Source organism: Erythranthe guttata, chromosome 10 (genome assembly GCF_056151865.1).
Source record: "Erythranthe guttata isolate IM_541 chromosome 10, IM_541, whole genome shotgun sequence".
In the NCBI taxonomy this organism is placed as follows: domain Eukaryota; kingdom Viridiplantae; phylum Streptophyta; class Magnoliopsida; order Lamiales; family Phrymaceae; genus Erythranthe; species Erythranthe guttata.
This window is the reverse complement of record NC_142542.1, coordinates 8,971,029-9,043,117: the sequence shown is the minus strand read 5'-3', so window position 1 is coordinate 9,043,117 and position 72,089 is coordinate 8,971,029. Positions and strand designations below refer to the sequence as shown.

The 72,089-nt window shown below is 35.4% G+C and overlaps 6 protein-coding genes and 1 long non-coding RNA gene across 9 annotated transcripts in view; 2 read left to right on the top strand and 5 right to left on the bottom strand.

Annotated features, from left to right (window-relative positions):
- LOC105966471 (uncharacterized) overlaps positions 1-2,795 on the bottom strand; it is a 5,467-nt gene extending 2,672 nt beyond the window's left edge. The window contains exons 1-2 of one of the 3 annotated variants that reach the window (XM_088824094.1): positions 2,622-2,795; positions 1,503-2,050 (exon numbers count right to left, since the gene is read on the bottom strand). In XM_088824094.1, the coding sequence (XP_088680220.1) occupies positions 1,503-2,048 (546 nt within the window). In that variant the 5' untranslated portion in view covers positions 2,049-2,050; positions 2,622-2,795. Of the gene's footprint in view, positions 1-1,502; positions 2,142-2,502 lie in introns of those variants that run through there. The other 2 variants (XM_088824093.1, XM_012991028.2) reach the window with 2 other exon arrangements.
- Positions 2,796-34,577: 31,782 nt separating this feature from the next.
- Positions 34,578-35,497, bottom strand: LOC148767446 (uncharacterized). The gene is made up of 2 exons (XM_088824627.1): positions 35,225-35,497; positions 34,578-35,176 (listed from the first exon to the last, which is right to left on the bottom strand). The coding sequence occupies exons 1-2, from the start codon at positions 35,478-35,480 to the stop codon at positions 34,578-34,580; spliced, it is 855 nt and encodes a 284-aa protein (XP_088680753.1). The 5' UTR covers positions 35,481-35,497.
- A 3,595-nt stretch (positions 35,498-39,092) lies between these two features.
- Positions 39,093-39,800, top strand: LOC148767445 (uncharacterized). Its single transcript, XM_088824626.1, has 2 exons — positions 39,093-39,387; positions 39,487-39,800. The coding sequence occupies exons 1-2, from the start codon at positions 39,093-39,095 to the stop codon at positions 39,798-39,800; spliced, it is 609 nt and encodes a 202-aa protein (XP_088680752.1).
- A 3,538-nt stretch (positions 39,801-43,338) lies between these two features.
- On the top strand, positions 43,339-45,913 carry LOC105966415 (uncharacterized). The gene is made up of 3 exons (XM_088824872.1): positions 43,339-44,684; positions 44,769-45,221; positions 45,298-45,913. Exons 1-3 carry the CDS (start codon positions 44,658-44,660, stop codon positions 45,874-45,876), a joined length of 1,059 nt encoding a protein of 352 aa, XP_088680998.1. The 5' UTR covers positions 43,339-44,657; the 3' UTR covers positions 45,877-45,913.
- Positions 45,914-51,795: 5,882 nt separating this feature from the next.
- On the bottom strand, positions 51,796-53,090 carry LOC148767444 (uncharacterized). The gene is made up of 2 exons (XM_088824256.1): positions 52,160-53,090; positions 51,796-52,067 (listed from the first exon to the last, which is right to left on the bottom strand). The coding sequence occupies exons 1-2, from the start codon at positions 52,983-52,985 to the stop codon at positions 52,051-52,053; spliced, it is 843 nt and encodes a 280-aa protein (XP_088680382.1). The 5' UTR covers positions 52,986-53,090; the 3' UTR covers positions 51,796-52,050.
- Positions 53,091-61,825: 8,735 nt separating this feature from the next.
- Positions 61,826-64,789, bottom strand: LOC105966416 (uncharacterized). Its single transcript, XM_088824104.1, has 7 exons — positions 64,552-64,789; positions 63,987-64,097; positions 63,773-63,871; positions 63,555-63,665; positions 62,870-63,455; positions 62,639-62,778; positions 61,826-62,546 (listed from the first exon to the last, which is right to left on the bottom strand). The coding sequence occupies exons 1-7, from the start codon at positions 64,687-64,689 to the stop codon at positions 61,992-61,994; spliced, it is 1,740 nt and encodes a 579-aa protein (XP_088680230.1). The 5' UTR covers positions 64,690-64,789; the 3' UTR covers positions 61,826-61,991.
- A 3,482-nt stretch (positions 64,790-68,271) lies between these two features.
- Positions 68,272-69,033, bottom strand: LOC148767443 (uncharacterized). Its single transcript, XR_016033860.1, has 2 exons — positions 68,905-69,033; positions 68,272-68,625 (listed from the first exon to the last, which is right to left on the bottom strand). It is a non-coding gene; the product is annotated as an uncharacterized LOC148767443 (long non-coding RNA).
- Between the last annotated feature and the right edge of the window lie 3,056 nt (positions 69,034-72,089).

Here is a 72,089-nt window from a genome sequence, read left to right as displayed (position 1 = left end):
TGTTTGTATTTTTTTTTTAATGAAGCGTTTTCTACCGTCAAATCTTGTTCAAATCATGCATGAAAGAAAGAAGCTTGCTTTTTGGAAGTTTTTGGGGGAAGTTTTTGAAAAGCATAACAAACATAATTCACTTTGGGGGAATAATTTGAATTTTTTTACAAAACATATTGTTCCATATGCCCAGATCTTTGTCTTCCCCATACAGTATCCCGGAAAGGCAACTAATCTTTAGGGTCCATTTGGATGGTGGGATTTCAAATCCATAATAACAAATCCCTTGCACTTGTTTGGATTAAGGGATTTGCCAAGGTATTTCAAATCCACACCCATCCTTTTTAGTTGTTTTTGGAGCAATTGGGGTGGATTTCAAATGACTCCAAATTGGAGTCATTTCAAATCGTTCCTCCAAATCCCTTCCCCAAATCAAATCCTTCCATCCAAATGGACCCTTACTGTACTTAGCATTACCCAATGCACATTATAAAGCACTTGCCACTTCGTGATCCAAAAAATCATTTTTGGTTTCCTTTCTTCTTTGGCACAGCAAGCGACAACTAACAAAGTTTTGCTTTCTGATCACGTAGAGGGTGATTCAAACATCGGAACTTGCTGTTACTATAGTTATCAAGAATATGAAGGAACTACTGGGCCTTTAAAGGAGCCTATTCGGGCACTACAAAATAAGTGTAGCTTAGGAAGATCATTAGACATTTACTTCTGGATATTCCTATGGAATGCTCGTTTGTATAACACATTGACATGAGCTTGTCCCAGTGATGGCCAGATTCAATTTCGTAATCTTAAAAATGAAACCTTTGATTGTTTGCCCGTAAAGAGTAATTCAAGCAACCAATAACCATATCAAAAATAATATTTGGCAATGTTGCAACCTTATTTATGCATACAAAGAGCCATTATTTTCGCAACGTGCAGGCAATCCTTTTGTTTCATGTTAGGCATCCTTCACTTTTTTTTCTTATCGATAATCTTCAACAACTTGGTACTACTAGGTAGAAACTCAATTTGCCCACCAATGCAGGTTTTTAAATAATGAAAAAAGTCAAAAGTTGGTATTTCTGTCAGCAAAATGTACTGATGTACCATAACAAAACCCCCATAACAAAGAAAACATGTAGCACCAAAGTCCAGGTTTCAGTGGACAAAAAAGAAAAGTAGAGAACTATCTTCCTTCTACCCTTTTAGGAACACCCAATTAACTTTAATGAAGGTATATAAATAGTCAAGGTTATATTCATTTTAAAGCGCCCACATTACACGCAACATACCACTTACTTTTCCTTACGACAATATACCATATAGTGAGATTCATGTGAGGCCTTTCATAGCGATCGTAGTACATGAGTTTTAGCAAACTCTAATACTATTATGTCAGCATAGAGGTATCCTACATCTATCCGTTTATATTCAGACAAGAACATAATTTATTTCAGTGAGAACATATTATCAAGGATGAAAATATGAGAAAAGGGAAGAATACTAACCAATGACTCTAAAGCACCGCCACTTCCATAAACATTTGCAGCTAAAATAGCTTGGCCAGATTTCACCAATGGCTTTGCATATGGTGGGGCCATTTCATGATTGTGCTCCTTAACGAATCTTGAAACCTTCCATTGGCCACTTTCATCGCATGCAAAAGATATCATTGCTCTGCATCCTGTTCTTGTTTCGGGCTTTTTGTAACCAACACCACTACTTGTGTCTGCTTTATCATCCTTGGCCCCTTCCTTCGAACAACAATAAGTTTTCGATCTTACCCTTTTCGTTCCCATGAAATAGTATTGCTTCCCCCTCCGGACATTAAACCCCAAGGCTTGTGCGTAATCACAGTATAGCATGTATGCTTCTTCCTCACTGTACACGACTTGCTCCAACAGTTTCTTTTCTAAATCGAGAATGTGTGCTTCGTCTTGGCCCTCGTTCACATCAACCACTTCTCCACCAGATCGTAGACGTGTAACTCCTTCTTCATCACTGTCTCCACAAATGGCCTCGTGGTGGTCCAGGTCGAATCCAGAATTTTCCATTACTATCAAGTTAAATAAATCACTGTTGATAAAACCGCGTTTCCAGCAAAACAATGCGTCATCAAATTGAAAAACTATAACAAAAATGACATGCAACTAAAAACAACGGCAAACACTGTTGATCGTCAACAAGTTGTTCAATGAAAACAACGAAATACTCCAAAAACATGTTAAATATAATGAAACAATGCAAGTATAACACCCCCGAAATAACAAGATAATAGTGCAGGCAAAAGGATGCCCCCAGTTTTAGAAACCGAAAAGCAAATAAATGATTGCCTCATCTTGATTCTTGCATGAAATATTTGATGAAAATCAAAGCAAAGGAGCCTTTCAATCAGAATCGGTAAAACAATGCAGAAACTGAGTTTATTATTGAAATTAAGGAGTGTTTTTTATCTAGCATATTATCAACACTTTGAACCAAAAAAGGAACGATTTCTCGTATGCTTACGGGGAATCTGAAGAACCCTAGCATATACTCTTACTGCTAGAATTTGATATATGTTTACTCGGACATCAATTCGCTCAAAAATTAATTAAAAAACAATAAAAAGAAAAAGCGGAACTCACAGAAATAGTAATTTGATTTGGTATGGAGGAGAGGTCGCAACGGCGGGGGAATTCAGAAATAATTTCAGAGTACATCATCTACAGCCAGTGCCCAGTGGGCTTTGTACACCGGATCTACCTAATTACCTCCCTATCGGGAATTTCTTTTGTCATTTGTTTTTTTGGTTAAAATATGGGTAGAATTTACACTTTTCGTCCTTATGTTTGGCATGATTCTACTCTTGGTCCCCTTAATTACAAAGTGAACACATTTTCACCACCGATGTCCAATTTTAAATACACTTGGTCACCTTCCGATTACATCTAAGGGAAAATACTATTTTGGAGCAAAAAAATGAAATTTAAAAATTATTTTGAGTTGGAAAACATTACAAATTTGAAGTATTTTTATAATTATTTTTTTAATAATATTTAGTATAATAAAAAGAAATTGAACAATATTTAAATTTCAAAACTAAATGAAAAAAAATAAATTAAATACAAATACATTAGATTTTATTTTCATAATATTTTAATTTTAACAAACAAAATGATATAAATGTAATAAATCAAAAAAGAAAAAAAAGGCAGCCAATATTTGCAATCTTAAAATTTCTAAGAGCAAGATCTTACTTGATGTAAGACTAAAATATAAATAAATTTACTAAGAACAAGAATGAAAACTATAAATATAACCTCAATATTGATTTTAATATTATTCATCAAGTTAGATCTAATTACTATTGCAAGACAGAAAAAAAAAAAGAGGAATTGAAAAACGAGAGGGAATGCTCTAGCGGGAGAAGAGAAGAATATAAGGCGAGAATAGTTGATATATAATGATTTTGTAATGATATATATATATATATATATATATATATATATATATATATATATATATATATATATATATATATATAATCGATGATTATTATGTAGGTTTTGCGATATTTAAATGAAATCAGTTACAATTTTATATAATTATTGTTTAAATACGTAAATAATTTATAATAGACTACACCATCACTATTACCATTTACTAATACTAATATTAATACTAATAATAATACTAATGCTATTACTATTACTATTACTATTACTATTGGTATTTGTATTAGCACATTAGTATTAGTATTAGTATTAGTATTAGTATTAGTAATATCATTAGCATTAACATATTAGTATTAGTCTTACTATTAGTATTAGTATATGGTTAAAATTAGTATCATGACTATGATTAATATTAAGATTAAGATTTAGATTAGAATTATGATTATGATTAGTATTGGTATCAGTATTAGTATTAATGTTAGTATTATTATTACGATTAGAATCAAAATTAGTATTAGAATTAGGAGAACGGTTAAGATTAGGCATCTGATTAAGTTACAATTAGTTTTATATTAGTATTATTATCGGTATTAGAATAAATATTAGTATTATGATTGCAGTTAGTATTAGGATTAGAATTAATACTAACATTAATATTAGGATTATGATTAGCATTAAGATTATAATTAAGATTAGGAAAATGATTAGAATTAAGATACTTATTAGTATTAGTATTAGGACTATGATTATGAATAAAATTAGTATTACGGCAATATTATGGTCACAATTAATATTAATATTAGTAACAATATGAGTAATAGTAATAGTAAGTAATAATATTAGTATTAGTATTTATATTAGTATTAGTATTAGTATTAGTATTAGTATTAGTATTAGTATTAGTACTAGTACTAGTAGTATTAGTATTAGTATTAGTATTAGTATTAGTATTAGTATTAGTATTATTATTAGTATTAATATTAGAATTAATATTAGTATTAGTATTAGTATTAGCATTAGCATTAACATTAGTATTAGTATTAGTATTGGTATCAATATTAGCATTCACATTCGCATTAGCATTCGTATTGGTATTAATATTAGTATTAGTATTAGTACTAGTATTAATATTAATATCAATATTAGTCTTAGTATTAGTATCAGAGGTGGCATAAAGTCATTCATTAAGTCCGAATAGACGACTAATATTACTTGCAATGTTGTCTACAAGGATGTTTTTCACGGAATATGAATGTACATCATAAAAATTGTATGTTGTGATTCAAATACATATTTGTTGTTTGTATTATTTATACGTATAATTATTTTTGCCGTGTTAAGTTATTTGCACTTTATGCTAATTAAATATAATGTCGACTCCAATGAATTTTTTATTTTATTTTATTAAAGCAAGGTAATTTAGTATAAAGTTTATTTATTTCTTAATATTTTAGGTGATTTGTGTTTCTGTAAGGTGTATCACTAATTGTAGTTTAACAATGAAAAATTTGCATTTTACTCGCAAGGTAGTAGATGAGTTATAGACGATGTCAATGCATGTGGTGTAAGACACTACTTCAATAATTAAGTTTCATGTTAAGGATCCGAATTTATTGGACGAGATAGTTGTACCATTTGTGTTAAATAATGCATCTTATTTTCTATATCACAATTTTCGTATTTTATATATTCTTTTATCATTTATTTTGTTTATCTCGGTACTTAAATCAAATGGAATTGATATGGTTTTTAATTTTTTTAGATTATACTGTATTATATATCAACTATTCAAAGTTTTCGTTATTTTATCTAAAACACATTTTTATTTTTTTTATATTACCCCGTGCATCGCATTAGCATCCTCTTTTCATTCATAAATGTGTTTGATTTACATCACCGACGTGTTTTAGTCATTAAAAAATTTGAACTTAGAATTAATCCCCGCGCATCGCACGGGTGATTTACTAGTTACTATTGCAAGACCGAAAAAAAAGAGAAATTGAAAAACGAGAGGGAATGTTTTAGCGGGAGAAGAGAAGAACACAAGGCGAGAAGAATTGTCGCCGCCCATCCGCAGTGGAAGAATTGATGTCGCCCAACCGCTAGTGCTTGAAGATGAAGAGAAGAAAAGGAAGGAAGAAGAAGAAGAAGAAGAAGAAGAAGAAGAAGAAGAAGAAGAAGAAGAAGAAGAAGAAGAAGAAGAAGAAGAAGAAGAAGAAGAAGAAGAAGAAGAAGAAGAAGAAGAAGAAGAAGAAGAAGAAGAAGAAGAAGAAGAAGAAGAAGAAGAAGAAGAAGAAAGAAGAAGAAGAAGAAGAAGAAGAAGAAGAAGAAGAAGAAGAAGAAGAAAGAAGAAGAAGAAGAAGAAGAAGAAGAAGAAGAAGAAGAGAAGAAGATGAAGAAGGAGAAGAACAAGGAGGAGGAGAAGAAGAAGAACAAGGAGGAGAAGAAGAAGGACAAGGAGGAGGTGAATGAGGAGAAGGAGGAGGAGAAGGAGGAGGAAGAGGAGGAGGAGGAGGAGGAGGAGGAGGAGGAGGAGGAGGAGGAGGTGAAGGAGGAGAATGAGGAGGAGAAGGATGAGGAGGATGAGGAGGAGAAGGATGACAAAAGGAGGAGAAGGAGGAGGAGGACAAAAGGAGAAGAAGAAGAAGAAGAAGAAGAAGAAGAAGAAGAAGAAGAAGAAGAAGAAGAAGAAGAAGAAGAAGAAGAAGAAGAAGAAGAAGAAGAAGAAGAAGAAGAAGAAGAATGAGGAGGAGGAGGAGGAGGATGAGGAGGATGAGGAGGAGGAGGAGAAGAAGGAGAATGAGAAGAAGATGAAGAAGGAGAAGAACAAGGAGGAGGAGAAGAAGAAGAACAAGGAGGAGAAGAAGAAGGACAAGGAGGAGGTGAATGAGGAGAAGGAGGAGGAGAAGGAGGAGGAAGAGGAGGAGGAGGAGGAGGAGGAGGAGGAGGAGGAGGAGGTGAAGGAGGAGAATGAGGAGGAGAAGGATGAGGAGGATGAGGAGGAGAAGGATGACAAAAGGAGGAGAAGGAGGAGGAGGACAAAAGGAGAAGAAGAAGAAGAAGAAGAAGAAGAAGAAGAAGAAGAAGAAGAAGAAGAATGAGGAGGAGGAGGAGGAGGAGGAGGAAGGAGGAGGAGGAGGAGGAGGAGGAGAAGAAGAGAAAGAAGAAGAAGATCTAGACAAAAATCGACATGTAAGTGTCGAATTTTGACGGCGCGAATTTTCTTTTTGAAAACGTAAAAAATCGATCGCCTAGCTATAAAAATACATTCATTCATAGCTTGTTTTCTATTTTTTTTTTATAGAATTCTCCATATTGATATTTCGTGACTCCATAATGGTATCCTCTGCATGTTTTAATAAGATTTGAGGGTTTTGGGTGTTGAGAATTTTCAGAGAAGATGAAGAATATTTTTCGAAGAATTTGTGTGAAATGGGTTTGTGAAGAAGATAAAATGGGTTTTGCTGGTGTGGTCTTGCACAAAGCAAGTTGTGGAGTTTTGTAATTGTGGGTTTTGTATTTGTAGTTGTGGAGTTTTGTAATAGTCTTTTAGTAATTCGTTTGGTGAAAAATTAGATTTGGTCTTCCCCTAAGTAATTTGTGAGATTGCATATAGTCGCCGCCAGAAACAAATTGTCCCGCCGTCATCTTCGTTTTGACAATTACATATTATTAAATTTATTTATTTATTTATACCTAATATTATTTAGAGATTGATTATAAATAGTACTTTAAATTTTTAATTGTTTTCCAGACCCAAAACAATTTTAAATTTCAATTGTGGCCCTGGAATAGTGTTTTCCGTTAGATGTGAACGGACACGTGACGGAAGGGACCAAATGTGTTTAAAATTGAACCTTTGAGATGAAATTTGTTCACTTTGGAACAAGGACGACCAAAAGTGAAATAGGCAAACATGAGGGACGAAAAGTGTATTTCCCGATAAATAGAAACACATATGTTCGGTGTTTTTTATATGTAAGAAAAAACACCGAACATATGTAAGGAAAAAAACAACCAGGAAAAAAAAACTGTGATAAGTGTATTTATTGAAATTATATATGTAGAGATTTGTTTTTTAGAAAATAACTGTTATTTTATTGAGTGGAAAAAACCAAGTGTGGTGGAAAAGAAGACCCTCCGAGAATTGGTTACAGAGCTGTTTAGCAACGGTGTGAGTTAAAGCATTGCCACCACGCTTAACAAATTGAAAAGAACATTAGGCGAAATCACGAACTAACATAACACAATCTTCAATGATCGCACCTCAAGTAGAAGAAAAACAGTTTCCTTCATGAAGTGCTGTGATAACTTGCATATTATCCCCTTCGAAAGCTACCGACCTCCATCCCTTACTTCTTGCCAGTTCAATCGCTTTGAGAGCCGCCATAGCCTGCCTGCCTCCAGTAGACTCAAACGCCGTCGGAATTTCTCACGAACCTTAACCTGCCTCCAGTAGACGCAAACGCCGTCGGAATTTCTCGCCACCAACCCAATCGAAAACTCGCACTGCCCCTGGGTCACCGCTGCATCAAAATTTATTTTTATGACGCCCACGGGGGGGAGGAATCCAGACGCTTGGGTGTGCCGGTTGCATGGTCTCATTTGGTATAAATTGCGCCGTTCTGTATGTTGCTAGATAGCTTTTGCACCAAGCCGAGAGATCAAGGACTTGCGACTCCTCTTCTCCTTTGATGGCCTTGTTACGTCTTTCCCAGAGCTTCCATGGAAGGACCACCGCTACCAAAAAATCACCATCATTGAGGGAATCGGATATACTCGAAAACCATTGCCAATTCGATTCGAAATTTCGCCAGTGATGTTGTGGCCCCAAGAAATTAGTTCATGCAACCCCCGCATCACTACATTCAAGGAGCGCATGCATGGTTGTTTCCATGCCATTGTTGCACCTACCACAGATTGGAGAACTACTCACCTTCCTCCTATAAAGCTCAGCATTTGAGGGAAGCGAATTTCCACAGAGCCGCCACAAAAAGATCCGTATTTTCGGTGGAATGGACAAACCCCAAATCTGTTTCGAACGTCGAGCGTTTTCTTCGTTATTCCCACCAGCCATCCCAGCATTGTCCGACGCCGATGAGGATGTAACGATCGCATGATAACACGACCGTACCGAAAAATTCCCATTCGGTGTAAAGTGCCAAATCCACTTGTCGTTTGTTAGCCCACGACCAACTGGGACTTCCAAAATTCGTTCTACATCTGTTCCAAAATTGGTTGACAAAACATCCCTTGTACAACGCTTAGATTCCATGGCTTCGAGATTGAAATAACTTCAAGGTGATAACTAAAAGTCCTATATGTAGAGATTTAGTGATGATACTTTGTCCATTTAAATTGAACAACTTCATTTAACATTGAAATCTACTAGTATGATATTTTTACCCTTATATTCTTAAATACTTCAAGTATTTCTATATCATTATTTATAACTTTGGATATCATGTTTTTTGTGATACTATTATTATATTTTACTTGAACACTTCTATTTCTCTGGATTTGTCCAATCTCAGTTACCTCTTTTTTTTTAAAACAAAAAAATAAACAAAATAATGGTTTCTTTATTTCATCTTTTTTCAGGGTTGATCACTATATTGCCACAATTATGACTTTTAATTAGTTGTTTATCATAATTTGTTGATATATTGTTATTTGATGTTTGGAAGAATATAATCATTTTAAGCATATAGTTTTTTAGTGCTATGATTTAATTTTTTTCATATGATAATTATTATATTAGTAATTCACTTATTTTATTTATGTTAAAGCCACTGCTTCATGAAACGATATTCACCTACACGCATTTGTATGATTGTTTTTGTTTTAATAAAATTAACTACAGTTCAGCATTTACTATCAATTTAAGATATTTACTAATTGGACATTCAGATTAAATTTGTATTTCCTCAACAATGTCTTGCTTGCCATTTATCCTATGATAATTAAGATTCATTTGTATAAGAGTTTGACCATAATTTTTATTTTTTGTTAGTAAAAAAAAACTATTTTTTTTATATTGGTGATTACCTTTATATTGTATGTGCGTTTTTATTATTGTAATTTAAAATATTCTTTTTCGATCTTAGAGAGTGATGTCATGCAATTTTTGCACGAATGTAGAACTTATGATTCATCATGCTATTATTTAGAGTAAATAGCATTTGAACTTTCTGTGGTTAGAAGCTTTTGCAAAAGACACCCCCCCCCCCCCCCCGTGCTGGTAATATCAGCACATAACCCCCTTTTGTTTGCTAGAGGTAGTGTTTGTTAGTTTTTTCCATCAAACTTAACCGCACGTCTCAAACTTCAAGGAGGTCATCTGCAAAAGTTAATGGGAAAATGTAAGCACAAGGGAGTTTGATAATATCACTATTTCATCTGTTGGTTTTGCAAGAGGAATTTGGATGCTCTGGAACGCTACACAGATCTCACTGTCCTAGGTAAGGATTTCAACTCGCACTATCCATGTCGTGGCATCTATCAACCTTGAACTACCCCCGTTCCTCCTTTCGGCGGTGTATAACCACCCTCATCCCGACATCAAGTATGGGATGAGCTTTTATACATGGAAAATAATTATGCATACAATTGGATTGTTCTCGGCGATTTTAACTGTATATTAAATGAAATTGAGAAATGGGGAGGAAATAAACCTGTTAAAAAAATGAATAATTTTAGAAGCAGCATAGCTGCATGTGAACTAATAAATATGGATTTTAGTGGGCACCCTTTTACATGGACGAATAAACGCTTTGGAAAAAAATTATCTGTGAAAGGCTTGATAGATCCCTTGCCAATTTTGCATGGATTAAACAATTTACTTAAAATTTTTACCATTTAGCATCTAGTCTTTCTGATCATTCACCAATTCTCCTTGATACTCATGAACGTGATAATAGGATTCATAGGAACTTTAGGTATGGGAATGCATGGTCCCTGTATGAATTTTTCACCAAAGTTGGACATGATTCATGGCTTATGACAGACAACTCGTCAAACTCTTTTTTCAATTGCTGTAAAAGGTTTCGGGGGAAAGCCCTACGGTGGAAACGTCATATTCTTGGTAATATGGATAGAAAAATCGATAACATCCAAAACCTAATTAATAAAACAACTATTGATCTTGATAATAAGTATTATGATATTACCCATAATACTCTTAATAATCTCAAAGTGGAACATCTAAGACTCTTAAAACATAAAGATTTTTTTTGGAAACAAGGTGTCCGAATCACATGGCTAAAAAACGGAGATAGTAACACAAAATTATTCCACGCCTATGCCACAAATAGAAGAAGAATTAACCTCATCAAAAGCCTGAAAACTTCTGATGGAACATGGATATACGATAATGAAGGGATTCAAAATATGTTGGTGAACCACTTCGTCAACTTCTACAAGTCAAATTCTAACAGTACAATCCATTTCCCAAAATTGGATTGCACCAAACTTTCCAATAATAACAACCAAATATTAGTACATGAAACTAGCCCATCGAAAATATGGCACGCACTCAAATGAATTGGCCTGATAAAGCCTCTGGACTTGATGGCCTTAATGTCCAATTCTTCCAAAAGTATTGGAATATCGTGGGATTTTCAGTAACTAATATTGTTAATAACTTTTTCCACGATAACAAGCTGCCTGATTTCCTTAACCAAACAAGGATAATACTCATCCTAAAAATACTAACCCTTACCTAATTAACCATTTCCGACCCATTAGCCTTTGCAATGTTGCCTACAAAATCATATCTAATATCCTTGTGAATCGCATTAGACCCTTTATAAATAACCTCATTACACCATTCCAGAATGCATTCGTACCCAAAAGAATGATTTGTGACAACATTGTCATGGCTCATGAAATGCTACATAATATGAAGAAAAATAAATCTAAACATGGACTTATGGCCCTAAAGATTGATTTAGAAAAAAAGCATACGACAAATTTGAATGGAGATTTATTCGATGACCTTTTTAAATTACTAGGCAGGTGCACGTGCGTTGCACGTGTCGTGACAATGTGAACAATGAAATCAAATAGAAAATGACAATGTCAACACTCGAAATAAAATGGAAATATACATATTAGTACAATAGTCTTTGTCACAAATTATATTACAAGGTTAACCTTGTCACATTAAATGTATTTTCGTCACCTTATTTAGAAAGAAAAGAAACCAATTAGAAGAAATAATAATAATTTGGTCTTTTATAACATAACAACATTGTTGTTTCATGCAAAAGGCCATAAAAATTTCCACAAGCTACATGTTAACAATATTGGAGTGCGAAAAAAAAAAAAAACTATTCTACTAAGATCCGTAGCACAAATAAATTGCGACATAACTTAAGGTGGTGTTTGCAAAAGCTTATTTAAAAGCAAAAGCAGAAGTATTGATTGTGAGTTATGTTGATTTTAAGTACTTATTTCTAAATGTTGGGGGTGTTTGTAAATGTACTGGAAAATTAACTTAAATAAAAAAAAGCAGGGTCATGGGTGCTTAACAAATTATAGCTTAAAATTTTATTTTATTTTTGTGAGTAAATTCAAGTCCATTATAAGGGGAAGTAGGGGATGGGGGACTCGAACCCTAGACCTTTACCCTATTGGTAAAGGCTAGGTACCAACTCTCCTAATGAGGGTATAAGACAAGTAAAAGCAAAAGTAATTTTGCAAACACCTAAGAACATATTATGTGAGAAAAAAAACTCAGAATCTATTTCTAAAACATTTCGCAAACACCACCTAAATATAGCAAGAATATGAATCATATAATATGTTTTTCTTTTTTAAGAACGAACACTCGATCAGGGTGCTGGACCCCCAACATGTCTATAGATGAAAAAAAACCAATAATTACATAAAGAGTGTAATATGCCACAGCTCGAAAAATGGCTAAAAATGCAACTGCCAAAAAAATAAATAAGAAAACCTATAAAAAAATAGAATAACACGGGTGAAACATTAAGCCCAAACTAATGAGAAGTAGGGGTGTAAACGAGCCGAGCCGACTCGTGAGCTCGACGAGCCGGCTTGTAAAAAGCTCGAACTCGGACTCGAGATTTTCGAGCTCGAGCTTTCTGACGAGCCGAGCTCGAGCCGATTTTCAGTTGTTCATGAGCTCGCGAGCCGGATTTATTATTATTTTATTATTATTTTTTATTTTTTATATGTTATTTTTATTTAAATAATGTATAATAATATAAAATATTATAGAAATAAATACAAATATTAAAAATATATATAATTACAATTTAGTTTTTATTTTTTATTTTTTTAAATAATTTTTAATAATAAAATAATAATTAAAAAAATATTTAAAAAAAAAAAAAGACAATGGGCTCAAGCTCGAGCTCGACAAAATTGATACGAGCTCGAGCTCGAGCCAAAAAAAGAGGAACTCGACGAGCTCGAGCTCGACAAAATAAACTCGAGCTCGAGCTTGAGCCAGCCAAAAGAGGCGAGCTCAGCTCGTACACACCCCTAATGAGAAGACATAAAAATGAGAATAATCACAGAAAAAGTGAGAAAATTGAGAGAGTCCACTCACCACCTCACCACAACATTTTAAGGCCACCTATAGTACAAAAAAAAAAAAAATGGGAGGAACATGTATTCTTTCATAAATATGGAAACATATGTGGTGATATTTTTGTACCTATATAAAATTAAAATATCTCAGTTTATTTTAATACAAAAAAATATTATTTAAAGTTTAGAATAGCTTAATAATTATTAGAGATCATGGGGTGTTTTTTTTTTCTTTCTTTTTATAGATAAGATAGACATGTTTAACTTTAACACAAAATAATTCTTTGAAGAGAATATAGAAAATAATTTATAATATGAAATGTTGCATATAATTTTAGTTTAGCACCTCAAGTTTTTAGGACTCTATATATATTTTATCTACAATAATAAATTGTGGATTACTTTTTAATTTTAATTTTTTTTAGTGTGACTTTATCATTTGTTTACTTTCCTCAAGTACCTATAAAAATAATTGAAATATTGGGAAAATATCATAAATAAAAAATAAAGTTTGACCTAGGCGACTATTAAAATACAATTAAATAATACTTCATTTGAAAGCTCTTGTAATTTAAAATGAAAAAAAAATGTAGTGTTTTTTTAAAATTCAAAGTATTTTAGGAGTTGTGATCGAAAAAAATATTATTCAGTTTCAATGGCCTCTCGGGATTGGAAAGGGGTGCTAATTTGGTGGAGTGTGGAAAAGTTCTCAGGGAGACCATGTGCTGATGGTGAAGCTCATGCAGCTCTTCGTGCGCTACTTAAAGCCCAAGGAAAAGGTTGGAGGTCGCTTATTCTAGAAGGAGATTGCAAATGCGTTATCGATGCCCTTCATGCCGGTGGTTCTCCATCTTCTTCTTTCGGAGCTTTTGTGGAAGAATGTTTAATTATTTCTCGTTCCTTTACTTCATGTATTTTTTCTTTTGTTAGACCGACTGGGAATCGCTGGGCCCATGTCCTTGCTTCAATGGGAGATTCATCTTGTATTGAAGTATCTAACCTTCCCCAATCCTTTGCTATTTATGCGTGATGAAATCCCTTTTTTCCTAAAAAAAAAAAGTTGCTTATACAATTAAGTATTGTATTAAATATTAATTAAATTACTTCATTGTCCTTTGAATCCTATTACACCGAAATATACATATATAGAAATATAGTTTTATCCCTGCATATATAGAATGAAAGAAACCTTTCTAACATATTAAATTTCTCATTATATTTTGTCAAGTTGTGTCCTTCCTTTTATTTGTTCGCAAATAAATTACGGAAAAGAAAGAAAAATGGAAAATATACAGTTAAACATACCATTAACAAAAACTTGAACTCAAACTTATCAAGAAATATATAGTGTATACATATAGCTCTATACTATACTATGTAGCACGGACACGGAAACAGTGATCCGGGAAAATGGGAAAACGGCATTATCCGAAAATGGGGATACGTGAACTTGGGGAAACGTGTAAATATTAAAAGTATAGGGGTGTATCTACAAATATTCTATATAAACATATATAAGTTTTTATTTATATATAAATTCTTTTTATATATTTTTATACAAACATATTGAAAATAAATTTTACTACCAACTATTAATTTGCACTTGATCATTAAACCATGTAAATAATTAGAGAAACAACAAAAATATTTAAAAATTTGCTATTCAAACATGATTCTAACTTTTTAAAAATTGCAGAATGGCCCTTAAGCTGTCCGGCAGGTGTCTTCGAGCTTCCGACATGAAACGTTTCCGAGACGCGGAAACGTAGAGAAGTTGAAGTTTTTGTGCTAGAAAGGTTCTATAAGTATTTCAATATAAAACCATGAGAACTTTAAATTCTCTAAGATATGAACAGAAGTCTAGACAGGCTCGTCTGTCGTCTTCTTGATCTTCCTATCAGTATTATTTATTAACATCGAGAGTCCAGACAACTTTATTTTGGGAGAATATTGTTATGTGAAATCCTTAATTCAAATAGAATTTCAATCGAAATTCAGAATTTTTAAATATTCCTATATTTATAAGCACACGTACCCATGCAGAAATAATGTTATTTTTACATGTACATTTGTAAATTAAATATCCCTTAAAAATTACTGAATGAAACATATTCTTCTGCCCGACATGAGTAAAATACCATTTATCTTCATAGATTCACACATAATTTCACAATTCAGATAAACATCAAAAAAATAAAAATAAATAAATGACAAATAATTATTGTGAGAAAACATACACAAAATAAAAAATCTGAATAAATGTGTACCAAATACGTGACATAAAAATATTGAAGATAGAACCCCTTTCTTGAATCTGGAAACTACTCAATTATTTTTTAATCCAAGACTGGAAAAATGATGAAGGATGAGCACAGGGTATGCATTTCTTTCGGGACTATTAGGTTCACATAATAAAATATTTAAATTATTAATTAATGCATGCACAAACTTATGACTTAAAGGGGATGTTACTTTGTTGTTCAATGTTCGGGATATTTACAGATTTGGTCCCCCAAGTTTGCACGTTTTTCACTTTTGGTCCCCCATTTACCGCCGTCAACAAAATATACACTAATGTTGTCACATTTTAACACATTTAGTCCCTCCGTCTGTTTGACCGTCAATAAGTAACGGTCAACTGTTGAATTAGGGCCAAATGTGGGATTTTTCATAGATAAAAATTGCACTCAGACCCCTGCATTCTTATAAAATATTCTAAAACCCCCTAAAATTTTACTCAACCCTATTTTAACCCCAATTTCATCATTTAATGAATTTTGACAAACGACCCTGATTTTTACCATCATTACCGCTGACCGTTGACTGCTGTTGATTTTTTTTTTTTTTTACTTTTTTTTTTCGGCATTGAGTTTTTTAATTAATATTTATTTTGATGCCGTTCACCGACATTGTATTCTCGGTTAATAATGTTGACTTTTTTTATTTTTCTTATTTTTTACGAACTTTTTCCTTTGAATTTTTTTTCCGATCAACACAATTATTGTATAACACAATAATAATACTATATTAATACGTAGTATCATAATATTAAAATTACAAACTTCTAACAAAGTTTTTATCTAAAATTCTAGGGCCTAAATACAATTTAAAAAATATTCTAAAATACATAATTTCTTCCCCTCCATTTTTTCTTCGTGGAACCACCAATGCATTCAAAATTTCTTCCCAAGAAAATATGAAGAAGATGAAATAGGCATGTTCGGAGTAATTTGGAATGAGATAACCACTCTATAACGGTTTTTGGGGCTAACACCGGCCGTTACTTTTTATCTTTTTGTTTTTTGTCTTAAATTTTTTCCGTCATTGAGATACATTGAGTTTTTCCTTTTTTTCTTTATTTTGACTTTTTTTATGATATTATTTTCTCGCCGATTATCAGCTTTGATTTTTTTTAATTATATTTTTCCATTACTCAACAATTTACATAAAAATAAAATAAAAATCAAGAAAAAAAATGTCAACGCAGTTAAGCCGACATTCAACATCGGTCAACAGCGGGGAAAAAAGATCAATCAACAAAAGAGTCAACCGAGTTAAAAAAAAAGTCAACGTCGGATTACCCAATTTTAAAAAATCGGGGCCATTGGTTAATTGATGAAATAGGGGTTAAATTATGGTTGGATAAAATTTTAGAGGTTTTTAGAATATTTTGAAAGAATACATGGGTCTTATTGCAATTTTCTCAAAGAAAAACCCCAAATTCAACCGTTGACCGTTACTACTTAACGGTCAAACAGACGGAGGGACTAAATGTGTTAAAATGTGACAACATTAGTGTGTATTTTGTTGACGGCGGTAAATGGGGGACCAAAAGTGAAAACGTGCAAACTTTGGGGACCAAAACTGTAATTATCCCTTCAATGTTCAATGACTATTCGAATTATATATGTGTCAGTTCTTTGTTTAAGGAAGCCTATAATTTGTTCAATGAATTTAAGAGGATGTTTGTAACGTTATCTAATTTGTTCAAGAAATTAAATTAATTACTAACCAATGTTACGAAATTGACCTGAAGTCTTATGATCCTAAGGGGTAGTTTTGAACACACATAAAATAGAAGAAACTCTCCTAAGATTCACACTTTTATAAGATGTATAGATAACTTCCTACATAAGATGATAGACTGAATTATGCTGTGTATTGAGTCTGTATCTTTCTCCTAACCATTAACGGCCAAACCTCGAAATCTTGGAATCCTCAACGGGGTATTCGACAAGGAGACCCGATCCCCTATATTTTTATTCTTTGTCTAAATTTCCTTAGTTTAAAATTTATCGAAGGCCAATAAACGGGTCAATTTGATGATATTCAGTCTAGCAAAAAAGTTCCAAATATCCCCATTCTCTGCTTCGCGGATGATTGCATCATTTTCTCCAAAGCTAATGATAAGTCGATCGATTTTATACAAAACACATAGCACGAATTCGCCTTCGAATCAGGTTTGGATATTTCATTGCAAAAATCAAATTTTTTTTCTCAAAAAATACGATATATATTATTAAACGGGAAATATGCAAAAAAACTCAACATAAAATGAGGTAGTATAGGAGAAAAATACCTTGACCTTCTGTTGGTTATGAACGATATCACAAAAAACTCTTTTTATGATATCGTTATAAAAACACAAACAAAATCGCGACTTGGTATAACAAATTCTTGTCCTACGCATGCCGAAGTACGCTTATAAACCACGACCTTAACACACTACCCAATTATACCATGCACACCTTTAAAATTCCGACCATTAACATAAATAAAATTACCTCAATTAAGAAAAGATTCTTGTGGAATGCTAGTCCTCATTCCAATAAAAAAAGTCCCATAAAATGGCATACTTTATGTCAACCAAAAAATCAGGAGGGCTGGGATTCAAGGATGTAAAGGTTCTTAACATGGCGCATACCCTTAAACTTTGATGGAGATTAATGATTGAACCAAACTCCATTTGGGCAAAATTGATAAAAGGAAAATATTATCCATATACTGATATTTTAAATGCTCCTCAACCGAAACCCTATCTTATGGAAAAATATTTACAAAACAATTTCCCTTCTCAAGAAATGTTGTCTATGGATCATTGGAGATGGAAAAAGAAAATTTGATTTGACAACTGGGTTAACAACTTTACGGTCGCGGAATATACCAACGAAATACCCCGGGATCTCCATCAGATGAAAGTCTCACAACTAATTGATACCCAAAACAACACATGGAATCTAACAGTTGTTGCGAATATTCTACCTCCTTCTATCATCAACAAAATCTATCTCCTACCTATCCCTTTTTATAAATGAAATGATTCTATTAGATGGGCCCACAACATGCATGGATCTTTTACCCTGAAAAGTGCATATCTATGGATCGTGAATTCTCTCAATCCATGGACTGAACCCTCACTGCCTTGGAAATGCATTTGGGATCTTAACACCCCCAATCAAATTAAATTCTTCGCTTGGCAATTGGCGCATTCTACCAAATCTCTACTTCCTTTCTAAGCGAAAAAACGGAATCACACTTATGCCCTCTTTGCAAAGAATTTCCAGAAACCAACTCACACCTATTCCTGCAATGTACGACATTCAAATTCATTATTAACAGACTTCCTATAGGGATTTTTAATGGTGATACTAATTTCTGCATTTTGCTTAACCAAACCAACAAAAACCCTTCCAAACCAAGCTTTCTAGCAACAATCTTCTGGTTAATGTGGAAGGCTAGAAACAACTTCATCTTTAGCAAAACTAACATAAATCAATACGCTATATGGACGAATGTCAAGCAATATATTAACATATCTGACAAGAAAATAATGAATCCCCAAATCCTTACCCTTAAATGGAGTACTCCACCAAAAGGCTGGTTCAAATTGATTATTGATGGATCAGCACTGTCGAATCCGGGGATTGCAGGAATTGGAGGTGTCATTTGTGACCACTTGCAGAAATTCTTTTGTGCTTTATCAAAAAACATTGGGATTGCGTCTAATAATAAAGCGTAAGCATGGGCTCTTTGCATGGGATTCAAAATAGCAGCTGACATTGATATAAATAAATTCATTATTGAAACTGATTCAATATTTCTTATCTCTTTTGTTAACAGGAAGGATGCCCTTCACAACTCCCTCCAGACTCTTCTCGAGGACTCATGGAAGATATTGACTAGGTTTGATCAAGTTCAGATAACGTTCTCATACAGGGAGTTGAATAGTGCGACGGATATTTTGGCTAAAAAAGGAACTATTATGCAACCGAACGAACTTATGTTTTTTTGAAACTTGCTCTGATTTTATTCAGGAAATTTTGTATAATGATATATCCTCCGTGTTTTCCCGTTGTACTACAAATCCCTGTAATCGTACATTAGTTTTGACTGTATATATATATATATATATATATATATATATATATATATATATATATATATATATATATATATATATATATATATATATATATATATATATATATATATATCATGTTTTGTTGTTAAAAAAAAAACACTTTACCCTAAAACTATGTGAGCCCAAAAAATTATAGCTCCAACCTTGATGAAAAGATTGTAAATCCAAAAAGTTAATCTAAAAAGCAAGGCGAGAAAAAGATGGGTCGTACCTGTTCAGTTGAAGCTGGGAGAGAAAGATATTACTCAAAGAAGTTTGCAAAAGTATACGATGTAAATTGAAGAAGAGAAAATGATGTAAAAAGATTTTAGTTTATAATCGAATAGGACTATGGAGAGAAATGTTTTTACTAAAACACAAAATCAAATTTATTGATCAATTCTGTTAGATGGGCCCACGACATGCATGGATCTTTTACACTAAAAAGTGCATATCTATGGGTCATGAACTCTCTCAATCCATGGACTGAACCCTCACTGCCTTGGAAATGCATTTGGGATCTTAACACCCCCAATCAAATTAAATTCTTCGCTTGGCAATTGGCGCATAACTGTCTACCAAATCTCTACTTCCTTTCTAAGAGAAAAAACGGAATCTCACTTATGCCCTCTTTGCAAAGAATTTCCAGAAACCAACTCACACCTATTCCTGCAATGTACGGCATTCAAATTCATTATTAACAGACTTCCTATATGGATTGTTAATGGTGATACTAATTTCTGCATTTTACTTAACCAAACCAACAAAAATCCTTCCAAACCAAGCTTTCTAGCAACAATCTTCTCGTTAATGTGGAAGGCTAGAAACAACTTCATCTTTAGAAAAATTAACATAAATCAATACGCTATATGGACGAATGTCAGCCAATATATTAACATAATGACAAGAAAATAATGAATCCCCAAACCCTAACCCTTAAATGGAGTACTCCACCAAAATGCTGGTTCAAATTGATTATTGATGGATAGACACTGTCAAATCCGGGGATTACAGGAATTGGAGGTGTCATTCGTGACCACTTGCGCAAATTCGTTTGTGTTTTTTCAAAAAACATTGGGTTTGCGTCTAATAATAAAGCGGAAGCATGGACTCTTTGCATGGGATTCAAAATAGCAGATGACATTGATATAAATAAATTCATTATTGAAACTAATTCAATATTTCTTATCCCTTGTGTTGACAGGAAGGAGGCCCTTCACAACTCCCTCCTGACTCTTCTCGAGGACTCATGGAAGATATTGACTACGTTTGATCAAGTTCAGATAACGTTCTCATACAGGGAGTTGAATAGTGCGGCGGATATTTTGGCTAAAAAAAGAACTACTATGCAACCGAACGAACTTATGTTTTTTGAAACTTGATCTCATTTTATTCAGGAAATTTTGTATAATGATATATCCTCCGTGTTTTCCCGTTGTACTACAAATCCCTGTAACCGTACATTGGTTTTGACTGTATAATATATATATATATATATATATATATATATATATATATATATATATATATATATATATATATATATATATCATGTTTTGTTGTTCACAAAAAAAACAACAATTTACCCTACAACTATGTGAGCCCAAAAATTATTGCTCCTACCTTAATGAAAATATTTTAAATCCAAAACGTTAATCTAAAAGCAATGCGAGAAAAAGATGGGTCGTACCTGTTTAGTTGAAGCTGGGAGAGAAAGATATTACTCAAAGAAGTTTGCAAAAGTATAGGATGTAAATTGAAGAAGAGAAAATGATGTAAAAATATTTTAGTTTTTAATCGAAAAAGACTATGGAGAGAAGCGTTTTTACTAAAACACAAAATCAAATTTATTGATCAATTCTGTATACTTTTGTTTTTTTTATAAGTCATTAATATTTAATAGGACTTATTTTATATACACATCTGGGTACCAAATAAATTAGAGATAAAACCATACCAAAATCATCCTTTGACATACCCCCAGGGAGGCGAAAGTACTATACTACCCTTATATGCAATTTTCGGCCAAACTGCATTCAACATTCCTGGTCCTGCATTTAGCATTTTAGCTAATTTATTTATTATTATTATTAATTTTTTTTACTAACTTATTTTTAGTCGATCAATTATACACACACACACGAATAGTGGCTTATACAAATGAAATTCATAAACCCCAACAACAAAAATTTATAAAATTCAATATTTATATTATAAATAACATCAGAACAATAAAGTACAAATGGAAAATACATAAATATATGCATATGTAACTACATGTTACTATATGTAACTAGTAATGTATGGTATGTATAGTAAGTAATGTATTGTAATGTGTATAGTCTGTTAAACACTGTAACTTGAAGCAGATGTAACTTCAACCAAAATTTTTGACACCTTGAAGGAGAGGATCAATGGCTTTCATTAAGTAATGAAGGAGAGGATCAATGGCTTTCATTAAGTTGCAATTGACAAATCAAAAAAAAAAATATTCTATTGCAAATCAACAAAAAATGAAGAAACATCAAAACATTCAAAAATCAACTAACCCGCCAATGACTCATCGCCACAAGCGCCTCCTACCAAAACCCTAGTCGCCGCTAACCACCCAAGGTTCTATGCTCACAAATGAAAAAAAATTATAGAAATAAATCTGACAATATAAAAATGAACGAAATTGCCATCAAATTATAGATCTTGACGAGAGGAATCCAATGGTGCGTAGCCCGTCAAATTCCGACCGCCGGAACACAAATTACACCTCCGACAAGACCCATCGTCGTCGAAATACCCGCTGACTGTAAAACAATTTCAGAAACAGATCCAACGCTCCTAACTGAATGAAATCACCAACAAAAGAAAGAGATCGACGAGAGGAATCCAACGGTAGTTAAACCATCAAATTCTGACCACCGGAGAGAGTTATGACTCCGGGAAGCAACATCGCTAGTTAGAGACCTTGGGGGGCGAGATTTGGATCTGAGAGTTGAGAGTGGAAGATAGAGACCCATATAGTTGCCTAGGGTTTAAAACTGATTTCAAAGGGTATTCTGGGTACTTTAAAAAGCCGAGGAGGGTGTGCAAATTATTATCCAAATGGAGGGGGTTTGCGCTAGGCTTTAAACAACATGGTGGTTAGTTATATATATTTTCAATATGAGGGGGTTCCAAAATAATCCATATTTAATATTTAATTAACTTCTAGTTTTTTTGGTCGTTATGTAATTGTATTAGTAACCCGTGTTTCGTACTTTTATTAAATAGGGTTCGTACTAATCATATGTGTCAATTTTTATTGGTTGACCTTCAATCGCTTAGGTCCGAGTAGTACAAACCCTCTCGGACCCTAGACAACCCCAAGTAACAAACGTAAGATAAATGGTAAATGGGGATGTTTTGCATTTAATATAAAACTTTCGAATTGAATTTCATAACTTAGTAAATTCTAATTGTGTATCTTAGTTTTGTATATAATATAGACTGATATAATTTGTTGTCGTGGTGAATTATTTTAATTAAAAAATTGAAATAAGTATTGAAGATAAAATTTACTGTGGGTATTATTGTAAACATGTAAAGAGTATACTTAAAATTAATCAGATCAAGAATATGTATATTTTTCAGGGGTGGAAATTGAACGGTATTTTCGAATTCCGCCAATTTGGATTCAAAAATGTCCGAATTTAGATCCCGTTTTTTCATTCCGATTTCCGATATTCCAATTTCCGATTTTTCCGAATATTTTTGGAACGGCATTGGAATTACATATAAAATTATTGAAAATTCCGATTTCCAATCCGATTTTATTTCCGAAATATATATATATATATATATATATATATATATATATATATATATATGTGTGTGTGTGTGTGTGTGTGTGTGTGTGTGTGTGTGTGTGTGTGTGTGTGCAAGAATTATGTTTGATTTGATAAATTAATTATGTGGTTTTTACAAGTGTTTACATTGTATTTTATTGACGTTTGTATTGAATTCTTGCATTTTGTAGGAAAATTGCGAAAATATTAGGAAAAAAAAGTCTTAAAATTACCATTATTTCCGATTTTGGAACAAAAAATTAATAACTAATGCAATTTTTTAAATTCCGAAATTCCGCCGATTCCGAGGTATTCCGAAATTGGAATGCATTTTGAAATTCTGATTTTTTTGGAACGGAAATTGGAACCTATTTTTAACTTCCGAAAAAATTGGAAAATTTCCGAAAGAGGTATTTCCGATCCATTCCGTCCGATTTCCACCCCTAATATCTTTGTTGTTTTGTTGTGTTTTCTAGAGATAGTTTTTCAGTAGATATTTTATACCTTAATATATCTAAAATAGTACCGAGTCAATAGAAAATAAGATTATAAAAGTTGGGACAAATGATTATAAATTAGGGCTTACTTTACATACACCTTAGCTACCAAATAAATTAAGGATAAACCCAAGCCAAAATCATCCTTTGACATACCCCGTGGAGAGGGAAAAGTACTATACTATCCTTATATGCAATTTTCGGCCAAACTGCATTAAGCATTTCTGGTTCTGCATTTAGCATTTTCGGTGATTTATTTATTATTATTATTATTATTTTTTAAATACACCTGTTTGTTAAATTTATATATATTTATTATTATTATTTATTTTACTTTATTTTTATTTTTTTTTATTTTCTTTAAATTATTTTTAATTGTTTTTCAAATCAATATGTTTAATGTACTGAAAATAACTAAATGTAACTACATCTAACTGTAGTAGACTATAGTAATTCGTAGTTATGATCTTTTTTCTTACCCCATATTTTTAGTCGATCAATTGTATACACACACAAATACCGGCTTATACAAAAGAAATTCATAAACCCCAACAACAAAAATTTACAAATTTCAATATTTTTTTTATTATAAATCACTGCAAAAACAATAAAATACAATCGAAAACACACAAATATATGCATATGTAGCTACATGTTACTATATGTAACTAGTGATGCATAGTAATATATAGTAATGTACACTAATGTATACAATCTGTTGAACATTGTAACTTGACGAAGATGTAACTTCAACCAAATTTTTGACACCTTAAAGGAGATGATCAATGACTTTCATTAAGCTGCAATTTCAAAATCAAAACAAAAGAAAAATATTTTAGTGCAAATCAACAAAAATTAGAGAAACATCAAAAAACTCAAAAATCAACAAACACTAAGAGATCGAGAGATAGAGAGAGAGGCTATAGCTGAAATGCTACAAATTTTAAACCAAACAGCCAGTGACTCCTCACCCCAATCGCCTACTACCAAAACCTTAGCCGCCGCTAATAACCACCCAAGGTTCCTCGTGCACAAATGAAAAAAAAAATTATAAAAATAAATCTGAAAATATAAAAATGAACGAATTACCATCAAAATATAGATCTCGACTAGAGGAATCCAGCTGTGTGTAGCCGGTCAAATTCCGACTGCCGGAACACAAAATACACCTTCGGCTAGACCCACCGTCGTCGAAATATGCGTCGACTGAAAAATAAATGCAGAAACAGATCGAATGCTCAAAACTAAATGAAATCACCACAAGAAGAAGGAGCTCGACGAGCGGAATCCAACGGTAGTTAAACCATTGAATTCCGACCACCGGATAGAGAGTTATGACTCCGGGAAGCAACTTCGTCGGTTGGAGATATATGGATGTGAGATTTGAATCTGGGAGTTGACTGAGAAAAAGAGAGACGACTGTGAGTGGCTAGGGTTTAAAACTGATTTTAAAAGGGCATTATAGGTACTTCAAAGTGACTGAGGGGGGTATGTCAAAATATTTTCGAAATTAGGGGGTTTCCCTACAGTGTAATTCGCTTGGTAGTAAGTTTTATATAATTTGGAAATGAGTGGGGTCTGCAAAATAATCCGTATAATCTATACACGAGCATCAATAAATTAGCATAAGTAAAAGAATGAGAAAAAAAAAGCGGGGATAGTTCGGGGTCAATTACATAAGTGTAATAGTAGAATTATGTTGTATGAATTGTGTATTTTTTACATAGTTTACAAGAACTGAAATGCTATTCATAGAACAACTTTTACCGGCTTGCAGTGCGATTTTATTTCATTTGTAACTTTTCTTAACAAAATTCAAAATTCTCTCAAACCCTATCCAAGGTTCTTCGAGTTCTTGCGGATTAAACGAGCAATTCAACAACGAATTAAGGTTTTATTCGAACTCGAAATCATTGACCCATTGTTTTTATAGTAGTATATTAACAAATTTCGTCGAAAATCTATACGTTTTGAGTATTTTGATTATGTTCGAAAGTTTTCGGAAATAAACTTACATTTCGTGTAGAAACTCACGAAATTAAGGGGCTAATTTCGTGAGTTTCTACACGAAATAGACGTATTTGTTTGTTTTTCTTACGTTTCGTGTACAATTACAAGAAACAAAAGCTTACATTTCGTGAGATTTCTCACGAAATGTAAGCTTTTGTTTCGTGTAATTGTACACGAAACGTATGTACTTTGGCTGTTTCACTGTCATTTCGTGGACAAACACACGAAATTAGTGCTTGTATTTCGTGTGTTCTTACACGAAATAGAGGCACTAATTTCGTGTGTTTTTCCACGAAATGACAGTGAAACAGCACGGTTCATATATATATTTTTTTAAAGATTTATTTTATTTATTATTATTATTATTTAGACTGATGTTAATAGTGTTTTATTTAACAGATGGCAGGTAAAGGGAAATCAAGTGCAATTATGCGAGCAGTTCGTGAAGAGGTTGAACATCAAGAGCGCGAGCGCGAGCGCGAGCGCATGACTATGTCTACACGACGTAGGCGAGAGGCTGAGAGAGCTGGTGAAGCCAGATCATCAGTTCCACATCCCGATGTTGGGTCTTCTCGTGCTATGGAGGAGGAGGCAGATGTGGACCCCGTTCACATCTCTGAGGTTGTAGCTCGTGGAGGTCGTAGAGGTCGTGGAGGCCGAGGACGGGGCCGTGGAGGTCGACCTCATACTCGAGTCAATCCGGATGTGCTAGATGGTCCATTTCCCGGTGGCCCGCGGGATCCGTCTTTGATACCGAGTTTCAAGTCGCACGTAGCGGCATATATTTGGAGGGGATAAGTAAGTTAATTACTTGTTTTAATTTTAATATTATAATTTTTGTATCTTCTATTAAAATATTTTTATAGTTGATTAATTAATATGTTTTCTAAATAAATGATTGCAGGAACGTCCGGTTGGACGAGTGGAGTCCCGTATCAACTCCCTGAACCAATTCAACTACGAGAAGATAGCAGATGCCCTAGAAGACGTAGATGTATCCGTAGACAAGCATTTTCTGCGGATGACCGGTTTGTATCCCCTAGCCCGATGTTATTTACAGGGCATAGATACTCCGCTGTTGTTTGCATTCGTGGAGCGGTGGCAGCCGGAGACGAACAGCTTCCATATGCCGTGGGGAGAGATGACTATCACTCTCCACGATGTCCAGATGATTCTAGGTGCCAATGTGGAGGGACGAGTGGTCGCGCCTAGGTACGACGATGCCATCGAGCGGACAAACTGCGTGTATTTGCTGTCCGAGGCCTTAAACCTCGAGTTTGAGGAGATTGACGAGTCGTGGAAGCATGGAGGCCCCACATGGAGGATGTTACAGGGACAGTTGTTGATGCCCGACACGCCCATGAGACGCCGAGTTCAGATATACCTGGTGTTTCTCCTCGGATCGATTTTATTCCCCGACAAGACATGTGATCGGGTGAAACCGTGGTATATGCACGTGCTCGAGGATTCAGTGCTTGATCAGGTCGGCACGTATTCGTGGGGTTCGGCATGTTTGGCCAATCTATACAGAGAGTTGGGTATATGCAGCCGAGCACAGTCGAGGGGCTTGGCGGGTTGCACCACCATTCTTCAGGTAAATTTTAATATATTTGGAACTTATTTTGTTCATTTTAATATATTTTAATAAATTTTAATATCTTTAAATATAATATTGCAGTGCTGGATATACGAGTATTTCCCGAGATTCCAGCCGCCGGAGGAGAGCGAGCGCTACCGCGAGTTTCAGCCTCGATGCAAGAGGTGGAACGCGCCGCCAAAAGCGGGCACGCTCGAGCATATTCGAGGTTTACTCGACAATATGACAGCAGATGATGTAAGTCTTTTATATTTATGTATTTATATTTTTTGAAATATGAATTTTTCGATATGAATTTTAAATATGAATTTTTTGATTTAAATATGTCTTGTAGTTTGTTTAAATATGAATTTTTGATTTATGTATTTATATTGTTTTCTGTTTAGGTCGAGTGGCTACCGTATGGTCGGGATATACACGAGAGTATCCCTCGTACGTTGTATCATGGCACGATCCAGTACATGTGGGTCGTAGAGCCGTATATGCCTGATCGTTGCGTCCGACAGTTCGGGTGGGTTCATGATATACCGCGCGGCTTGATTCCGTCGATGGAGCCATGTTCACGCGGTCCCAAAGGAGGTACATCGTACAAAGTCAACTACCCATTTCCGGGTGGGATGTGGGACATGGTCCAGGCTCATTCCATTCGTGCCCGCGCATACAAGACGGCACGACAACGGGGGGAAGTCGACGAGCACTACATGGAGTGGTACACCGATCGGACTCATCCGAAGATCAACAACCCCGACGTAGGCCCGGCTCCAGTGTATCGAGAGAATGTGAGGCCACCAGATCAGCCGGCTTATTACCAGGTAGTACGTGCCCTGTACCCGATCACCAGGAGCACTGGACAGGACTGGATGCAGCAGTTTGCCGATCTACGTGCCGATCTTGGAGATATTATGCAGCCCGCCGCCCGATATCTTGGCATCGACCGTGACAACGACAACGACGACGACGATGACGACGACGATCATGAGGTGCAGCCGCCGAGGAGAGCGAGGCGGTAGTTTATCGGTTTTTTTTCCAGTTATATATTTTTATGAACTAATTAATTTTAAAGTTTATTTTTATTATTATTAGGATTATGCATTTTTATTATTGTTAGGAACTATTTAATTTAATAATTTATTTTTATTTTTAATTAGGAACTAATTATTTTACTAATTTTGTTTATTATTATTACGAACTATTTAATTTACTAGTTTGTTGTTTTGTATTTTAATTCACTAGTTTTATTATTTGAATTTAGAAACTACGTACAACTGAAGCAATTAAAGTACATATTTAAACAACCTTACAAACATTCTTACAAATTTAATACATTCCAAAAACATAGGTTAAACATATAAAATGCAAAACACAACGCTACAAATTTAAATATTCCAAAACATAAGTTTGAATGCAAAATTAAAACAAATATAAATTTAAACATAAGTTAAACTTTCAAATATCCGGCAGATGGTTATGATTACCATTACTCACACTCAATCGCCATAATCCATCCTCCGTTGATTTTTTGCCAATTAACCTGAACGGACAAGAACGTTTCTTCAATAGTACGTGTCGTCGAGATTGATATTTTGCACACGTTCAAACATGATGTTTTTCTGATTTACAATGATTAATCAGTCGATGATTATGACTAATTGCTGTGTCTTTTGCCCACATGATTAACGCTTCTCTACTATCACACACAATACCACGTTCAAAGAAGTGACTATGATCGTGAGATTGTTCTCTTAGTTCTTGCATAAATATTTAAAATTAAAAGACAATATTTAAGGTATTTCGTAGAAAAACATACGAAATGTAACCTACATTTCGTGTAAACACACACGAAATAATAGCTTCCATTTCGTAGGTTTCACCACGAAATGTAAGCTTCCATTTCGTGTGATTGTCTACGAAACAAACAACTAACGATTTTAAGACATATTTCGTATAGTATTACACGAAATGTAAGCTTCCATTTCGTGTGTTATAACACGAAATCCCTAAAAACGTTGGAAATGAACAAAAAACGTATATTTTCACCTCAAAATCGAAGCCGTTGTCATCCATGTCGATAATACTTCTGCTCTAATTGATATTGGTCGAAAAATTACTAAAATTGAAAATTTTCAAGAATAAAAGGTTGAGAGTGTTTGAGAGAAGATTTGGATAAGATTTGAAAAAGAAAAAAATGAATTATTTTGCACTGCGAGTGGTAAAAACCGCACTGATAATAGCAAGCCCCTTACAAGAATGGTGTAAATCGCATTTTTTCAAGAGGCGATTTTGTGACAAGATTCTGACATTTAAAAGTCATCTGCAACATCAATCATTTATGCTAGAGGCGATATCACTATTTTATTCAATACATTTTCCAAATGTACAACAATTCAACTTTTTTTTTGAATGAAGTGTACATTAGTGGTACCCACTTCATTACGTTTTAAAATTTTATGGTTTATAATTTATTTTTGTTTCTTAAATTTTTAAATCTCCATTTAGTATTTTGCTTTTATTTATTTATAATACTTATATAATAAAAATTTTAAATGACACAATAGATATAAACTTTAGCGTACATTTAATTTAACTAAAAATAAATACAAAATAAACAAATTTTATAATAGTGAAAAAACAAATTCAATTACATACAACTAAATTTGATGCGTACAAATAGACGACCATGTCAGACATGTTTAGTTTTAGGGCTATTTACCCCTTGAAGTATGGTGTGTATAATACTTACCCCCTTCAAGTATCCAATATAACACTTACCCCTTCTAATCATAAAAGATTTTAAAATAATTGACATTAATAGAAAGGGTAAATTACACACACCCCCCTGAGGTAAGCTTAAATAACTGTAAGGTCCCTGTGGTATCGATAATTACACTCAGCCCCCTGAAACGTAGTCAGAAACTCTAATGGGATAATGAATTGGATACGTTATTCCGATAGGGTTCTAACGGACTATTGGTTTCAGAAAGTGGTGGAGACAACAAAGAGCTATGGGTGATTTAAGAAATGTTCGGGAATGTTCGGGGAGTGTCATTATCCCATTAGAGTTTCTGACTACGTTTCAGGGGGCTGAGTGTAATTATCGATACCACAGGGACCTTACAGTTATTTAAGCTTACCTCAGGGGGGTGTGTGTAATTTACCCTAATAGAAAATACATTAATAATCTTAATAAACAAATATGAAAAAAATTACACTACATCAAAAGTATTTATTTTATATAGCTAACAACAGTACATCATAAATAAACTTTTTATATTTTATTATTAATTATACTATATGCTATGATTAAAGGTATCTAGCAAATTTTATTTGAGGATATAAATGTATTTTTGATATTATTTATAATTGTATTTATGATTTAAATTAGTAGAATGGGGAAAGTTCTACATTTGATAGTTGAAGGCGGTAAGATAAGTGTTATACATCCCATAGTTAAACGTGAAATGTGGGGGCAAACTTTTTTTTTGGTGTTGTTTTTTAACCGAGTAATTAAAATGGGGTTGTTTTGAAATTCGTAACCAAATTGGGGTTGAGCGCCACTTCCCATGGAGGCACCGGTAGGAGGCGCCACCACAGCTGGCGCTTTCAATAAAAAAATATAATAATAATATGAAGCCGCCACGGTGCCTGGCGCCTTCAATATATGTATTTTTTCCCGCCTGAACTTTGTTTTGTCATTTTTAACATAGTTTTTTTTGAAGAAATAAAAAAATTCCAACTAAATTCATATTATATTTTATATATTTTTTTCATTAGCATTAAATTAATTGTTGCCTATTTTTAAGATTGAAAATTTTATTTTTATTTAATTAACACACTAAAATAGTGTACAATCTTAAAAACATGTAGACAAAAACAAAAGGAGTTATAGAAAATAAAAGAGTCATACAAAATAAATATGCCCAAAAGCAATAACAAAATGAGTTCTATAAAATAAAATTGGCACTATGAAGTCAGTGCCTATGTGAACCAGTGCCACATGCAGGTGCCCGTCTAGTCCTGCGCGGCCTACCATCTCGACGAATGTAGGTTCTGCTGTTACATCATCAACAAACTGGGTGTCATTCGCTGGATATGGAACATGGGAAACATTATACTGTGGTCGGATCCGCTCTTGGGGACTTGAGTATCCCAAGTTAAGCTCCAAATGTGGACCCCATGAAGAGAACCGAGTATCAATAGCAGGAGAATATGGGGTAGCTGGAGAATCGGACCATGGCATATCTGGAACGTAATCATTCGTAGATGGACCAACTAAATCTCTAAATGTGGGTACCTGAGATGTAGACGGACCGAACATATCCATAAATCCATGTGTAGTAGATAAATCTTCCATACCTCCAAGCACAGGAACATCTGCATAAAATGGTGTATGAGAAGCAAATGGACCGACAACATCTTCAGATGGAGGTACCGAAGATATAGATGCATAATAGTTCACCTCTCTCGTCTGTCTAACGTCATGCTCCAATTCAGTAGCTCTTTTGGCAGCGCTGGACCTTCTTCTGGTACGTCTATCTCGAAGCGGAGAAGGTATTGGAGGTATGGCAGGTATGGGAGGTAAGCAGGACGAAGCACCATCTCTACGTAGAAGTTGTGCCCCAACTGCATACATCCGTGTAGCGTTGTCCTGATACATATCATATATCCGATCGTCATCTCGAGACACTGCCCTAGCAGCAAGACTCATGGATATAAGTTGATTCCGCTGAAATAAAAGGTATTACATGTTTAAGAATTTTAAAAAACTGAATAAACAAATTGAAAAACATAAAAAATAATGGTTGGTTTGAGAAAAATACTAACCACAAGATCCAGTAAAATCGGATCTCCAACCTGAAAACCGATATCATCAAAATTGTAAATCGGTGATATCAAACGACGTGTGCGCCTCTCATACCACTCGTAGTATCCTGGATCTGTCTGAGGCCCACTAAACTCAATAAATGGATAGTCAACGGAAGAATCAAGTCGGCCATGCCATCTATCAACATCGATACGGTGAAAACGAGCCCAATCTCTCCCCCTGCACCTCGACGATCATAAGAATGCAACTTAATCTTAATATAGTGATCACTAGGATGTGGAGGTATATGTTGTACCCTCCCAAACTGACGTAGCACCCTATACTGACGATGCATCTCAACTCTCTCGTAAAATATAAGGGGACAACTCGACAACCAAAGTTGTGGATGCACTATCTTAGGATGCTCAACTAAAGGTACAAACTCAGGCTCTAGTTCACTAAAAGGCATTCATGTAAACTAGAATTTTTTTTTTTAATATATTGTTAAATAGACCACAAACATTAACGTAAATACAGTTAACTTATAATAACCTGATCCTAGAGCATCTGATCGAGCGTCGTACGATAAACACATATATTGTTTCGTGAGGACCGAGTGTAACTAGTAGGTCTGATCCAACTGTAATATCATATGAAAATTTGCAAAGTCAATATATTAATTTCATATAAATAAATTATTAGTACTAAGATGTTTACCGTGCACCATAAGGAGGGTGAGGATATGCAAGCCGACGGGGATCATCTTCTACGACTAGTAGTATTGCTGGAGTGAGTAAATGTATCCTCGACCATGCCCAACACTAATTATTAAACATAAAAAATATCAAAAACCGCAAGTATAATAAATTATTAATTTAAATTTTAAAAGTATTAAAAATCGTATTACCTGTAACAGAGTAAACACACCACCTAGATTAGTTTTCCTCTTATCCAACTCAACAGTGCCGCCTTGTTCCACAACTTTTCTAAGTAAAGCCCCAGATAGCTCACGATACAAATATCCAAGAACTGCACTACCCCAACTAAAAGTACGCACTACATCAAGATCTTCAAAAAGAAGAAGATACAACAACGGGATTGCATTTGAAGATGTGTCAGGACACATAACCCCCCAAGTAGCATGAACAATAAACACCTGGTATGCTGCTGAACACGCTGCTCCGTGCTGTCATCAGTAATCCTGCAATGTCGTAAATGTTCGGCCAGATCAGTTGCAAAGAGTCGTCTCCCTTTGAAAGATCTGTCTGGAGGAGCATATCCTAACCACGTCTGACAATAATCCTGCCACTGCTCTATCGACCATGGAATATCATGTCCAGTAACAGGTAGTCCATCAACAGGCATACCCCATAATAGTGAGACATCCTCCAGTGTCACTATCGCATCCCCTGCTCGAAAATGAAACGCGTGTGTCTCCGGGCGCCATCTCTCCACTAAAGCTGCAAAAAGATGCAAATCGACTACGAGAGGACCACATCGATATACTCCATAGAACCTAGTATCAATTAAGTACTGCATCACTCTAGGGTGTGGATCATCATCACCATCTCCTCCATATAAACCCCAAATCCAACTATCACAACGTCTCCCGCGCACAATATCATCCACGTTTGCCAAAGTAATCGATCTGGATACGTGCTCTGACTGGCGGTATAGCAATGAAGTGTCCCGCGAACCATAAACATACGTGACATCCATCATGTATAATGATATACATAGATACACTCGGATAATAATCACAAAGTGCAATAACAAATACACATTAATACATAGAACACTGAGATAATAAGCACAAGTGTAATAATAAATATACACTAATTAATAGAACACTCAGATAATAAGCAGAAGTGTAATAACAAATACACACAAATACATAGTTAGACTTAGATAATAAGCACAAGTGTAATAACAAATACACACTAATACATAGATAGACTCAGATAATAAGTACAAAGTGCAATAACAAATACACAAAGAGGATCCCAAATACAAAGTCAAACATGATAATTAGAAAATGCAAAGTCCATAACAATAGCTAACTAGAAAAAATGAAGCCAACATGACAAATAGACACTACTTAGTCCGACGTGAAAACTAGAAAATAGCAAGGTAACTAATACAAAGTGCAATGAACTACATAAATTATACTATCGGAGCCTTCTTGCTTGTTCCTCTCTTCTAGATTGTTGCCTCGCCCGTGTTTGTGGAACATCCATCTCATTTGGAATTCGACTGCGTCTTCGATCCCTAAGTAGTGTTGGATCATGAATTAGTTCAAAAGCAACATCCTCCCAATAGTGTTCACTCAACAGGGGTTGGAATATCCTAGAATAAGGGTTCACTAAACGATCCATCGTGTAGCAATCGTTCACATATACGAAGGCAGACAACATCCATTCATGGCACATGTGGAGGACATGACTGCATGGGATTCCTGCTAGTAACTATTTTCCACAAGTACAAGTTCGGTCCCTTAAACTCACGGTGTGTTTGTTGTTTCCACCTCCACTTGGACGAACTCTAGTCATTACCACGGCAAAGAGCTGTTGTTGATTAAACCGAGTCGTGAAACAACTAACAGAGTTGGCTTCATATGTCCTAGAAATGCCATAAGCATATGTAGACCACAACTGTCCGTTGTGAACCATCACACTAGCGTCGTGGAGACGAGTAAAAAAATACCTAACAATGCAGTTGAATGTGAGGTCAACAATTGTTGAGATGGGAAGTTTTCGAGTTCCCTTGAGTACACCATTATGAGCTTCTGACATGTTTGTAGTAAGTTGACCACAACGCTTGCCCCCATCATGTGCAAATGCCCATTTTTCTTGATCAATATCCTTCAAGTAGTTGTAAGCTTCAACATTCCGAGTTTTGATCACATTAAGAATGTGGTCAAACTTCCAAATTTGAGACTCCGCTTCCGCTGTGTAGCATAGATCCTTCAAATCAACACTCTTAAAACGTTTGTTGAAATTGGAGCCACGTGTCTCAAGCAAAACCTGTGAAAAAACATTAGGGGGAGCAAATTCGGGCAACTCCGCTAAAGCTCGTAAAATTCACGGAGCTCGATCTGAAATTACACAAACACTTTCTCCATCTAGAATTTCAGAAATTAGATGTCTTTGTAGCATTTGAAAAATCCACATCCAAGCCGTCGTGGTTTCATTGTCAATAAGAGTAAATGCAAGTGGTAGCACTTGGTTATTAGCGTCCAAACAAACGACAATTAGCAACTTGTGCTTGTACTTAGTGTAGAGATGAGTTCCATCCACACTAATAACTTTTCGACAGAACTTGAATCCATCCAAGCATGGCTTGAAGGCCCAAAAGAAGTACCTGATCATCTTCCGCGTTGGAATGTCCGTTGGTTTGAAAACTCACTTAATTGTCGTATTCGAGTTTATTCTATGGAGTGCCTTCATAAACTTGGGCAATTTGTTCACTGAGGACTTCCAAGTCCCGAACAAGTTCTATCTACAACGCTTCAAACCATACCAAGCTTGCATCTTCGAAAGTTGAAATCCTAATTGAGAACTCACAATATTATGTGCTTGTGTTATTTTGCAAGCTGGGTCATCTCGAACGGACTGAAGCAATAGTGAAGCAATGCAGTTGGTGTTCAAATTCCTGTGTTCATTTGACATTTCATCCATGATGCAATTGTGGGGCCCACCATATCTCGTAATAAGGAAGAATACTTTGCCCCATTTTTCAATTCGCCTCAACGACCATCTACAAGGCATTTCAGGTGTGCAATACTTGCACTTGACACTCCATAACTTCGGCTTACTTTCGACAACTGTCAATTCCAGCTTAGTAAATAGAATCGAAAGTCTCTCACCACGACACAAAGGCGTTTTTTGTCCTCAAACACCATCCCGACCTCAAGAATACCTCGATCGCTGTCGTAAAACTTATCATATCGGCCCCTTCCAACATCAACTGAATCTGCCGCCAATTCTGGAAACTACATCGAGAAAAATGGGATTGACTCATACAACGCCGGTTGTTCCTCTGCTTCCGCCTCATTGTGCTGCAACCTCCCGAACATCATCTTGTACGTCTTCATCTTCATTGTCGTCGTCTCCGTCATTGGATGGTCCGGATTTCACAGGATTCGCCCAAAGGAGTCTCCTATAGGGTCATCATCTTCGAAAATGTTTCGTCTCGTCGAACTCGACTCACTAACAAATCCCCCTAAATTACCATAGTTAATTGTATACGGATCTCTGTGCACCTCTCTCGCTCCACTAGTCTCACAATAGTTGGGGATGCCTTGTGTCGCCGCCAGAAAATCGGGAGTCACTTGTGGTTGTGAGAAGTTTGGTTCATTCAAATCAAATGCCTCTACGCTCACTTGTGGTGGGGCACTATCAATGTACTTCGGTTCAATCTCAACAAATGCTTCGATTGCCTCATTCCTTTCGCCGGATCGATATACATTTGTAAATCTTCATCCGTTGTCATCTCGGTAATCATCTATTTCATTCTTTCTCCATTATAAATGTAAGATTTGCAACACACTCTTAGACCAAACTGATTAACATCGACATCTAGACGTTGATACAACTTTGACAGAAACTGTGCGGAGGACAAGTCACGTTTAATTTGGAATGTTGTTTTGTGGGCAATACTATATTGCACTACCCAATCATTGGGAATTATGTGACCTCCAAAGTACACGTACACTTTAACATAATTTTTAGCCGCCATCAATCTTCAAAAGATTAAGGAGATAATTAATTATGGAGTATAAAGTTAACACACTAAGCAACTCATTAATTATTCACCCTAACCGACATATAAAAATAACTCATCAATCAAGATTAATTAATAATGAAGCACATTCGTTAAAAAATAATAATATAATCAAGCACATGCTTATAAAATATAAATAGTACTAATACATAGTATAAAATAAACTACTAACTAACTATGCACATGCTTCCTAAAAAAACACTAAGCACATGCATTAACAATAACTAATTAAAAAAAAAATTGGACATAGTTCATTTGTAATAAAAAATTATCTTGAGTGAAGAAATTGAGAAGATGACCCGATCTGCAACAATTGGGGGCAAAGAGCAAAGGCGGCGACTGGAGGAGCGGCGGCGATGGCGGGAATGAAGAGAAGAGAGGAGCTGACCGACGACGATTGGGGGCGGCGAGTCGGCGGCGGTGCAAACGGAGATAATAGTGGGGTCCCACGGCAGGACGGGTCGCCGGCTGTCGCCGAGAAAGGGGTCGCCGGAGGTTTTGTGTAGTTATTTTATTATTTTTGAGGTTTTATGTGGAATTTTTTTTTTTTTTTTTTTTTACAGACTTGAAAAGAGAGAAAAGCTGAGGAAGAAGCACGCTTAGAGGAGAGAGAGAAAAGGAGGCGCCAGTGTGTGAGGTGCCTTCGGTTAAATGCACGATCATCGAGGTGGGTTGGCTTCACTTCTGGCCGTCAGATCATTCACTGGGTTGGGCCGATCTTTAATCTACACCGTTAAAATTGAGTAATATTAAAATATAAAAAATATTACAATATTCAAATCCGAGATTTTAAAATTAATATGAAAAGGTTGAAAGCGCCAGTTGTGGTGGCGCCTCCTACCGGTGTCGCCTTGGGGAGTGGCGCTCAACCCCAATTTGGTTACCAACTTGAAAACAACCCATTTTAATTACTCGGTTAAATAACAACACCAAAAAAAAATTCCCTGTAAAATGTATATTTAACCCTTAGTTTAATCATTTATGTATGTGAATTTTTTTCTTTATTATGAATTTTATTTAGTTTTTATTATATAATTTTTTAAAATTAAATGTATGTTAGATTTTATATCTATTATGTCAATTTTGATTATTTTTTAATAACTTAGAAGAACTAAAATATAATATCTAAAAAATATTTTTAATTTATTTAAATAATAAAAACTTAAAAAAAATAAAAAAATAGTAGAATAATTCCACGGCATTAGATTGTAAGTTAAATAGGTTCTCTTTTGCAGTACACAAACAAAATACACACACATTCTCTCCTTATGAGAGGCTTTTTTTCTCTCTACGTGAGAGGCGGATCTCTCTTTCTCTTCTCATTTTTTCCCCTCTCTTTGGCTTTGAATTCCTTTTTGTTTTCTTCTCCGGTTGTTTCTGCAGATCTATTCGAATGATTTTTTTTTCTTTTGGTTGTTTTCTTGCCATTCAAGGCTTATTGCTAGGGTTTACATTCTTGTGGGTAGGGCTCCGCCATTCTCCATGAGTTGCCTTGTTTGGAACTGCTGGGATTTGGGGGGTCATCGGATAGTTCGTACCCTTGAAGATTTGATTCGTGTAAACAAACCTCACCTTATCTTCCTTGTTGAAACAAAATTATCCGATAGGAAGTTTGAGGCTATTAAGCAACGTTTGAATTTATATGGTGTGGCAGTGGATGCAGTTTTTCGGGAGGTCTGGCTATGATGTGGACTAAGGATGTGACAGTGAACTTACAAAGTTTCTCTAAATATCATATCGATATTCATATTATCGGAGAAGATGGGGCACCTACGTGGAGATTCACCGGTTTCTATGGTGATCCGATTGAGAAAGAGAGATCCAAATCCTGGAACATGCTTCGGCGTTTATCCACTTTGTCTCGAATACCTTGGCTATGTGCAGGAGATTTTAACGCTTTGGTGTGTCGATCGGAGAAAAAAGGGGGCACAGAAGCTAGTGTTAGAGCCATTGAGCTTTTTGGAGAGTGTATTCAGGAGGCCGAATTAAGCGATCTTGGTTTTGTGGGTTATCCGTTCACATGGTCGAATAATTGAGATTTTCCAAATTTGGTTGAAGAAAGATTGGACGGAGCTTTTGGCGACGATAGTTGGAGGGAGTTATTTCCCAATTTCCATGTTGTACATTTGGAGGCGTTGAACTCAGACCATCTTCCTGTTAAGATTATCTTGCATCAAAAAATTGTTATGAACAACAAAATGAAGAAGGGGTTCAAATTTGAGGTGATGTGGCTCAAAGATCCGATGTGTGAAAAAATAGTTGAGGACAGCTGCAAATCAAGCCCATTATTTTATGATAATATGCAATCCTGCAAAGCAGGGCTAAGAAAATGGAGCTCGGAGTCTTTTGGAGAAATTAAAAGAAGAACGTCCTTACTGAAGGAGAAGATTTTTGAGCTTAAGAAAGGATTCCGATCCGAGGAAAATAATAAGGAAATCAAAGAGCTATCTGAAGAAGTTGAGAAAATTTTGGACAAAGAGGAAATGATGTGGCGTTAGCGAGCTAAAACTCATTGGATCCGCGAAGGGGATAAAAATACCAAATTCTTCCATGCCAAAGCTTCAGCTCGACGTCGTGTGAATACTATCTTAGGGCTTCGAGATGAGGCTGGGGAATGGCGTCATAAAGATCATGACCTGGCAGAACTCATCCTAAACTATTTTCGTGACATATTCAAATCGAATCATCCTACTGAGGAGCAACTAAATGGGGTGCTTGCTGCTATTGATCAAAGAGTGGACATTAACATGAATAGAGCTCTAATGGATGATTATACAGAGGTTGAGGTGAAGGCAGCCTTGGACTCCATGCAACAACTGAAGGCGTCGAGCCCAGATGGTTTCCGGCCCTTTTTTTCCAAAAATATTGGAATGTATTGGGGGCTGATGTCACGAGATGGGTGCTAAATGTTCTTAATCTTGGTGCATCTCTTCCCGACTGCAATCACACCCATATTGTCTTAATCCCCAATACTCCAAACCAGAAAGGATGGCTCAATTACGGCCTATATGCCTTAGCAATGTGGTGTACAAGTTGGTATCAAAATGTATTGTAAATCGTCTTAAACCGTTGATGAACTCTATTATATCGGAGGCGCAGTCGGCTTTTATTCCCGGCCTATTAATATCTGATAACATATTTATCGCATATGAAGTGACACATTACATGAAGCGAAGTACAGCTGAGCATATGGCGGTGAAGTTAGATATGAGTAAAGCCTATGATAGGGTCGAATGGGATTTTCTGCGAAAAGTGATGATAAAACTGGGTTTTGATCATCAAGTGGTGGAGCTGATCATGAGATGCGTTACTACAGTTTCTTATTCATTTATTCTTAATGGGGGTTCGTTTGGACTGGTAACTCCGGAGAGAGGGCTTCGTCAAGGTGACCCAGTTTCACCGTACTTATTTCTTTTTAGCGCTGAAGCTCTATGCTCGTTGTTTAATCGAGAAAAATCAAAGGAGAACATCGTGGGGTTATCGGTGTGTAATGGAGCACCGAAAATATCGCACCTCATGTTCGCAAATGATACTATTATTTTTCGCAATGCTAATGCACATTCTGCCTTGAGCATTAAAAATATTCTATCAGATTATAAGAGTGCTTCGGGCCAAATGATTAATTATCAAAAATCAAGTATCGTCTTTAGTAAAAAAACGAGGAGTGAATCCATTGAGGCAGTACAATCGTTTCTCTCCATGACTATTGTGGACCGTCATGAGCGTTATTTGGGTCTTCCGTCAGTGATCGGCAAATCCAAAAGGTCAGTTTTTTTAAATATTCGGGACAATATTTGCCAAAGATTAAAAGGATGGAAAGAGAAGCGGTTGTCCAAAGGGGGAAAAGAAATTTTGCTTAAAGTTGTGGCTCTGGCAATTCATTCTTATGCAATGGGGAGTTTTAAACTCCCCTCATATTTTTATAAGGAGATCGAACAACTTATGGCCCGATTTTGGTGGAAAGATACAAAAGGGCGAGGCATTCATTGGGTAAAATGGAGAGAATTATGCAAAAGCAAGCAGTCCGGAGGTTTGGGATTTCGAGACCTCGAAGCTTTTAACATGGCTCTTTTGTCTAAACAATTGTGGAGATTATTAGAGACACCATCGAGCCTAATAAGTAGAATATTTAAGGCTCGGTACTATCCAAATTCGAATGTACTTGAGGTCAAACTTGGGTCCAACCCGTCCTATACGTGGAGAACTATATTAGGCTCAAAATATATCATTGATTATGGTCTACGATGGCGAGTGGGTAACGGAAAATCTATTTCCGTTTGGAGGGACAAGTGGTTGTCGAGGGAATTCACATTCAAACCAATTCCCTATAGAGGTGTTCTCCCATTGGACATGCGGGTTTGTGACTTGATTTTAGAGGATGATAATCAATGGAATATTAAGCTCATTAAAGAGCACTTTGTTGAAGAGGACTGGAAGGAAATTTTGTCTATTCCACTAGGGAGGGACGGAAATGAAGATGTGTTAGTTCGGCATTATAACAAAAATGGGCGATTTTCGGTTCGTAGTGCATACCATATTGCATATCGAGAAGAGGAGATGAACTTAAATCCAACATCTAGTAGCTCTTCCAGAAACAATGGGTTTAGCTGGAAGTGGCTTTGGGAAATGCAGCTCCCCACTAAAATCAAGATTTTTACATGGTGTGCATGCAATAACCTGCTTCCCACAAAAGATAACTTAAGGAAACGAAAAATTCTGTCGGATGACTTTTGTGCAGCGTGTATTACAGTTGGTGAAGATTTATCTCATAGCTTGGCTTTTTGCTCCTTCTCGAGACAAGTTTGGGCGTTAAGTAACATCCCGATGAAGGTGTATAATTGGGTAGGTACAACGGTGAAGGAATGGATCCTTTATATGAGGAGGTCGACGGATGACGGTCAATTCCGCAACTGCATCTTGATTTGTTGGGCGTTGTGGTCGTTTCGAAATAAAAAACTACATGAAGCAGTGGTAGTGGAAGCAATGGAAGTTGTTACTTTCGTTCGGAAATACGTTGAGATGTTGAATAGTCCTACTGCAAGAGTCCTTCATGTGACTAGATCCAATCCGATTCCCAAATGGAGACGCCCTGAGTCGGAAGTGATTAAGCTGAATTTTGATGCATCAGTAAACGTAGCGTTGGGAAGTGTGGGTATTGGAATAATGGCGAGGTCTCATATGGGAGAATGCATAGGTTGGTCGTCACATTGCTTGTTGCAAAGTCTTGGTCCAACGTCGGCGGAAGCTAAAGCTACATATTATGCGATGATCTTTGCACGAGAGAAAGGTTGGCGAAAAATTATTGTTGAAGGTGACTCAAGTATTGTAATATCATCGATTAATTGTGCCACAGAAGATCGATCAATGCATGGGACTATTATTGCAGATATTCTTGTTTCTAAGGGCTGGTTTGATGGGTTCTCTGCTAGGCATATTAATAGGAGGAAATCAAGTTGCTCATGAAGTAGCTCGACTTTCAATTAAGGGTCCATATCTTTTGACGATTCTTCCTTTGGTGATTCAAAATATAGTAAACTTTGAAGCTGAAGATTAATATAGACCAAGTTGTCTCTAAAAAAAAAATTAAATAAAAAATAAAAAAACTTAAATGACATAATTTAGGGTTCAAATCATGCTCCTCTTCCACTTCCCCATTTTGCAATCTGAAGTGTTAAATCCCACATTAATTTTACCAAATCCTGCATACAACAGAAAATATTTATCTCTCTAAAATCTTCTCTTCTCCTTCTCTACCTTTCTTCTTTTTCCCTATTTTTTTCACAAAATGACACACTAAAAATGTCCCTAGCATTCCAAGTTCCAATTTGAGAAAAATCTTCACGTGTCCAAACTAAAATAAAGTTGGAATTTGAGAAAAAAAAAATCGAATTGATATGAATTTGAATAATTAAAAAAGCTGAATGAAATTGAATAGATATTGAACTCATTTTTTATGATTATTCACGTAAAACATTAATGAATTTTGAGTGACTAGGATAAAATTATCTTAGAGAGAAGTTAGAAAGAATATGACTAGAGAGAGAATTTTTTTTTAATTATGTGTGGGATTTAGTAAATTTTAGTGTGATTTAGCACGCCCCTTTTGCAATATGGTTGCAATTTTAATTCAAACAAAATTTTCGTAAAAAATGTTTTATGCATTAGATTTTTTTTCCACATATAAAAGAAAAAAAATGGCGTTTCAGAAAAAAATAAGAGAAAAAAAACTATTCCAAATTACCAAAGTAGCCCATTTTCAGAAAATGAATAAATAAACAAATGAACGACCGAGATGGCTGCGTAGTAAAAATCACGGACTGTTATCACACTTTGCAGAGGTGATTTCTGCAAAAGCAGAAACCACCTCTGCAAGAAGCGATTTCTGCAAAGCAGCTTCCACTTTATTTCGGTCAACAATAATAGAGAGGAGGAGGTTGTGGGGTGGGGCCAATCTTGCATTTATTGGCAGGTGAAGTGGAGGGGAGTTTGCTTTTACTCCCTTCTCTTCTTCTTCATTCTTCACAAATTTTCAACACAGAATTTTCAACACAGGTATTCTATGAACTCTTTTTTTTTCTTTAGCAAATTTTTTAACTTTTTTTTTAAATAACGTTGTTTAATTTTTTTAAAACACGTGGTTGTTATTATAATGTTATATTAACTTAATCTGTTTATTTATATATTTTCAATTTTGTAACAGAAAATTATAAACTACAGGTATGTTTAGTTAGTTTTTTAATTTGTTTTTGAAATATTGTACTAATTTTAATTTCTTTTGCAGAAGGTGAAAGTAAAAATACGAAGGTATGTTCTAATATGTTTAGTATATGTAATTTTTTCATTTTAATTTGTAAAAAATTGAATGTACTTTTTTTCGTGTTTTATTTGTTGAGTTATTTCATAGTGTGTGGGTTGAAGAAACGGACCAATTTAATGATGTTGTTTGCTTAATTTTAAGTTATACTTAAAATTTAATTAAATATATATATAAATTTAATTCGTGAGTTGATTTATATATATATTTGTAGATAATTTTAGGTAATTTTACATTCTAGTTCCATTTTTATAAAATTAGTTAGTTTTCAACTTGTTTTTTGGTTGGAGCATAATTGCTAAAATAACATATAATTGAGTAGTGTGTGTTTTCAAATTTTTTTGTGTGAATTTTTTTTCCAACTTGTACTATTTTTTTTTTTTTTTTTTGTTAGATTGCAATTCAACGGGAGGATCGAGTTGTATCCAAAGAACAAAGTGATTGTTTAACATCTAATCATATACTAATTTCAGGTATTTTAAAGTGCTTTTTAAAAATTTATGACATGTTATTCATTGCGTAAAATGTGGTATAGTATAATTATTAGCATAATATAATTATGTTGTTTGGGTTTTGGAACTGTATATAATTAAAGAATTTTAATATTAATTGTTTGATAATAATTTTTTTAATTAATTATATTTGTTTTCACCATAAAAAATAGATGAATTTAATGGCACCTAATAAGAGCCGAGTCAAAGTAATCGTGTATACTTGGGGTAATATAATTCAAGATGATTGGTCGGTGGAATACGATTGTCCTCACAAAGCAATTTTTCGAATGAGAAGGATACTTCTTTCCAACTACTATTATCGAACTTTTTCGCTTATATGGGGATAGGGTTAACACATTGATTTAATATACGAACTTTGCATAACACATTGCAGTTGGTTGCATCCTTTGAGTTATGTTCACACTGTTAGTCATTCAGTTCGCATATATAGAACAATGCTTGATCAAATGTTGCCAAATCAGGTTCGTGAATTTGCTAATAATGTTGATAATGGTGTTGATAATAATGTTGATAATATTCGCAAATGTCCTAATATTTTTTTATAGTTCATTTGGATTCCATATAACACCACTGATGTTGAGTACCAAGAATTGGCTTCGGATTCGACGATTGTTTCACCATTACTTTGGATGTTTAGTTGTTCACTTATTTGTTATTCACGAGTGGAGATGCATCGTCTGAAGAGAGTATTACGACAGTTCGGGATGGTCCAGCCAATTCCGTCGCATCCTACGGATGTTGTTATTTCCAACAAATTACATGATTTGACTCGTCAAGGTCGATCGGGCCTGCATTGGAGCGAGTATTTGAGTACATATGTTGCTAAATGGCAACAAAGATTTCAGAATGTCGTCCCATTTCAACCAATCAATGGACAAGATACAGAGGATGGTTATGAAGCATGGTATGATGAGCACACTCGTCGTTTTATATCACCGATTGACGATTTGACGAGCATTGGTTTTCAGACTGGAGATCGGACAATTATGAATTTGGTGGTACGTAATTTTATGTCAATAATGCAATTACATACAACTACTCGATTTCTATAACTTATTTTATAATTTATTTCAGGCTACTCGACTAGCCTCAATGAACACCAATATACCAGAAATGCAGCCTATGATCAATATGCTCAACAGGACCGGGATGCCTTCTACGGGTGCCTCGAATGGAGGAAGAATGAGAACTCACAACCGCACTCAATGGTCTACAAGAGAAAGGAATGATTTCACCTCCCGAGATGAAGATGTGACCGGTCCTTCCACGTACCGAGATTATGCCGGTCCTTCCTCATATCGAGATGAGGCCGGCTCATCCACACATCGAAATGAGCCCGGTACTTATCCCGGTTCTACTGATGATGTTTATATTCCGACACCAGTAACTCCATACCAGCCTGCCATGAACATGCATTCAGATAGTGAATTTTTGGATCTCAGTTTAGGATATTACCAAGGTGACCATCCTACACATATGCATTTCAATATTTCTCCCGTTCCCTATCACCTCCAATCACCTCAAAGTCATTCTACCGAGAACTATGTTGCCGATGCTATTGAAGAGGATATTGCGCAAGAACCTGTGGGTAGAGTGCGTAGAAACAAGCGTCCGCCTAGAGGTGGGACCGGTGGATATCTCGGACGTCATTGATGCTTTTTTTTTAGTAGTTGACATTGTGTATTTTATATCTATGTATTCTTACATTTATCTAATTTTTATTTAATTATGTATGACGTTAAATTTTAAATTCTCAATTTAGAAAAGAAAAAAAAAACTATAATATTATATATATATATATATATATATATATATATATATATATATATATATATATATATATATATATTGTTGTAAATAATATGGAAATATGGGTCTTCCTATCTTAACACGTGAGAAGTTGTAACCTCCATTCCACTATAGATTCTCAATTTCTCACTACCCCATTATCCCCACACATTGTAGTGGTTGTAACTCCTATGTAACTCGTTTGTAACTTCCGGTGGATTACATCTATATAAATGAGAATCTCCTCTCCCCTAAATACCCACAATTATCACTCTACGGATCTTGTTTACTTGTGTTCTCTCATTCTCTCTCTATTATTGTTATTATGTTCTTATGTGTTTCCACAATCACAAACCAAAGAGTTAGATTAAATAGACGATTTTACAACACGTTATCAGCACGAAGTGCTCGTCGTTATTGTGGAAAGACAATTGTTCGTGGGGCAAGGATACTCAAAGAATTCGAGGTGCTCGTGGAAAGGTAATTGTTCATGGACAAGGTTACTTGGAGAACTTGTGACGCAGGTTTATATGTGAAACGGTAATCTCGGAAAAATATATTAATACCCTTCGTTATATTTGGATTTAAGCATTTCAAATAAACTTTAATCTCCTTGCAATGTTGATTTCGTAAGAGATGCATGATAGATCTATTTAATGGCATGAAATATGTGAATAAAATTTATGTTCAAGTCATTACTTAATTTATACCGTGGATAATTTGAATATATGATCTGATTGGTAATCTTTATTCTATAATGTGATTAAAATGTCTTGTTATTTCATATAATAATTGTTCTAAGCATATGAAATACTATTTTATTATTCGGCAAAAGTATTGTATGTTCAAATATGAAATACTGTCATGAATTTTGCCGTCTCAATCATGCTATATGATTGTATGTATTTTGCTATATGTGATGATTCAATGTTTGAGATTCAAAGTGATGAAATCTGGTATATATTCTTTTGTCTCGTGCTCTTAACGTATTATCACTTATGCCTAATGTGATTGTATGAATTCTGCGTTATAGATATGATTAGGTAATTGGTAATTAACTATCTCAGTCATTTCAAATTGGTTCATGGAATTTGTATGAGTTATAATACATGATAATTATGATTTATATCATGACAAGTTATACGGTTTTGGTTATCTTTTATACCAATATTAGAGCATGCTATATGTCTTTAATGTTTGACAAATTTTCATTGTCTTAATTGCATGAAAACATTGGTGCATCTCTAATGGAGAATTCTATTCAATCGATCCATCATTTATCTACCATATGTAATTTTGTGATAAAAAAAAATGGTAAGCAATATTTCGTTTGTCGTTATGGTTTATCATATGAAATCCATGAATGTGTATGGGTTGGAGATCGTGCATGTATACGCAGCGGAATTTAAAAATTTTAGATCGAACTAGTTTCGATTACATGCAAAACTAATCACATAGTCAACGTACCTTAACGCTTCCGCCATACATATGGTAATTATCGATTTAATTGAAAAATACATAAAACCGAAAATCACGAGACATGCTTGTTCATCATTCAATGAAATCGAAACACGTAATCACATATTACTCACAATCATAAATTTTAATTCATACAAACATGCTCGAATTAATTTACGGAAGTTTCGATTTATTTACCTCTTGTAGCGTGAGATTTCGACGAATCGAAACCTAGAACGAATCACGTACAAGCTGCAAATTACCAATCCTCGGGGCTGCAATTCACGGCTGGAACAAGCTGATCCAGCAAGCGACGAACGGCGGTGAACGGCAGCAGCAACGGCGGCGCGTGGCAGCAGCAGCGGCGGCGCGTGGGCGGCGTAGCGGCGCGTGCGGCGGTGCAACGGCGGTGCGTGGATTCGTCGGGGCAGCAGCTCCTCTCCAATTAGGTTTCACCTCGTATTTTCGACCAACTCGAACTACAGGACTAGATGTAAACGAGTTAGATAACAACACGAATAAAACGAAGGCAAAAGAGGAGAAAACCGGCGGTGTTTCCGGCGGTGGTCGGCGGTGGCGCGTCGGGGCAGCAACGGCCGAAGGGGGCTGAGCGGCTAGGGTTTTGGTGCTGAAAATCTGATCTCAAACTCTTGTTTGAGGTCTATTTATACCTAGGGTTTTCAACCCTAGCGGGCTTAAGTCATTGGGCTTGACCCACTGATGCATTAAGCCCATCCCCTTGTCGGCCTCGTTTCTAATAAACGATCGTCCACAAAATTATAACAAAATTATATTTGTGACGAGCTCAAAGTCCTCCTCGATACGAGTGCCTCTTCGAAATTTCCAATTTCCAAAATTGGAAACTTCCACTTCAGTGGACTTGCTAAATCGGGAAACTTCCCAATTTATAAAGTTCACTAAATTCCGCATGTCTCTCTTTCTCTACGTTTATTCCAATTCGCAATTCACAATTACGAATCTTGGATTCAATCATATCGACATCCAATCGTTCAAAGATTAACACATTAATCTATGCTTGTTGTTATCAAGGATCTATATTACACGAGAAGTGTGACCCTCAATGGTTCAGGTGTATGCTAGCCGTGGGCTCACAACTCTTTGTGATTCGAACAACACATTGTTCTTATACGAACTCCTCCCAAGAGTCCCGATTAGAGTAAAACTCATTTTACCTAATCCCCGATCAAGTCGGTGCCCAACGAATCAAGATTGGCGTCTAGCAACTACGCATCATGATTCCCTAGATACAAGTGAAGTGCCTGCAAGAACCTTATGATATAGTTAGCGTACAGTACGATCCTTTCGTAGCACATGTCCCGATTGAACTAGAGGCATTGGTTCACCGAGACCTCTTATAAAGTTCAATAACCGTGCGAACGTTCTAGGTATTATAAATCCGTTCGTGTGCGACTTAGGGAAACACATTTCCCTAATCACCCCACTATCAACTCTGGCCAGAGATTCCATGGATTATAAACCGTCAGAACACACAGGACATCCATGACTACTCAAGCGCTCGAATCCCCTACTACAATGCACAGACTTCACACTAGATTTCGGATTGCACGAACGTTGGCCCTTGGAGCGGTCCGCGGTGGGACTCAGGGACAGGTCACGATACAATCGGTCCTCTAGTGAAGTCACGGTGATGTCTGGGTCTTAAGGACTAATGGTGTACAACTATATCTTAGAAACCTATTACTCGATGAATGAGAACCACTTATAGATTTCTAGGGCGAGGGAGTTCAGTGAACTCATCCAGTATGAGCACCCACTCAAGTATGCCGATGTCACAACACCGAGGACTGATGAGACGCAGTACACATACACTAAGTGCTAGTCTCAAAAGGGAAAGGCCGGTATCCTCATTATTGGCGTAACCCATCGACTAGGAACAAGGTTTAACAGTTACATTACATTGCTGAGTTATCTCACGATTCTACTAGATCAACTCACAGTAATAGAGTAACTCGTTAGGACTATATCTATGCTGCTTGCATGGGATAACAGATATAGAATGCCAAATAAGATATTTTATTATTACGAACGAAAAACGATTGTTTTATTACAAGGAAAAGAGAAAGACCACAACCACAAGTTGGCTTGCCGGTCACCTACTCTAACAATCTCCCACTTGACCTAAAGCCAACTACTCATAAATCTAAGTCCCATCGACTCTCGATGTTTCTCGTGGACTGATCCTGACAATGGGCTGGGCCGGGGTCGGACTGATATCTGCTTGTGACGCTCACAGCATACGCAATATCAGGTCGTGTACACAGCATGCCATACATTATGCTTCCTATAGCGGATGCATAAGGTGTCCTTTTCATCTCCTCGATTTCCATTTGCGTTTGAGGACGCATGGATTTCGAGAGACGAACCCCATGGGACATTGGCAAGAATCCCTTCTTGGATTCTTCCATGCTAAACCGTTTGAGAACGGTGTCTATGTACATGGATTGGGACAAGCCAAGCAATCTCCTCGATCTATCTCTATAGATCCGTATTCCCAATACGTAGGATGCTTATCCCAAATCCTTCATCGAGAAACGTGTGGATAACCATACTTTAGTCGACTGCAACATCCCTACATCATTCCCACTAACCTTCTTGTAGACACAAGGCTCCTCTGGGTTTTTCACAAATTCAAACTCTTTGATAGTTGTGTCGAACCTTTTGTTCCAACTACGGGATGCTTGTTTCAATCCATAAATGGATCGCTGGAGTTTGCAAACCTTTTGCTCATCTCCAGAAGATATGAAGCCTTCCGGCTGCGCCATGTAAATTTCTTCCTCAATGTCCCCATTAAGGAAAGCGGTCTTCACATCCATTTGCCATATCTCGTAGTCATACCACGCAGAGATGGCCAGGAAAATCCTAATGGACTTAAGCATAGCAACTGGAGAGAAGGTTTCCTCATAGTCAACTCCTTGCTTTTGAGTATAACCCTTCGCTACCAATCTAGCCTTGTAGGTCGATACCTTTCCATCTACTCCAATTTTCTTCTTATAGATCCACTTGCAGCCTATGGGAACAATTCCCTCGGGTGGATCTACCAAGGTCCATACCTTGTTGGAGTACATAGAGTCCATTTCGGATTTCATGGCATTAAGCCAATGTCCCTTGTATGTATCCGATACAGCTTCGTTGAAAGTTCTAGGATCACATCCTTGGTCAACTTCATCAACGAGGAATAACCTATCGGGCGCTCTCCGAACTCTTTCAGATCTACGCAGCGACGGTTCATGAGGTATGTTAGTGGTTTGTTGAATTGGTTCATTATCTGATTGTTGTGCTTGAACTTCAGATTGTGGTTCTCGAACTTCTTCGAGATCAACTACACTGCCCTTTCTATCCGATAGAAATTCCTTCTCAAGGAACACGGCATTTCTCGAGACGAACACCTTTGCCTCGGAAACATAGTAGAATTCGTATCCCATGGAATCATCGGGATACCCCACAAAATAGCATAGGTCGGATTTTGTATCCAACTTATCTCCCACTAGCCGCTTCACGTAAGCGGGACAACCCCATATCCTAATATGTTTAAACGTGGGTTTCTTGGAGTGCCAAAGTTCATAAGGTGTGGAGTTAACTGCTTTGGTATTAACCCTATTCAGCAAGTACACGGCAGTCAGGAGTGCATGACCCCACAGGTATGCCGGTAGCTCGGTGAACCCCATCATAGATCGAACCATGTCTAACAGTGTTCGATTCCGACGTTCGGAAACTCCATTGAGTTGAGGAGTTCCAGGAGGAGTCCATTGAGAAAGAATCCCATTCTCTTTAAGATAGTCTATAAACTCAGTACTTAAGTATTCGCCACCACGATCGGATCGTAGTTTCTTAATACGTCTACCGAGTTGGTTTTCTACTTGGTGTCTAAAATCTTTGAACTTTTCAAAAGTTTCAGACTTATACTTCATTAAGTACACGAAACCATACCTAGAATAATCATCGGTAAAGGTAACGAAGTAGTTAAAACCACCCCTAGCACTAACGCTTAGTGGACCACACACGTCTGAATGGATCAAATCCAAAAGACCCTCGGCTCGTTCCATCTTCCCTTTGAAGTGAGTCTTGGTCATTTTTCCTTTAAGGCAGGATACACAAGTTTGAAGTGATTTAACGTCCTCCGAGGAGAACATTCCTTCACTAACAAACTTGTTCATCCTTCTCAAGGAAATGTGACCTAGTCGAGCGTGCCAAAGTTGTGCGGGGTTAAGACTTATATCTTTTCGTTTTGCTGATATAACGTTAATAGGTATTTCACTTGGATTCAGTTCATATAAGTTGTTTATAAGTTGTCCCTTACAAATCATATTTTGTTCCTTTTGTATAATACAAATCGAATTTCCAAAAACAAAAGTAAAACCTTCATTATCCAAAACAGGAATAGAAATAAGGTTTCGAATAAGTGACGGAACAAATAAACAATTGTTCAAAACAATGGAAAAACTAGAATCCAAAACAGAAAGATAAATTGTCCCAATGGCTTCAGCAGCAACTCTTGCTCCGTTGCCCATTCTTAGGTAGGTCTCACCCACATTAAGCTTCCTACTTCTTGTCATGAGCTGCAAATCATTACAAAGATGTGAGCCACAACCAGTATCCAATACCCAAGCAGAAGATTTAACGGACAAGTTAACTTCAACTAAATACGTACCCTTTTCAGAACGTTTCTGATCGAGGTAAGCCTTGCAGTTGCGTCGCCAATGGCCCTTCTTTCCACAATGATGGCAAGCGTCGTCAACTTGCTTGGTGACCTTGTCATTCTTCACTCCGCTCGACTCGCCCTTCTCAAGTTTCTTGCTCGGGCCGAAACTTCTTTCTTTCCTTTTCTTCTGGAAAGAACCTTTCTTCACAGAAGGAGCAACTAGGAGAACAGATTTCTCCTTCTTGATCGTGGACTCATAGCTGACCAACATGTTCAACAACTCATCCAATGGTGGATCGAGCTTGTTCATGTTGAAGTTCACTATGAACGATTCATAAGAACTAGGAAGGGACAGTAGGATCAAATCCACCGAGAGCTCGGCCGGGAGGGTGACATCAAGGTTCACCAACTTCTCAAGGAGAGTGATCATCTTGAGACCGTGTTCGTGGACCGAAGCCCCTTCACGCAGCCTCATGGTGATCAACTCCTTGGTAGCTGAGTACCTCGATGCCCTAGTATTCTCACTGTACATGCTTTCAAGATGATGCTTGATATCATAAGCATGCACGTGAGACTCATACTTCCTCGCGAGCTCTGGCACCATGGATGCTAGCATGTAGCACCTCGCATGGAGGTCGTCCTTCTTCCATGCCTCGAAAGTGGCAGTCTCGTCAGCAGTAGCAGTCGCAGGAAGAGCAGCGGGGGGACGTTCATTGAGCACATAGAGACGTTCCTCGACTTGGAGCACAAGTTTCAGATTGCGAAGCCAATCCAAATAGTTTGGACCGGTGAGTTTGTTTTGGTCGAGGATTGAGGAAAGGGGATGTTTGGACATGGTTGCTGAGAAAATTTTAAGAAGACAATAATTAGAGTTTAGTTCGTAATAATCGTTACAATTAAAATTTTGGACTTTTATGTTTTAATTGTTATCCCACTAATTTTATCGAATTCCACCACCCTCTAGCAGACAATCGAGAAAACTTATTTTTCTTTAATGGGCTTTAGGTACAATAGCGCTAATGTAACCCGTAGTTAATCTATCCCGATTACATAAGCCTAAAGGTAGAGTACTATCAATCACATCACTATGTGACCCTAAAGATCGATTTACCTCACACTTGATAATGACCTAAGTTAATCTAGCGAATATCAAAATCTTCGTGTGTCAAGTCTAGCCTACCAATATGAGATGTCATAGATCCAACTATATCAAACTAATGCAATCCCTAGTTAATCTAGCCGATCACATTAATCCAACATAATTTTATCTATGACCGTATCTCCATCTAATGTCAATTAAATTACAGCTTATCCCACAATAGCACTCCCCGCTAACACGGCTTACTGCACTATTATGAGAGGCTACACATAATTTAATTGTTGGTAGAAGGAAAGAAAAAATTCAACAATTTGGTTTTTCTTTATAGCTTGATAATTATTCTTAATTAAGAATGAGGGATTTTATTTATTAAATCTTATTAGCTCATCGGAAGTTTTAGGTTATGATCGTTTGTGATTCCTACAACTATGTTCTCTAGGTATGTGGAAACGCATATTGATCCTAAGAGAGACATACGATCATCATCGTACTTAATCACAATTATTCATCTCATGAATTAATTAATTAATACGATAAATTGCAAATATAATTAACGGACCTCCTTCATTCATAAATCATTCAAATAAGAATGAAGCCCATTAATTATTTGCCATCTAATTTGTGTTCCATTAATTAAACTAATTTAACGATTAAATTAAATAATTAATCCAACACTATTCTTTGAATTCAAATTAAATTAATGGATCAATTATCTAATTTGGGTTTAATTGATAAATAATTTCAAAAATTAAAAATCAATTAATTTTTAATATTAATTTCAGAAAATCAAATTAGAATTTTTTTTTTTTTTTTTTTTTGTGCTGACCGGACCGGTCGGACCGGTCCGACCGGACCGGTTCGGTCAGCTGAAAAATAGCAGCAAAAATCGAATTTTTTCAAAATTAAAAATTTTAATATTTTCAGAAATATTCAAAATATTTAATTAATATTAAAACACCCAATTAGATAACACCAATAATTCAACAATTCAACAAATCGAAGCATGCTTTCGAAAGCGATAAACACGTTGACAAATAAACGATTAACCCGTGGCTCTGATACCACTGTTGGAGATCATGCATGTATACGCAGCGGAATTTAAATTTTTTAGATCGAACTAGTTTCGATTACATGCAAAACTAATCACATAGTCAACGTACCTTAACGCTTCCGCCATACATATGGTAATTATCGATTTAATTGAAAAATACATAAAACCGAAAATCACGAGACGTGCTTGTTCATCATTCAATGAAATCGAAACACGTAATCACATATTACTCACAATCATAAATTTTAATTCATACAAACATGCTCGAATTAATTTACGGAAGTTTCGATTTATTTACCTCTTGTAGCGTGAGATTTCGACGAATCGAAACCTAGAACGAATCACGTACAAGCTGCAAATTACCAATCCTCGGGGCTGCAATTCACGGCTGGAACAAGCTGATCCAGCAAGCGACGAACGGCGGTGAACGGCAGCAGCAACGGCGGCGCGTGGCAGCAGCAGCGGCGGCGCGTGGGCGGCGTAGCGGCGCGTGCGGCGGTGCAATGGCGGTGCGTGGATTCGTCGGGGCAGCAACTCCTCTCCAATTAGGTTTCACCTCGTATTTTCGACCAACTCGAACTACAGGACTAGATGTAAACGAGTTAGATAACAACACGAATAAAACGAAGGCAAAAGAGGAGAAAACCGGCGGTGTTTCCGGCGGTGGTCGGCGGTGGCGCGTCGGGGCAGCAACGGCCGAAGGGGGCTGAGCGGCTAGGGTTTTGGTGCTGAAAATCTGATCTCAAACTCTTCTTTGAGGTCTATTTATACCTAGGGTTTTCAACCCTAGCGGGCTTAAGTCATTGGGCTTGACCCACTGATGCATTAAGCCCATCCCCTTGTCGGCCTCGTTTCTAATAAACGATCGTCCACAAAATTATAACAAAATTATATTTGTGACGAGCTCAAAGTCCTCCTCGATACGAGTGCCTCTTCGAAATTTCCAATTTCCAAAATTGGAAACTTCCACTTCAGTGGACTTGCTAAATCGGGAAACTTCCCAATTTATAAAGTTCACTAAATTCCGCATGTCTCTCTTTCTCTACGTTTATTCCAATTCGCAATTCACAATTACGAATCTTGGATTCAATCATATCGACATCCAATCGTTCAAAGATTAACACATTAATCTATGCTTGTTGTTATCAAGGATCTATATTACACGAGAAGTGTGACCCTCAATGGTTCAGGTGTATGCTAGCCGTGGGCTCACAACTCTTTGTGATTCGAACAACACATTGTTCTTATACGAACTCCTCCCAAGAGTCCCGATTAGAGTAAAACTCATTTTACCTAATCCCCGATCAAGTCGGTGCCCAACGAATCAAGATTGGCGTCTAGCAACTACGCATCATGATTCCCTAGATACAAGTGAAGTGCCTGCAAGAACCTTATGATATAGTTAGCGTACAGTACGATCCTTTCGTAGCACATGTCCCGATTGAACTAGAGGCATTGGTTCACCGAGACCTCTTATAAAGTTCAATAACCGTGCGAACGTTCTAGGTATTATAAATCCGTTCGTGTGCGACTTAGGGAAACACATTTCCCTAATCACCCCACTATCAACTCTGGCCAGAGATTCCATGGATTATAAACCGTCAGAACACACAGGACATCCATGACTACTCAAGCGCTCGAATCCCCTACTACAATGCACAGACTTCACACTAGATTTCGGATTGCACGAACGTTGGCCCTTGGAGCGGTCCGCGGTGGGACTCAGGGACAGGTCACGATACAATCGGTCCTCTAGTGAAGTCACGGTGATGTCTGGGTCTTAAGGACTAATGGTGTACAACTATATCTTAGAAACCTATTACTCGATGAATGAGAACCACTTATAGATTTCTAGGGCGAGGGAGTTCAGTGAACTCATCCAGTATGAGCACCCACTCAAGTATGCCGATGTCACAACACCGAGGACTGATGAGACGCAGTACACATACACTAAGTGCTAGTCTCAAAAGGGAAAGGCCGGTATCCTCATTATTGGCGTAACCCATCGACTAGGAACAAGGTTTAACAGTTACATTACATTGCTGAGTTATCTCACGATTCTACTAGATCAACTCACAGTAATAGAGTAACTCGTTAGGACTATATCTATGCTGCTTGCATGGGATAACAGATATAGAATGCCAAATAAGATATTTTATTATTACGAACGAAAAACGATTGTTTTATTACAAGGAAAAGAGAAAGACCACAACCACAAGTTGGCTTGCCGGTCACCTACTCTAACAGTATGAACATGTGGTGTATGAATTATTAGACCGGAAGTTCTAATATGTGCAAAATATTCATGAAATTGTTTATGGAGGTTACGTGCCCATAAAAAAATAATACTACTTATTCTATTTGATTTGAGATGAAACACATGAGCAAACTCAAGTTTACCCAACTTAATTTATTTGATGAAAGTTATATAAGTTGGAGAATGGATGTTAAGATCCATACGCTTAGTGAGCAATTGTGAATGGTTGTTTTCGAGGATAATTTATTTGGTAAAGCCCAGAAGGCTGAGACTATATTTCTGATTACGAGATAATTAGATAAAGTCCTTCGTCTGGACTATTCATCAAACGAGGGTCCCCATAAAGAATGGGATACCTGACTAGTCGTTTTGATTACCAAAAGACAGTTCACTTGCCGGAAGCAAGGAACAAGTGAATTCATAAACGATTTGTATATGAATTTAAAAATCCCTATAGAGCTCAAAAATCAGAACATGCACATATATTTTATATATGGTGGATATAAGCATTGGTCGAGCACCTGAAGTGCGAAGAACGTTGGGGCTGGAGATACAAATAATAATACACCAGCATAGACTGAGTTAGTAGAGGTAAATGTTTTCAATGTATAGCGCGTCACTCAGCTTCCATACTTGGGCACATCTGACCAAATAACCCATGTTGGAATATTATTCAACTGTTGATTTCATGCATTTTATTTATTTTATTACTCGGGTTTATTAGTTTATTGAATTTCAATCATCTTACTTCACATGCTCATGTTATGAACTATATACGTATTTTGATTATGTTTAGTTTATGCTCTGGATCATATATTTATGTCACTGTATGTTCTAAGTTAATTTATTATGTTATTCAGTGGTGTTTGCTTGATGAATTTATTTAGTATCTGAAGTACTGAATATATATGATTAGATTTATATAACTCTATAGACATGACATGTGGGGATAAATGTCTGGCAGTTAGTGCGACAACACATACTATCTTGAGAGATAAGTCATACTTTATTAATTTCATGTCTATTTGTAGCAATACCTCTTTGATAACTAAATGAGGCACATGTAGTTTTGATAGATGGTTATGGTAATGTCCACATTATGTTATTTTGTGGCAAATATTGCCCATTAAAGTAGCTCAATTTTTCTCCACGTTCCAGTAGAACGTTATTAAACTTTAATGATATTTGAGCTAATGGTTATTTTGTTGAAACCATTGAAGACAAGAAATCGAGTATATGTGCATCATCTCTAATGTGTACGGCCAGAAGCGTACATTGGGAAAATTAGAGGAATTTTCGACACGATTAGGTAGAACCACAATTTGTATGCCAGAAGCATAAGTTGTCGATTGCTAGAAATTAAGTAATTTGATTATATGTCAGCATAGGCACATACATATAATGATTCAATTCCTTTCTTTGAAGTAATCCAAGAAGATATAGGTGAAATATGTATCACCATCTATAACTTAAATTTAGAACCTTAGACATGCGGTCTCTTACCAGCTCAAATTGCGGACAACCACTTTGATGAGACTGTCTTCCCGCCTTTAGGGGTAAGAAATAACGTCCACACTAACGTTCCTGGAGAACGGCGTGAAGTCGTGTGGGACGACCCCCACCGTGTCTCATCAAGATCCCCTACATCAGGGAATTGAAACAAAAATTAATAGATCTCCATACTAACGTTCCTGAAGAACGACGTGAAGTCGTGTGGGATGACAATATAGATTTGCAAGTAATGTACATAGTAACGTTCCCGAAGAACGGTATGAAGTCGTATGGGACAACTTAGAAATCTGCAAAGAACGTCCATACTAATGTTCCTAAAGAACAATATGAAGTCGTGTAAAACGATTAATGCGAGACTCATTCTCTGATTTGAAAAAGTGACGAGATCTTAAATAAGCCAGCAATGACAGATGTCCTAGAAGGATAAAATATGGGTAGGCCATCAATCCCTACTAACCAATCTTGCCTCCCTGCCTAGAAGAGGGGGAGAGCAATGGGATCAAAGGATTCTTATCTCCAGAAGAGAATAATGCCCACCAATCGAATCCGGTTAGCACAAGTACCAATCGGATTCCTTCTGATCCATCTCATAAAATAATTCCGGACTATGGATTCGTCATGCAGACGAAGTCGGGGGACGCCTCGACATCAATATCCATTCTCGAGAATATGAAAATCTCGATTCGTTATTCATGCAAATGAGATGTTGTATCAGGCTGAAATGATCATCAATGACAAATTTCCTTACACAGTAGCTACTGAACTTTTTATTGAGTGATGATATATAATCTCGATCAAATAAGTGTATACAAAGGGATGATGGGCCAAAATGAGAAAGAAACAATACGAGTTGAATTTGATTCCCTGATAAAATGAAGAGTATAAAGACCAGTAGTTCCTACACCTCCTTGAATTTCACCCATGGAATTATAAGTGAGTACTCACAAAGGAATGAAATGAGATTGGGAACCAGAAGATTCATCTCATAATTCAAATGAGATTGGGAGCCAGAAGATTCATCTAATAGCTCAAATGAGATTGGGAACCAAAAGATTCATCTCATAGCTTAAACGAGATTGGGAGCCAGGAGACTCATCTCATAGCTTAAGGAATAAAATGAGATTGGGAACTAGAAGATTCATCTCATAGCTCAAATGAGATTGGGAACCAGAAGATTCATCTCATAGCTCAAATGAGATTGGGAGCTAGAAGACTCATCTCATAGCTCGAACGTGATTTGGAGCCAGAAGACTCATCTGATAGTACAATAATTTATGGGCAAATGAGATTGAGAGCTCGAAAACTCATCTCATAATTCAAGCATTTCCTCAGCATCCTGAGATTGATTTTAAAGAGGTATACTCTTTCATGGTAAATGTTATTAAATTCGTGGTCACAAAGTATCTTACGAGGATCTAGATACAAATATTTATATGAAAGTCTCTGAAGGACTATGTTTCCCCGAAACAATTAGTTCCAAGCCACGGAACATAAACTCAGTTGGGCTGAGACGTTCACTTAAATTGAGGCTTGAAATATTCCGGAAGAATATGATAATATCCTATGTGAGTAATTGCTCCGGAAGAGAATATGTGAACAATAATTGATTTTGATTGTTCCCATTACAACAATTTATGTTAAGGACATGAACTTGATTTGGACTCCTGAGAAATCAAGTAAGAGAAACTCAATTGTTGAAAATTTGAATTCAAGATCAAAGATCTAAACGAGACTAATTTGTTGTCTCAGCCAACTTAAAATTTATCATGTCAATTATATTTTTTTTCGATCATTCCAATTACATCTAGAAGATGTTATGGATAAAGAGAACTGATCGAGTAACACCTATGGGAATTTGACAGTGGAATATGTCCAATGATTCATTCCGTTCCATGGAAAAGAATGAGGAAGTGTTAGCACCAGAAGTGCCATATGTAAAAGAAATATATGCATTATTATGCTTAACTCCTTGTACTCGATATGATTTAGCGGTTTCGGTGAATTTATTAGATAGACTTATCTCACCTTACCGACACGCCCTATGCATCAATGAATGAGGCGAAGCTTGTGGCTTATATTGGCATTAACTAGAAGTCATATCCATACAAAGCTTGTTCCCAATCCATGGTTTAGTATTGGGAAAATAGCTATGTTCTGGAGTTCTATGAAATGTACCTTAGTTGTTACTAGATCAAATCATGCATGATGTTTGCTTCACGAGATATTGAGTGAATGCACATGGCCTGAAGTCATGATTAGGCATGTTCGAGATTCCTAGGAATTGACTAACACAGAAGATCCTACGAGATTGTATTTTACTGTAATACAGTATGCGTTGAGCAAATGAAGATTGGCTTCATTAAAGTGACAACTCCATGTACATAGCTTTGAAGTTTTCTTCAATCAGCAACAACAATATCTTAAACAAATAATGATCCCGCAGATCAAAATTTGAGATAACTGCTCCAAATTTAAGAATAAGTTTTGCCTAAAGTCAACTTTTGGAAACATGTAAAGGCTATTGACTTGAGTAGATTATCCGAGTTCACTCCCTTGTACATATCAAGGGGAGTTAACTTGAGGGGGAGTACCGTGTAGGTACACAGTATCCAGAAGATATCCCGGGTGCCCTGTTGTACTCTTTTTCCTGCGTGTGAGGTTTATTTTTCCTACAGGTTTTCGTTACATGCCAAGGTTTTAACGAGGCAACACATGTTGATTGGAAAGATTGTGCGTTGTACTTTTTTTCCTAACCAAGGTTGTTTTTCCCATTGGGTTTTTATTACTCGGAGGTTTTAACGAGGCAACATGAAAAGCACAATAGTGTTTTGATAGGAATCCCCAAGGGGGAGTGTTGTAAAAATAATATGGAAATATAGGTCTTCCTATCTTAACACGTGAGAAGTTGTAACCTCCATTCCACTATAGATTCTCAACTTCCCACTACCCCATTATCCCCACACATTGTAGTGGTTGTAACTCCTATGTAACTCGTTTGTAACTTCCGGTGGATTACATCTATATAAATGAGAATCTCCTCTCCCCTAAATACCCACAATTATCACTCTACGGATCTTGTTTACTTGCTTGTGTTCTCTCATTCTCTCTCTATTATTGTTATTATGTTCTTATGTATTTTCACAATCACAAACCAAAGAGCTAGATTAAATAGACGATTTGACAAAATATATATATATTAAAAAAAAAAAAGAAAAAAAAAAGAAATCACATCTCCTAGAGGCGATTTCTGCCTTGTCAGATTTTTGGCCAGAAATCGCCTCTACAAGTGGAGTTTTACACCACTTTTGTAAATTCCAAAAAAACCACATCATTTCTGTTAATCAATTCTACTATTACACCATTTATATAAATGGCCCAGTAAATGTGATTTACTCAAACACGAAAAAAAAAAAAAGTACACCATTTGTGTAAATCAAATTGGCTTCTACGCCATATATGTTAATTGAACCGGATAGTTCGCTTCAATCCCAGGTTGAGCGCGAGAAAGCACTGTTCACACCCAATTTGGGTGCCGGGCGTGGATCTCATTTTTCCGCACACAAATTGGGCGTGAAGAGTGCTGCTATTGCGTGTGTGCCCGTTTCGGGCATGAAACCCAATTTTCAGTTTAATCGATTGAAAATGTGTAAATTTTATTTTCTCGTGATGTAAATCACGATCCCCATTCGAGGAAGTCATTTTCGTTTATAGATCACTTCAACAAGATTGATTTTGTGACGATTTAAGATAGAATAGTTTGAGAGAATTTTTTTATAAAACCGAAAGTCGATTATTCCAAGGAACGTAAAGTAGTTGAACTTGAACAATGATCACTTGGCAGCAAATATTCGCATTTGGATTCACATACAATCGAGCATCGATCTCTCTATTTAGGTCTTCATATAGCCATTTATTCTCTCTTTCAATCGACGACATTCACTCGTTGTGATAAAGTCTTAAGTCCAGCCTCCAAATCACCCAATGTTATCGTCAAAAGTTCATCACCGTAGGAATTAAAATTGAGTCTCGAGTCCAGATTTTCTCTCGCATTGTTCAGCATAATATCCACCAAACTTCCATTTAGTTTATTGCGCAACTTCTCAGTGGAGTTTCTCTCTATCACCGCAAGAACAGCACCACAAGTACACGAAGGATGGAGTTTAAATCCGTAGAACCGGCTATTTTCGTCTTGCTTACTCATCTTTATCATCAGCATCTCCGCAAGATCTTTGCATGTGAAATCATCAAACTGGAAAAAGTGAGCCACTCTTCTGCAAAATCCAGCATTCGAAGAGAACACACGCTTCATGTCATCGGTATAGCCTGCAAAAATAATCACAAGATTGCCATCTTCCAAAACCGACATTATCTCTTCCAATGCCTCCACACCTAAGTCTTGGCAATGACCTGTACCCTGAACGGGTGCTAAGCGATACGCTTCGTCCACGAACAAAATGCCCCCCATTGCCTCTTCTATCTGCAAATCAAGCATTATTAATATATAAATGGAAACATTAATCGTAAATATATACAAAGTTTTTTTTTTTCTTGAATCATATGAGTCCGTACTTTTTTTCTAGTCTTGGGTCCAGTTTGACCAATGTACTCTCCAACCAAATCAGTTCTTTGTACTTCTATCACTTTATCAGAAGAAAGAACGCCAACAGATTTAAGCAGTTTGCCAAGTATTCGTGCTACGGTTGTCTTACCTGCAAACAAGAAATACTCAAAGAAGAACCAGTTGATCAAGAAAAAAAATAATAATAATTGAAAGAAGATAGAAGTGATGAAAATAAGTACCTGTCCCGGGATTCCCGAGGAATGCCATGTGAGGTGGTTTTTTTGGTCCAAGGTTTATTCCCATGGCTCGGCGTTTCTCATCCATGAGAATTCCCTTTGCCCATTTATTGAGCTGAAGTTTAAGATCATTCAATCCCACTATCTTTGACATTTCATTATCGAACTCATCCATCTTTGCTTCTATTCCATTGTAATCATTCGTTGTACTGACAAGATTTATTTGTTGTACAGGAGTTGATGATGTACTGCAGTTGATCTCCAGGTTTATAAGATCTCCTGTTGTTGAACTGTTGTACTGTTCCATGATGTTGTTAAAATGTGACGAAGAACTGAGGCTCGGATTTCCAGGCAATGAGATGCCTATTGTACTGTAAATCTGCTCCATCGTCTTGTTATACTGTGGTGTACAATTGTTGTTAACAGGATTATTATTCTGGTATGATGAATAGCCTGTTGTATTTGTATTGTAAAACATCTGCTCTGATGTAAAATTATTAATTAAATTTGGAACATCGACTTTCAGGAGTCTGATCAACTCCTCGTTTTGTAAGCCTGCTGGAAGATAGTTGAAAGGAATCATGCCCTCCTGCCATCATGTATAATAACATCAACATTAATTAGAGATAATAATATTTATCAAATCAAAATATGAATAGAGAGAATAGAGAACATGGATTTTATATACATTGTCTTTGGCAGAGCGATTAGCATTGTATTGTAACAATATTTTCACAGTCGTGTTGTCCCCAGATCCAAGTGCGTAACCAACAGCAAGATGTAATGGAGTCATTGATTTCTGCAATAAATTCAGAGCAAACCAAATAGTAAACGAGTAACTCAATTAGCTTTCATAAAATTCGGATACAAGTATATAAACGTATATTATGAAAAATAAAATAGTACATTTGTTGTTGCTTCAATATAGGCACTGTAGTCGAGAAGCAACTTGAGTGTCTCATTGCATCCATTCTTTGCAGCGACGTGCAATGGGGTCTCACCATACTACGCATATCATGGTCAACAAAATGGAGAAATATATTTAGATGAAAATCCGGGATTGAATTTGGAAATTATATTATGAATTTAAAATTTGTTGTTTATTATAACTTGTACATACAACATTTTTAGCTTCCAACTCCAGCTTTCCGGGACCTCCCCAGCCAATCAAATATGCGACTATCTGAAGTCTATCGAGACTAGCAGCGTAATGTAATGGCGTTTGTACCATCTGCATATAAAATAATTCAAAATATTACAATTTTTTGGTGTGAGAGAGAAAATAAAGATTGATCTCAAAACTTGGTGCAACTGATGAAAGAAGAATGTGTGTAGTGAAATCCATATATTAGTGAATGCCTCAAATCTGGACTCTACATATTTATTACATATGTATTTAGCAATAAATTCCCATAGATCTCAGCCCCTTCATTCGGCTTCGACAAATCGACTTTGACAAAACACAGATAAGTAAAGAGTATAACAACTAACAACAATACACACGAATAGACGCATACAAAATATATCCAATACTTGTTTCAACGCTTTTTGTTGGTGAATTACATACACATACACACACTATTTTGCATGACTTCGATATTTTGTGCAATAGAGAGAGAGAGAGAGAGAGAGAGAGAGAGAGAGAGAGAGAGAGAGAGAGAGAGAGAGAGAGATGAGGATCTTACGAGAGGACTTGTTTGGTTAAGAAGAGAAGGATCATGGCGAAGCAACCTTACGAAGCCAGTGACATTTCCGGACTGTGCGCATTCATGAATGGTCATTGTAGGCAACATCTTTGATTTCATCTTGTCTTCAATCTTCATCACTCCTTCTCAACATCTCAATTAGTCTCTTCTTTCTGATGTGGAACCAATTTGAACAACTCTTTTACAGCTCTATCTTTGTCAAACAAATGCAAAAAGTCCACTTTATTATAGCAACGCCCATTATTATTATTATAGTTACCGTTGACTTCAAATTCTGTATTTTTTTATATTTTCTTTGTCCATAATTGTAGGCTTGGAAACCATTCCGAAATTGCTCCCCATTGACCGATTATGGACCTATGACTCAGTACTGCGTCTTCCATAGAAATTAGGGGCAATTTGCTATAGGTTCTCCTATAAGAGATTTTATGTCTATAAATCCAACTAATAAAACTCAATTTTTAGCAAATTTATTATTTTTAATATGTCAAAATTATCCCTAACAGTATATGGAAATAAAAATCTCCAAAATAAATATCCCATAATTTTCTCCTTGCAGTTAATCAACCCATTCCAAAATTTCACGTATTCTCAAATCTCAATCTCAAATTCAACCACTCCCAAGAATCGATTCCATCAAATTTCACCGCTCCAAAACATCGATTTCATCAATACCAAACCTAACCAAAAATCGCATTGAGTCTGCCGTTTGCAATCCACAAAATTTCGTTTGTTGTCTACGCTGTGAAATCAGTTTTTTTATTCTTTTATCGTTTGCTATTTGGAGATCGTTTGTTGTTTGAAGACATCGTCTGTTGTTTCTTCATTTGTTGTTTGTGATTTCTACAATGGCTCAAACACAATTTAGTCTCGGTAAGCAATACTCCTATTAACTACATGTACATATGATTGTTCGATTTTTTCAATACTCATTCAAAAACCCGTTTTTTTTTTCTTGAGACAGCGAACGAGGATGATGAATTCGAATCCCCGAGAAATCAGATATAAATTGCAGGGTTTGTTGAAGTTAGTAGTCTGGTTATATTTTTTTTAATTGCAGTTTGCACTTTGCGATTCTCTATTGCAATTGAAGTTGTTATTGGTTGTTTGCAGTTCATGTTTGGTCTTAATTGGAGTTCGTATTAATTGTTTGCAGTTCATGTCTACATTTGTAAGATGAACTGTTGTTTTCATCTCCAATTAATAATTGCTATTAATTTCTTTTAAATTTTACTTAAGCAGTTTTTCTTAAGCTACTTTGTTTACACTTTGAAACATGTTTGTTGCAAGAGACATTTATTTGCAATTTTAATTTTCACTTTGAAACTATTTTGTAATGTAATGCTTGTCGTATGTGGACGTTCTTGAGTTGCGAATTATGTTGCTAGCAATTAGGTTTATATTGTACTCTAATTCTCATAAATTGGACTTTAGATTAGTTTTTCTCTTTTTGCACATGTTTGCAATCAATTTTCTATTTGCATTTTTCAGATTATTTTGCAAATCTTGTTTGAACTTGCGTATGTTGTTTGTTGTTTGCAATCATAATTCTTTTTTGTTATTTTCCTTAACTTTGCAATTAGTAAGTCGTGGTTAAAGTTTGCAATTTATTTTTTGTAGGTTCAAGATTGTACATTATATCCTATCGTGAGATTGTTTCAACCCATACATGCCTGGGTAAAAAAGAATGAAGACAATTTTTGGTTAATGCCGCTGACATGAAAAAGTTCCTCGATAGTGCCAGTGGTCAAAAATTATTGTTTAATGATTTACATTTATTTTTCTCTTTGAAGTTTAATTTATTGTTTGCATTAATATGATTTATTGTGAAAATATTACACTTTTTAAAGTTTTGTTGCACATCATGTAATATTGTTATAATTTAGTTTTTCTATTTCAAATTGAAATTTGTATTTTTATTTTTTATTGCAAACATATTTTTCGTTTTAAATAACTTTGGTAGTTTACAGTGTACAGTTTGCACTTCATTCTTTATCATTTTTCGTGTACAGTTTGCCTTCAGTGTTTGTATTTACAGTTTGTAATTAGTGGTTGTTAATGTTAGCAACTATTACATTTGTTGTTTTATATCGTACAATCATTATCACATTTTGTTTCATATTCAACATCCACTGCAAAAAAAAGGATCAAGTCATTATTCAACAAGATCGAAGAAAAGAAAAGCAATATTAAATGCATGCGGACGTGCGCGGAATCAATGTCAATGTGTGATAATAATCTTATAATTTAATTTTCACTTATAAGTTGCAATTTGCAGTTTTCTATTTTATGTTGCAAATTTATTATGTTGTTCAAATTCTTTATTTTGTTGTTTGTTCAAGTAAAACTAATTAGAAAATGCAAACAAAAAAATGCAATATTGTCGAGAACATACAAAATAACAATTAAAATCCAACACATATGATCTCAAGAAAATTAATAATTGAAAGATTGCTATAAAATACTTATGTAAAAAAAATTAAATATTTTTATAAAGTAATAAAGAATTAATTTTCAAATTAGTTGCCTTGAGAGAGAGTGGAATACGTGTGTGAGAGAGAAGGGATGAGAGAGATGTGTGTAGGTGTGATGGGATGGGAGAGATGTTTGACCGTGTAGAAAAGAGAGAGAATGAGAGATTTGTGGGATTTGTTCCCTTAATTTCTAAAATAACTATTTACAAATAAATATTAATTGGGGGCATCTATGTCTATACACTAATAATTTAATTTAATTTAATTGATCAAGGACCTACACCAATATTTAATAGATTGGATCTCCACCTATATAAGTCTAGAATAAGGGGTGTCTAGCCAATTTCCCCTAGAAATTATTATAGTTACCGTTGACTTCAAATTCTTTGTTTCTGATGAGTACCGGGTAGACCCATCGGGTTTCGGGTCCAAAATATCTGGACCCGAAACCAACCCGTGCTTGGACGGGTCCGGGTCCGTGGTCAACGGGGCGGGGCGGGGCCGGGGCCGGGGCGGTCAAGGGGTGGGTTCGGGCCGGGTCCGGGTCAAACCCGGCCCATGGCCGTGTCTACCCCATGGAGAGGGGAACGTACTATTCTGCTTTATATGCAATTTTTGTCCAAACTGCATTCAGCATTTCTGGTCCCACATTTTGCATTTTCCCAGATTTATGTATATATATATATATATATATATATATATATATATATATATATATATATATATATATATATATATATATATATATATATATATATATATATAATTATTTTTTAATTTTTTTTAAATCGGTATGTTTACTTTACTGAAAATAACTGCATGTATAGGTATGTTCTTTCTTTTTACGCCAGATTTTTAGTCGACCAATTATGTATGCCAATGTCACTACATTGTACCTGACGAGACTCATATACTATGCATAATAAAATGGGACAATACATATAGTTTTCCAAAAATAAAATTTCATTAATAACGAATATAGGTTGTTTACAAGTAAATATGAATTAATGACCGAAACTACAAGTTGACTTGTTGGTCATCTAATTTCATTAATAATAATGATTCATAAGTTTACTGCCTAAATTAATTGGTAATAATTAATAATTTTACATAAGCTTGTTGCATTAAATCATAAGTTTACTCTTTTTTTTTTTTTTTTTTTTTTTAATTGAGATATGCATAACATCGTCATATATCATACATACCGACCAACAAAGTAGTGCAATAGGGGAAGAACGAACTTATTATTAATTTATTGGAATAAAAACATTTCCAAAATGGATCGTTACTTATTAAATTTAGAAGAGTTTCAAGTTGGTTAGTTTATGTGATGGGCACTCATGGTAGCAGTAGCAATGGGGTCGGGTTTCACCGATGGGGACACTACACTTCCCATTTACATGTCTAGATTTTCTCCAATTGTAGTTGCACATTGCTAAGCATTTAAGATCTCCATAAATATTTGTTTCGCACAAACCATAATCGTCTCTGCATACATTTGTGCCTAGCGGTTTTGATGTAGGAGCTGTACTCGGACTAACAACTTCCCTAGCATCCGCCGTTTCTCCTTCCATGTTAACTGCAATCATTCATTCAAACGAAATAATCATACAACGTACTCCATTTGTTTCGAATTTAACTATTGCTTCAGATTTCGTTCCAACAAATTAAAATACATCACTGAAATATTAAAAACACATATAAAATGAAATATATATTTTAATTAAAATCCCAATTAATTTGAAGTCGAAAATAATTAATACATCTCAAATTAAACACGTCTCATGAGAAATTTAATATATTTTTTATTATGTTCAAATTTAAAGACCTTGTACTAATCTTGAGGAGAAGTTCTTACCTAAGGCGAAAATGAAAACAAAGAGAACAATGGAGTGCTTAGTACTAAACATGGCCATCTTGTCAACGAATTACGCTATTGAAATTTATCAACTTGGAGTTGTAGAATTTGTGTTTTTGACTACTATTATATATATGTAAATATCTGGCTATTTCCATCTGTAATTTAAAAGATTACCAATTTGATTATGTAAATATATATATATATGAATTATATGTATATTTTGTTAATCACAAGTGCAAAAAATATATTTTATAGATCTCTGGCTATATTGAGTAAGTCAATATATACACTGGAATGGATTACGAAGATTATTCGAAATTATCTTATTATAAAGGTTATTTAGAATTGTTTGGTGCAATTATCATTATTAAATAATAATATTTCATTTAGTGAATTTGGACTTGAATAAAAATGTTTTTGTTAGTGAATCCACTGCATACATCATAAGATTTGAAATAGGCTATGGTCCAATCAATAGCTCATACATAATATTAGGTAATGCTTAATTGTACTAACCCAATGGACCTATAATTTATTTATCTATTGGGTCACGAGTCCAATATTGAAGATCACTACTACCGAGGCTCAATCATCTTTAAAGAAGGTTTGGAACCAACAATCTCAACGAATGTATAAATAACGATATAATTCATTTATTAAAGGTACGACCTATTATCTAAACAATTCTTCAATTCGTATCCTCTCAAATATTTCTACTATCCGCACGTCTGACTTGAGCGTCGGAGGGGTTTCATCCGGATCAACCCCCGGCCTAGTTCACGTGTTCTTTGTTCGCAGGTATCTCAAGACCATCTAGCACGTGAGTAGTGATCCACTTTGCTCTCCCAGCTCCTTATATCTCAACTACTTAAGGTGATCTAATTTCTAGCATCATCATAATAGCCTTTTTATTTATATTAACTAGTACTTCACCAATGCATTGCACAGACGTCAGTTTAAAATGAGAAAAATAAAACTATGTAAGTGATTTTGTAACAAATCTGATACAAGTAAAAAAAATAAAGAAAATCAAAGAAAAATAAAGTTTATTCTTTAATCCACAATTGTTGTAACATATGAAATGTAATTCAATATTACAAAGAAGAAAAGGCAGAGAGCAAAACGCGACATGAAAATTAAATGAAATCATTTAAAATATATGGTACGACTATTTCATCGAATACAATGTACCACACTAAGTGAATATTAAGCAAAATAATTGACTTAACAATAAACATGGTACCGGAGAAGTTACGCAATGAATATTCAAATAACCTGAAAGTTTGTCTTAACGGCGTTCGATCAGTGATGTACAATACTCAAACAACAATACTACTTGTAAAACTATTCAAAAGATATGAGACGCATGCACTATGCCTTGACATAACGATATGTTCAACACGAAAAGAAGAATATCATATATCGCTAATCTAATACTAATACTAATACTAATACTAATACTAATACTAATACTAATGCTAATACTAATACTAATACTAATACTAATACGCACACTGCTACTTATACTGATACTTATACTGATATTGATACTCATTCTAAAACTAATACTAATACTAGTACTAATACTAATGCTAATGCTAATGTTAATACTAATACTAATACTAATACTAATACTAATACTAATACGAACACTGCTACTTATACTGATACTTATACTGATATTGATACTAATTCTAAAACTAATACTAATACTAATACTAATACTAATACTAATACTAATACTAACACTAATACTAATACTAATACTAATACTAATACTAATACTAATACTAATACTAATATTAATACTAATACTAATTTTAATACTAATATTAATACCAATACCAACACTACTCATACTAATCTTAGTACTGACATTAATAATAATTATAATAATAATAATAACAATCATAATACTAATGCTAATATATAATAATGCTAATGGTAATGGTAATGCTTAGGGCTGGGACTGGGTTGGTTTTTATCCACCAACCGACCCATTACCGACCATATTTTTAGGCGGATAATCAATTTTTAACCGATCCATTGGATCGGGTCGAAAATTTCAACCAACCCATCTATAATGGGTCGGTTGGTGGTTTCTAATATTATCAAAAGTTGGTTAACCGATAATTATCGGTTATCCAACTATACTATTAAAATTTTATTAAAAATATAAAACAAATGCCATGTTTTCTTAAGTGATTTTTGAAATTATCAAAATTATTAGTATTTTAAATTTTAAAACAATCAATAAAGAAAAAAAATTTGACCTAAATCTTCAACCAGTTTCTTTATGCCCAACCTTAAACAAAAAGCCCGTAAAACTCCACTAAATATCTTGGGCATGTTTGAAATTACTTTGAATTTCCTAATTATATTTTTTCGTTAAATTGTTATTAATTATTTTGAACTGATAAATGATGATCGCACCGTGGCATTACGCAAAACGTGGATATTTTTACTCCAAAATTTGAATTTTTTTTAAGTGAACTAGGTGGCGGGTATAAACCATCAACCGACCCATTACGGAACCAAATATTCGGTTGCCATCCATCAACCGACCCACAAAGGTTGGGTCGGCAACGGTTTTTAAATTTGAGCAAAAATGGTTTGACGGATGGGTCGGTTTTTAGGCTGGTAATCGACCGACCCAACCCAGTCCCAGCCCTAGTAATGCTAATACAAATACTAATGCTTACTAATATTAATACTAATAATAATCCTAATACTAATGCTAATACTAATAATAATGGTAATAATAATACTAATACTAATATATTATGAAATCAAATCCGGTCTACTAATTTATCGGGCTATTTGTGATAACTCCTTTAGCTTTTTTTAATAAAGATGGATCTAATTATTTTTTCCTTATTTGATAAATATTAATTCAATTTAATAGTTAGGGGGTTTTACTAATAAAACCAAACGATGTGAATCCACTCTTATATCAAAGGAGTTGGGGGCTATGAGTTTGTCACTAATAATTTCCAAGTTATATTATTATATACTAATTATATAGATTAATGAAAACAATAAGGGGAGGGAACTTTATTTTATATATTATATATTATATATTATATATTATATAGATATTAATTTAGAATAAATTATACTTACCTCCCATTAATTAAAAAAATTACAGTTATATCCCCTGTAATTTTGAATATTATACATAC

Excerpts from the sequence above, each read along its gene's own strand:
- LOC148767446 (XM_088824627.1), bottom strand. The coding sequence starts at position 35,480 with ATGATCAGGTACTTCTTTTGGGCCTTCAAGCCATGCTTGGATGGATTC. Across the intron at positions 35,177-35,224 it reads TGAAATTCTAGATGGAGAAA|CGGAGTTGCCCGAATTTGCT; the intron begins GTGTTTGTGTAA and ends TACGAGCTTTAG.
- LOC148767445 (XM_088824626.1), top strand. The coding sequence starts at position 39,093 with ATGAAGAAGGGGTTCAAATTTGAGGTGATGTGGCTCAAAGATCCGATG. Across the intron at positions 39,388-39,486 it reads CAAAGAGGAAATGATGTGGC|GGCTTCGAGATGAGGCTGGG; the intron begins GTTAGCGAGCTA and ends ATACTATCTTAG.
- LOC105966415 (XM_088824872.1), top strand. The coding sequence starts at position 44,658 with ATGCTTGATCAAATGTTGCCAAATCAG. Across the intron at positions 44,685-44,768 it reads ATCAAATGTTGCCAAATCAG|TTCATTTGGATTCCATATAA; the intron begins GTTCGTGAATTT and ends ATTTTTTTATAG. Across the intron at positions 45,222-45,297 it reads GGACAATTATGAATTTGGTG|GCTACTCGACTAGCCTCAAT; the intron begins GTACGTAATTTT and ends AATTTATTTCAG.
- LOC148767444 (XM_088824256.1), bottom strand. The coding sequence starts at position 52,985 with ATGTCCAAACATCCCCTTTCCTCAATCCTCGACCAAAACAAACTCACC.
- LOC105966416 (XM_088824104.1), bottom strand. The coding sequence starts at position 64,689 with ATGAAGATTGAAGACAAGATGAAATCAAAGATGTTGCCTACAATGACC. Across the intron at positions 62,779-62,869 it reads CCTCGGGAATCCCGGGACAG|GTAAGACAACCGTAGCACGA; the intron begins GTACTTATTTTC and ends TCTTGTTTGCAG. Across the intron at positions 62,547-62,638 it reads GACCCAAGACTAGAAAAAAA|ATAGAAGAGGCAATGGGGGG; the intron begins GTACGGACTCAT and ends CTTGATTTGCAG.